A 72,089-nucleotide genomic window follows, 5' to 3' on the forward strand; every position below is an offset into this window, starting at 1 on the left:
ACCAACTACTTGCTTTTCTGAAGCCAATGTCCATGTTACTAAAATGGTAGCATAAAAGAAGATACACATGTTTCCCAAAGCTTTTCAACCATCCCCTGTTAAGATGATCTTTTAATCTGTGGGAACCAGACCACTGACAAAAGTCAAATTAGGTTTTACTTTCCCATTCAAGGCTATTGTTTCAAATGGCTTCACGGTGCCATCATTAACTTGAGAAGAAAATGAGTAGAGCACAGAAGCAAGTAAGTAAAGGAATATAGTGTTCAAGTTTAAAAATATTTCTGAATGAAACGTCTGATTGTTAGTATTTGCATGTGGGTCTGTGTGGGTGGATAGAGGTGGGGAAGAGAGAGATCTTACTTCCAAAGTGTTTTTGAAGAAACCCAAGTTTAGCCCATAAAAGCCAATTCTATACATAAAGCTCTACCTTGGTCTTAAATCTGTTCTGTATTATTTAGTCTAAGAGAAATATGCAGGTCCATGAAGCATAAACTCTCAAGAGCCAACTTCTGCTATATGTGCCATAGATAAGTGATATGGAAAAACTTCCAGGGCTCCTGGGTGTCTCAGTCGTTAAGCATCTGCCTTCAGCTCAGATCATGATCCCAGGGTCCTGGATTTGGGCCCATCAGGCTCGCTGCTCAGCAAGGAGCCGGTTTTTCCCTATCCACTCTCTCTGCTTATGTTCCTGCTCTCGCTCTCTGTCAAATAAATAAATAAAATCTTTAAAAAAAGAAAAAAGAAAAAAGAAAAAACTTCCAGAAATGAAACCAAGGGTTACAGACGAAAATGGATAAGGCAATTCTTTTACTCCCAAAGGACTGAACCAGGGACTGTCAGCTCACTAAATACTGCATCTTATTCTCAGAAATTGGTAAACAACAGTCATTCCTGTGTTGACCATTTTCCCTTTTTATGAATGTGAATTTTTATTATGCTTATTTTATTTCTACTCCGGTGTTGTATCTGAATATGTAGGGAAACAAAATGCTCTTATTTTATAATTTACTAGATCATGAAAGCCACATCCACACCTGATGGAGAAAGTGCATCACCCTGGACTTTGAAATAGATATAGTCACTAAATGGGCTTGGATGGTAGACTCCTTGGCAAGATGGAGAGGAAATGTGTTCTGTTTGACATAAAAGTACACATTTGAATATTTAGATAATCCAAGGATAGATTGTAGCAGAGACACTGATCATGCCCCAATATTTTCTTTTATTCTTGTTCTAATTCAAGAGAACTCATGATTTTTAGCTTGACACATTGTTTTCAAGAATAAAGACAACTTTTCCAGTGTGCTCTGCACATGGAGGTAACTAATAACTTGAGTTCTTATTAATGGAATGTAAAGAAAATTGTGCTTATGAAAGCCAAGTAAAAAGAGGTTAAGTAACACTTCCTCCTTTTTTCCTTTCTGTGGCAACACTGTAATATTGAGAGGTCTACAAGTTAGAAATCTATTTCTGCAGATGACCTCAGAGACAAGGTTTTACATTACCAACTCTAAACTGGTATGATAATTTTCAGTCTTGTTTAACTTGATCTCTGTTTTGATCTGTACTTGTTGATTATATCCCATCGAATGCTTTAGGTAAAGGAAGAGTGAGTTTAATGAAAGAAATGTTGTATAGAGGAAAAATGGCAATTATGAAGTCTTAGAAGCTAAAAAAAACCATTATATATATATATATATTATATATATATATATATAATGGCACATTTGAGAACGTTTGGAGTGCCATGACTATATCAAGAAAATGAAAGCACACCTAGTATGTTTAATTAGAGAGTACAAGGTATTTTGGAGGGTGGGGGCAAAGTGAGTCATAATTGCTTTAGGTCAGAGAACTAGTTTCGTTATTAGAACTTATCCTTAGAGTCAAGAAAAGAAACCAGATGCTTGATTGCAGAAGTAGATGTGGTCCCTGGGAACCTCAGCAAATTTTTCTTTTACTTTGTTGTGTGAAATACCTTTCCAAGTATGTCCATGGATGTCTAAAATGTTTGCTGTTTTATTTTCTATTTCTTTTACATAAATATCACTTGGATATTGGGAAGAGTGAATCCTCACATTTAACTTTTAGAATTCTGAGGTCTTTGCCTGCTTATCTTCTTAGATTCACTCTTGACTTTCAATTTCTCAGTCTCAGTGAACTCAAGCATTCATGCACATGACTCACATATACTCATTCTTGAAAAATTAATTTTTCTTTCTGATGAATCACAGAGGTAGGTTTGTGAGAACTATGACTATACTTAAAACATTATATTGTATATTCTTGTCTAAGTTTCTACCTCTGTAAGATCCTAAAGGCAAAATAAAGCATTTAATTCTTTGCTGGTTCAACACCACCTAAAAAAATGCCAAGGATACAGTCATAGCAATTATGTATTTTGGTTTTGTAGACCAATTTATATTCCCAAAATGATCTCATTATTCCCATAAATCTTCAACTATTGCAGAAATGCAAACATTTGCTCATCTAGTAATACATCTCCCAAATTGACTCTGATATATATATTGACTCATAATATTAATTTTCAGAAAACATACCTCAGTTTTGGTTGAGTAAATATAATTGTCATGCACGTAGTATAAACAACAGAGACATTTCTAAGTGTTACTGAATGAATGGGAAATTGACTATCAAAGTACTTCCTTGACCCTGATTTCCCTTAAGTTACCCTTCTCTAAGTTTTAATTAATAAATATACTTCTTGAAATTGTACTTTATACAATGTTGCTTCAACTGTCCCACTGTTTATTTATTCTTTGAGTTATAATTTGGTTTGACTATTCTACTGAAACCATTCGCCTGTAGGTCAGCCATAACTTGTCAAACACTATCATCATTAAACACATTTAAATATTTTATCATATTATGGAAACTTTTTCTTTTAATTTTTGTGATGCATCTTCAAAGATCTATTTTTCTGACATATTCTTTTCCTCTTGTCTTACTAATATTCTTCCTTTTCCTCCCTGTACCTTTATTCTAACTGTTCAGTACTGAAGGTGTTACTTTCTTTTTACTTCTATCTCTACTTAAGTTTATGTCTCTCAAGGAATTTGTACATTCCATCCAAGTTGTCAAATCTATTGACAAAAATGTATGCATGATATTTTCTTACTATCTTTTTTTCTGTATGATGTTTCCTCTCTCATTTCTAATGTTGATAATATTTATTTTCTCTCTCTTTTTTATTTTTTACTGGCTATAATTCTGGCTAGAAATTCCCTCAACTAATGAGAGAACTTGTGGTGGGTTAAATATCACTGCTTCCCCATTCTCAGTGAGACAGTACTGAAGCATGTTCTAAATAGTGACTCCGCTTCCTTCACAAAATGAGGCCCAGTTGCTTAATCCTCCTAGTTCATGTTTTATTGCCCTTTCAATCTTCTCTGTTTTACTTTTTCTGCTGTCTCACTGGTGCTTGTATCATGATTGGCTTCTAAGAAACTCAAAATAAGAGAAAGTTCAAAACCAATATCAATTCAGGTATTAAATATTACTCAGTAAAAATGGGGAAAAAATATCATCCTCCAAAAATAACCTAAACCATGTTACTTATACAGTCCTTACCATGTTATGTACAGAGAGGCCTAAGGATGACAAAGTCATTTTCCCTAAGAATAATCTCTTTGTCCTACTTAAAAAAAGTTATTAAGCAATAATAATAGGACTCTTTTAGGCTTACAGACTTGGACTCTGTTAGACATTAAAGTGTGGGAACTAATGATCTTGCTTTAAAAGTATCTACTAACTCCAGTGAGATTACCTTATTTCTAGAATGGATATATAAAAATAGATATATATTTATTTTATTTTATTTTTAGATTTATTTATTTATTGTCAAGAGAGAGAACTGGGATTCAAGGCAGAGCGGGGAGAGGAAGACTCTTCCAGCAGACTTCCTCTGAGCAAGGAGCTAGATGCAGGCCTTGATCCCATGAAGCCGAGATCATGACCTGAGCCAAAATCAAAAGTTGGACACACAACCAGCTGTGCTACCCAGGCGCCAGACCATACAACATATAGGTCATATATTTTCTAAGTTTGATATATGATATTTAATTATTGTGTAATTTACAGTGTTTTAATCCTTGGTTCTTTCATTTTACTTTTGAGAACACGGAGACCCAGAGAACTTTTATAACTCATCCATATTTAGTTGTAACCCATCCATAAATGACATAAAACACTGGAAATACAACTAGGAATGGGATTCATAAGTTCTAATTTACAAGTCAAATCATTCCTACATTATCATACAGTATTTCTCTTATAATGATCAAAATAGTTCAGTATTTTTTATCACCCAGAGAACAGATCCACATGCAGTTTACTCTGAGACCAGGAGAATTTACACAGAGGTTACATGTATACAGCACAGAGGTAAAAGCTAGGAATATTTTTGTAAGTTCAAAGGAATAACCCCACGTTAGTAGACATGGTGAGTTGGTTCATCTAAGCCTCTGCTTCTTCAGGTTTGGTTTTTTTTTCCCTGCTCAAGGAAATGTAAATTTCAGAATTTAAAGTACATCATGATTAAATGGATGAGATTAGGGAAAAGTGAATCAAATGATAGGGCAGCAAGCTGAGAAAAGTTTATTTGTATAAAACAATACCAAATGTCATGATAATTGTTGAAGAAACTATGATGTGGCTCTTTGGGGAAACAGACATAAAACTAATTTAAAAAATAACCAATTAGATACCTTCATTTTTGTTTTTAGCATATGTGTAATGCTAACTTTCTAAGGATATTGACCTCTACCAACTTCTGATTTTTTATTACGATATTGGGGGAAAAAAAAAGATTTCAGTAAGTTCTATATTTACTGCTGACTGTAGCTTAATATTAAAATAATTAAATTAATATTTATTTAAATTTTGCTTATAAGTTGTAGAAATTTATATTTTGCTTCATTCTATATTTGATTTTATTTTTTTAGAGGGACAATGTTAGCCTTAAATTTGGCTCCAAAATAATTTAATAGCTTATAAGAATTATTTATATGTTTTGCAGTGATATGTTCTTAGTCATCAAAGATAAATCTCAAAAGGAAAAAAAATACATAGTTATACAACAGAGTAAGCTGTTCACATTTACTGTAGCCTGCTTTATTTACAGCAGAAACTCAACTTTTCTTCCCTCAGAATGCATTCAAAATCAAACAAAGCATTTTAAAAGAACAAATTCATCTCCATAAACTGTGGTTTATAAGCAGGTCACAATCATCTATTCAGATGTTGTTGTATTTTTTAAATAAGCAAGGAGGGCAAGAATATAACCATATAAATTTGCTACTGTTGCAGATTAAAATTCCAGACCAAATGCATGAAGCAAGGGATAAACTGCTGATTTCTGCTACTTACAGAACATTTAATGGGATCATTCAATTCTGAATTTCTAAGGAAGAATGTATCCAATTGGCATTTGCTTATGTTTTGGAGACATTTCAAAATGTATAATATTTTAAATATTCAAAGTCAGAATGGGTTTTAAGTATACACATACATACATGTATATGCATATATAAATAATACTTGTTTTTTTAGCCCTTCTATTAAAATCAAATTGAAACATTGACAATCAAATAGTAATGGGGACACCAGATTCCTGAGTTTTCAGTCTCTAAATACAATTCTCCATTAAAATGTTTCAGGGCTCCTTGGAAGAAAAGTACCATATTGCAATGAAATAATAGTAAAATAAATTCTGAGATGAAAAATGTGATGAAAAATAAAAATGAATCTGGGACATTTGGTTGAAAGAAAGCTACCAAAGACTAATAGCAATGTACCAAAAGAACACAAAAGCCAATGTGAAGAAGGACTCTCATGGACCAATGAAGGGACAATTTGATCATCAAAAAGAACAATGAATACAATTGATTTTCAAACCATTTATATATAAAATCAACACATTTGATTATTCTAAATATTAAAAAATGGAAAAACAGAATGCTTTTGTTTGGTTACCATTCTAAGTAACTAGGTCTCCAAGTACTCACTCTGGAAATCATCAATTTAAAGAAAAAATCAATCAATTTAAAGGGGGTACCTGGGTGGCTTGGTCTTTTAAGCAACCAACTCTTGATTTCGGCGCAGGTCATAATCTCAGGGTTTGAGAGGCATGCATGGGGCTCTGCTCTGGGCATGGAGCCTGTTTAGGATTTTCTCTCTCTCCCTGTGCACCACCCCCACTCCCCCACCTTAAAAAAAAAAAAAGGAAATTTAATCTTTCCTCTTTCAGTTTTCTCTATGAACTCCATTTCAATGTAGCCAAATAGTCCCAGTTGACAGGAATAGGTATATAATCTGAGGAATTGAGTCCAAAGTGAAAATTTAGGACTTCTTGTTCAAAAACAGATTTCAAGCTAGCAACTTCAGTGAATTAAACAGAACATGGGATCCTTCAAAACATGGGGTTCTGTGTGACCTGAGGCTGCATGTCCATAAAGCCAGCTCTGCTAGTTGACTAAAAAAATAAAAGATCAAAGTAAAAGAGAATAATTTCTGCTAATAAATCTGTAAACAATGACAGAATTGGATTTATTGTCATTAACAATAAAATAATAGATTCAGGCACTAGTAATAAGTTTAATCTACACACAAAAAAATAAGATGAAAAGTTTATAGGGAAGCCTAACAGAGAGATCAGGCTGTCATGAACTGTTTTAGCTGATTAACATTAGCATCTCCCAAGTAGGACACCCAAGCATCTTATGTATTCTGATGTGATGCAGTGGTAGGGACAGAGCATGAATAAGAATAGTTGACCTAAAAATACCTTCAAGGAGTGAAAGGACCAGTAAAAGAGAACACTGGGTTTTTGGCATGTTAGTATTCCAGCTCTGTATTTTATCTTCCAAGAATGAGAACATTGTGATTGAGGGATTTGCTTTAACCTACAGTAAAATCAGAACTCAGCATTTAAGTAGGCCTTAATAAACATTTCTTCTCCCAGCTATTAATATATAGAAATAAATTTATTGAAAATTTATTGAACATCTATATGCTCTCTGTCGTGGATTCTGTATCTGCAAAGATGAAAAAAAAAAAACAGGTGGGGGGACAAGTCAAGAAAATAATGGCAATAAAATGTGAAGTTCTTCACAAAGAATAAAAAGTAGTAGACCATAGGTATCAATATTGTATTATATACCAGAAATCTGTTAAGAGGATAGGTCTTAAGTGTTTCACAACACATACACATGAAGAAAAAGAAAAGACACATTGACTGTATGAGGTGGTGGGATGTTAATTAGCTTGATTGTGTTGATTATTTCACAATGTACATATATATATCAATATATCAAGTTATACACCTTAAATATATAAAAATTCATATTCAATTATACTTCAGTATAATTGGGGGAAAAACAATGCATTTTCTAATAAAAAGCTTCATCAATATATCAAGTTATACACCTTAAATATATAAAAATTCATATTCAATTATACTTCAGTATAATTGGGGGAAAAACAATGCATTTTCTAATAAAAAGCTTCTGACCTTCTCACTTCTTTTTAAGAATTTATAAGCCCGAGGGGTGAAGAATGGGCAGATTTTCCACAGTTGATTAATTTAATTGGAAGGGTTATTTCTATGCTTCATTCTCTAATGCCCAGTCTGATTCTTCATCCTTCATAGTAGCCATTCTGGGGTATGAGTAGGACTAAATGCTTTTGAAGGTGATTGTTGATGATACCCATAAAAATACATAGTGTAAGCCTGTTTCTTTTCTGTTTTCCTTTCTCACTTCCTTTTTTCTTCTTAGTCATTCCTTTCCCACTTTAACTGCTGGTAACTTAATTGTGTTGGTGATATTTGCTACTAAAAAAGCCGTTTATTTTAAAAGTGAGGAATTTCTGTGACAGTATAAGATAGTAGTTGAGCCCTCAGACTCGAGTATGACTGCTGCTTTCCAGTCTATAATGTTAGAAAAGTCACTGAGACTCTCTACGCTTCAGTCTTCAAATATTGTCAATACTATCTAATTCATAAATTATTATGAATTTATTGAGAAATAAATGATGCTTGTAAAAATCCTTGCATAGATTCTGGCATATAATAGGCATTTAGTAAGTGTTAGCTGTTGCTATTATCATTATTAAGTGAGGAAAATTAGATTCAGAATATAAGGAATACTTAGGAAGCTTGAGCTGTTACTGCTGTTGCTTTAAAAGTCCTGAAGTAAAAAAAATCACTTATGTTCTAACTGCATGTCTCAGATGCTTGAACAGGTAAAGTACTATTCTGGAGGTTTACAACATTCTTTTCACTAGATAATGTCTGGGACTTACATGATTCCATGTCCAGCTCTGCATGTAAGAATAATATATACTGACATTCCCCACCTATAAAGAGTGCTTCCTGTCCCCTGCTCCCCAGACTTCTTGTGGCAGGATCCTGAGTAGAGGCTGTGCGTCAGTTATTTGACACAATTGGTACCATGAAATTTAACCTTTATGTCTTTTCTCCATCTGCTTATGTCTTATTATTTGGTAAGTATATAGCTTGAATGTTTTGAAAGAAAGCACAATATTATCTAGATACTTTATAAATATATGAGAGATGAATGCAAAATTGGAATGTGTTGGTGCTGGTTGAGGGGCCACATCTATATCCAAACAACTAAGTAAAGCATGGAACATTACCATTATGATTAGTCAGTGTCAAAGCTAATGAAATGCCAGTCCGAATGTCTTTGGCATCAGTAAGCTCACTCTACTTTTTTGGTGCCTCAGGTTAAATTTTACAGTGAGAAAGAGTGGACTTTGTTATGGACTGGTAGAGTTAAAAAATCATGCTATAGTATATATAAGACTAATGTTAGTGATGATAATAATTTTACATACTAAATATACTGATGCTAAATACTATGCAATGAGCTATTTAGGAGCTATTTTATGGAATTTCAATAACAAATTTATTGTCAATGATAAGTGAAATCCTTTTTTATTTTTCAAATTATGAAATGGGATGCAAAGAAATTTAGAAGATTAACAGTGGCCAATTGCTGTCAACAAATGGTAGAACCAGGTTCCAGAGCCTGGAAGTATGGCTTTACTAGAGCCAACACATGAACAGTATATGCATTTTATATAATAAACCAATGTAATATACTATATTCCCTAAGTCAAGTTAGCACTGTTAACTGACCTGGAACTATCCATAAACATTACACACACACACACACACACACACACACACGGCCAACATGCATGTTTTAAGTAGGACATTGTATTTTGGATTACAAATTACATATAATTTCTGAAGCATAACTCCAATTGAATTCTCCTAAGAAAATTTAGTAAATAATATTTCTGATGTTCAAAATGGCCCATATTTGACATGGATATATATGCATAGCATCTTTTAGCCTCAGAAGCAGTTTGGATTGGTTTTACATAGGCTCCTCTAGAATCTTTCATTTTGCTTTATTATCATTTTTTACTTTTTTGGTTCTTAAAATATATTAAAGGCCTAGAGGTCAGCAAAGCAAATCCATCCATCTGTCTGTAGCACACATCAACACATCAGTACAGTTCCTTGATGTTTGAATGAAGACATTCTATTAGATACCAAAATTTGAAGGACAAAATGTCTATTTTCTTTCTTTGGGAACATGAGACATCAAGAAGTGCAGAGTACAAATGTATTTGTAATATTTTGAACTCAGGAAAAAATTATTAGGAGATTATAGTTAATAATAAAATAGTATATTGCTCATTAACTTCTATATATTTATGATTGAACTTTTCTTTCCCCCAGAAACCTCTTAATCAAGTGGCTCTTCCGTAAGTATTTAGGTCAAGCTCAGGTTCTTTTCTATGGATCAAAGAAAATTGGAGATTGAAGCATCTCTATTATTTTTTTAAGACTACTAAATATTAAAAAAAAAAAAGACTACAAGTTATTTTTCTTCACACTTTATCTTTCTGTGTAAATGGTATCATTATTCCAAAATTATTGTAAATAAGATATATCATTCAGCTACAGGAAAAAAATCCCACTCTTATCCTTACTAAAGGTGACCTGGGGATTTAATAATGTTATATACCATTATTTCAATGGAAAGTTATCAAATTCCTTACATATGACTTACAATTACAGTGTGTAATTCAGTTACACATGGATTTGGCCCAGCCATAGTTTCAACCGATCCCTTGAAAAACTATTTACACAGACACAGATTAAAAAAATTTTTTTTAACATGAACGATACCATCTTGGGCTCCATCGTGTGTCTTAATCACCCTATGTGAGAAATGCTTTAGAAAAACTTCCAGAAATATTTAAGCATTGCTAAAACTGAGAAAACTGGCCCACCTCAATTAAGTTTGCACCAATTATAGAGACAGCTGATCTTTTCAAATTGGGATTTTTTTCAAGAATTAGTCACTTAACCCACTGAGCCACCTAGGAAGCCTATACCATTTGGGTTTTTTTGTTTTGTTTTGTTTTATTTTGTTTTTTTCTGCAAGGGGAGAGAGGGTGCTCCTGGGAATACCCTTTACATTCTTTTAGATTCAGCTAAAAGTTTATAGGATGATTCCTGGTTTGTCTGGCATCTTGTATTTTACATCAGAAGACTTTTCCAGACTATCTAATTGACCACACCTCTCCCTTGCTCTTTTAACTGACTCAAATGGGTATACTTTATTAAATTGCTGATAGCTTAAACAAAAAGAGAAAAATTTTTTTCATTAAATCTGGAAAAAATAAAACATTAAAAAGCCAACAGTGTCTCAAATAAAAGTCATAAAAATTACATTCCTATCTGTTATCTCACTGTTATTTACTCCCAAAATATCTTGATCTTTTGTTAGTTTTATGAATCCAGTTTTACGCCTAGAGTCCTATACATTCTTACCCAGTTCAGTAATATGATCTAAAAGTTACCAGAAACCTGTACTTGTGAAAGTCCTTTCCATGAATCTCCTTGACGATGAAACACTTGAAGGAATCGTTTTGTAAAAGCATCAGCATGAAGTAATAGCCGTCTGTAAATGTCAAGCGTTGCAACTTTTACTTTTTGTGTGTGATAGATAATCTTGTTTTTTGTTTTGGTTAATATTCTCAAGCTTTTTTCTGTGGCACTTTTAAATTACTTTGAAACAGTTTGATCTTAATACTTAGAATAGACTGAGGAATTGAAATAAAGAGGGGTAGAAGATAGTTTATCCAGATAGCATTAGCCTTAAAAGAGAAATCTATATGCAAACAAAGGTGGAAGAATAATTGTGTAGGTGGTACTTGAGTATTACAGAGAATTTGATAACATGTCTCAAACCTGAGTGCATAGATCCTGGGGACTGGAGTAGAATCTATTGGGAAATAATGTAATATAAGCATTAGGGCAGCCAAATTTTATTCAATGCAGGGAATAGAGGAAAAATTTGAAGAAGAGATTGACACTTTTGAAAGCTTCAAGTATGAATATAATGTAAATCAGTCAGATATATTAACATAAGAAATATGAAAAACTAGAACTAAAAGGAAATAGAAAAATCAAATTACATTCTCTTTAGCTAATTTTTCTTTTTCCAGTATTTTAGAACTATTAAAATAAAATTTGCCTACATTTTACACCCTTTCATTTATTTTATAAAATCATCTTTTAATAGATGACTTTAATAGATCTTTAAATAGAACTTAAACATGCATGTTATGTATTTTTTTACTTTTCTTTAACCATATGTTATACAAGCTATGATATATATGTCATATAAATACACTAATATTTAATTATTCTTTTTGAAAACAGAATCAAGTATTATACATAATATGTATAGTTTTGAATTCTCAGATCTTCCCAATAAATTTTGGGTTAAGGTAGTGTAGACAAGAAGGAAAATCTTAAACCCAAAATGTTAGATTTGGTGTAATACCTTCGTATCAGCTAAACCCAAGGAAATGCATATATCTCAAATTTGAGGAGTGGAGGTAAAGTAAGAACAAAAGAATGTGGAAAAAAAAGGATCCATTTGAACAACTTAAAAGATAAAAAGACTATTAAGAATAATTCTCTTTTAAGGGACCAGATCTACATTTGTCAAATTGCTATGAACACAGATCCTTTAAACTTTATTTATCAATAAAGAATTTCCCAAGGGAATGTGCTTCAGGGCCCTCAGTAGCAACTTTGCCCAGAAGTATTCTAATTAACTGTACCAGAGGGTCTGCTGTGCTGTCTAGTTAATGCTTTCTATCTGGTTCTTTGCTGGCCATCATGTATCATTGTTCAGCGAGTGACAGCAGTCAGGTTATTAAAGGTGTAGATATTAAATTAACAACAGTAGTAAACATTGTAGCTGTACTTCACATCTCAGCAGAACCAATGAAGTGGATGACACTGAATCCATGCTGATATGCTGCAATGACAGATGGGCGTCATTTAACACAATACATCAGTGGGCAACCCACGTACCACAGCTGTCCTCCACTAAATGAATTAGATCAGGGTAATTAATCTAAGGCAGAAAGTATTACTAAAGTGGATCCTAAGCAGAATTAGAGAAGGAAATCTCCTGCTCAAAAATGGAAAAGGATTTATGCATTATGTTTTAGTGCTGACAAGAAGGTTTCCAGAAGTTATTTTACTTCTTAAAAAAACTTATAACATTACTCAGTTTTGTTTAGAAGCAAATTCACCATTTGGGGCTAAAATGGACTATGCCCATTCCTTTATTCTTGTGCTTAAAGTAGAATTTCAACATGGTATATAGGGATATGTTCTTTAAAACAAATCTAATTATCTTTTGTGACATATGTTTGCTCCAGGTATAAGAATGTGAGGACTAGGAGTTAAACTGGTAATGATTTTCGTGTTAAATTTTCATTTTATTTTATTTTATTTTATTTTAAGATTTATTTACTTTTGAGAGAGAGAGAGAGAGAGATGCACATGCGTGGGAGATTGGAAGGGGCAGAGAGAGAGAGAAACATAAGCAGACTCTACCATGAGTGTGGAGCCCCTCAAAGCTCTATCTCACAACCCTGAGATCACCACCTGAGCTGAAACCAAGAGTTGGTCTCAACCAACTGGGCCAGTGTACAAATTTTCATTTTAGGTAGATTTGAGAGAGAGAGAGAGAGAGAGAGAGAGAACTTTTTTTCCTTTCTGATTTCATTTTCCTGCCAAACTAAAGATAATTTCAGTTTACAAAGGTGACTAGTCTTGCATGAAACAAGGTACATATTCTTAGCAAATTGGAGGAATTTCTTAAATATCTTATTTTAAGAATCTACTTAAGGTATATTAAAATATATTTAATACTTGAGTTATTAACACCTCTACTCATTTATAATAATTTACATTTAAGACCCAAATACTTATAATTTAATATAAAGAGTTGCTTTTTAAAATAGCTTAAGTCTTTTTATGACCTTAAAGTGCTGATTTGTGACGTGTATTTTTGAAAAGAAAATGTTCTGATGTTGTATTTTAAAACTGCCAGTAGGGCATCTGGGTGGCTCAGTTGGTTGAGCAGCTGCCTTCAGTTCATGAAGGTCATGATCCTGGAGTATGAGGATTGAGTCTCACATCGGGCTCCCAGCTCCACGGGGAGTCTGCTTCTCCCTCTGACCTTCTCCTCTCTCATGCTCTCTCTCACTGTCTGTCTCTCAAATAAATAAATAAATAAATAATCTTAAAAATAAAATAAAATAAAAACTGCCAATAGATCAAATTCATGATTTTGACCAAAGTCAGAAACTATATTTAAAATCATCAAATAAGCCAATACCTTCTTTCATGTTTAGCACTAAATCAATGTGTGCCTAATTGTACTTACCTTTCCTTAAACCAAAAGATCTCAGTGCTGAGAAATTATTTTCTAATTCATGAGTATCTTACAGAGTTAATTTCTAATGTTTCTCTGGTATCTTCCTATAAAACATATTTATAACAGTTATGGCCATTGATCAGGCAGCATGTCCTCTGCTCAATTGTGACAGTTCTCCTCTAGTTTTTGCTTTCTTTCTATTCTCCTTTCCAGTGGTTCCTTTCTTCTACCTCTCATGTGAAGATGGAAAAACCTGCTGCTAATTACTTCAGTTAAAATTTTTAACACAGCAGGAAATATCCAAACACCGATCTTTCTTTTTTAAAGAATTTGGTAGCTTCTTGTTAAGTTAGCAACTCTTAGTTGGAGGTCTGCAACAATCACGTCAAAGTATTGTGTGTTTATTGTAGAAGCATAGCTAGCTGCAGCTGGAAGAAGCTACCACATGCACGGTATCTGATTTTTAAACTTCATTATCTTGATCATCCATGATTGGAGTAAATTGTGGACTAACTGCTGATCACATTCAAGTATTAAAATTGAAAATATGTTTGAAGGGCAGAAAAATACAAACACACCTCAGTGTGCAAGGATGTTTAGTCTCTCTCCCCAAATCCTCACAAATTTAAAAGTGCACTTGTACATCAAATTATATAATTATCATAAACAATCTCATCTATATTTTAAACTGAAAATAAAAGATTAAATACAAAAGGAAAAGGACTATAATATTTAATTTAGTTCCATTGAATAAGAACTGTGTTAACTCTTAAGTTTAATCCGCAGGGGCCCCTCTATCTTGGCCAAAAGAATGGTTTGTGTTATTTTAGAATACTAGTAAGACTAAATTTAGTGGATTCAAATTTTTTTCTGATGTGGACAGCTGTCTACAATAGTGTGAGCTGAATGGCCAACGAGCAGAACAATTCAAAACCAGTTTTTATTGCTGCTTACCCGGAGATATTTTGCATTATGTTCAGAAGTTCTTTTTTTATAATATCCTCTTGTGTCACCATATAGTTTAAACTCTATACTCTGATATATGAGCAGTAATCAAATACTACTATAAACTAATTTTATAGCTATAACCTATGATATGACAATTTAGAGTGACAGCAATATACTGTCCTTTGCATATAAGCTGACATTACTGAGTCACCAATATTATGATGTATTTTCAGTCATATTCATATCCTGACTTTTCTATTTTTTTTTATCTTGAGTGTATTATTTTAACTACCTGAACTTGAGATCTCATCTCTAAAATGGGAAGAAAGACCTTTTGCACTGTTTTGAGACCCAGATGAGAGAAAGAAATATTTTCATATTCAGTTCCTTTGCTGTTTGTGGCACAGCAGTCTCACAAATATTTTGCACTGCCAGTGTATAAGGACTGATAGAACATTGTTTATTAAATTGGCTTGGCATGGAAAAGTAACAGGCATGATTTATAGGAGAATTTCTTATACAAAGCTGTTTTACTTGATGTTCCAAAATGTAGCCTTAAAAGATGCTCTCACCAACTCAATCAACCAAACCTCCATCTATACAAAACAAAACCAAAACTAAATCTACTTGGAAATGATTATTACCTATTTTGGTACCATTTCAAGAGCAAGTGGTTGGATTTCAGATTCTAATAATGCAGATACACTCTTTCTTTATGGATAATAGTCATTGAAAAGGTACCTAAGCATAAAGGTTGATGAATGGAAGCTCATTATGATAAGATTTTCTATAGAATACAGTTAATGATTCAACTTCAAGTTATGGGGGTATTTAAAAAAAAAAGACATTTTAAGCTGGTCCCCTACAGTTTAATTTCTTCAAACTAAATAAGAATAAGCTGCCAGTTTTAGGCATTTGAAGTCTTCATATTATTACTCTTAGAGGCTACAAGTGGCATAGGTATTCTAGAGATAAGATTGTCTTTAGAAGCAAACAGATTTGTATTATGGGCAAGATACTTAGATATACTTGTTTTTTTTTTTTTTCTCATCCAGGGAATGGGAGTATCTAAACTTGCAAATTCATTGCCAGAATTAAGTACAAGTATGTCAGTGGAACATGGGAAGGATGCCTCACACATAACACAAGCTCAGTAGTCGCTTATCATTACCTTTAAATACAAAGCCAAAGCAAGGGTAAAGTTAGCAAGTAGGAAAGGCTTCTGAATTTCTTTGTCCCTGCATCATCAATGAGTTATTTCCCCATTGCACAGACCCATACTACAAACAAACAAACAAACAAAAGAAACAGCCCTAGGGAACCTTGTCCATTACATAAGGTGGAGAGAGGTACTCTCTGGGGCTATTGCTACTACATGGGTTAAAGGACTGGATATCTAGGATGGTATCATTATTAACTGAGATAAAGAATGCAAAAAAAAAAAATCTGATTTGGAAGGGTACAGAGAAGGAGTCCACTTTTCATAATGTAAAACATAGGACATTTAGATAGAATTATTAGACATTTGTGAATGAAGTTATAGGATATTTACATACCAGTGGAAGCTTTTATGTTTTAAGAATAGAATAAATCACTGAAAAAACCTACAGAAGAACATAGAGGAATAAGGGCCAAATACAAAATCTGGAATATTAGATTATAAAGATAAAAATAATTGTGTGTGTGTGTGCATGCACTAAGTGTGTGTGCATGCGGACAATTAAGATTGGAGTCATGAAGAAGAGGAATAACTGGTCTTCTGTTGAAGCAAGTAGAACAGTAGCATTGATAAAAATACAGTAACGTTTAAGTTAGAGATCAAAATTTCAGAATTTCTGAGGGAATTAAAAGACAACTGAGTCTAAGAGTCTGAGGGGTTGTTATTGAGATTAGAGGCTAAAAGATTGGAAAGAATGAGATCAGGATGTTAAACAAGTGCCCAGGGCACACATCAATCATTCCTTTCCAGGGGGAAAGGAGAGAGTGGGCTGAAGTACAGTATAATGGACTTAATTTATTGATGGAGGTAAGACAATGACCTACATATTGTCTAATCATTTTATTTTTGTCCAGTCATTTTAATGGGAAAATGGAAACTATAGAAAAAATAGTGTTATCTATCAAAACTAAGATATGTGCCATGCCTTTGATAGTTACTCAGTATAGTCCTGAATTAAAAGATCTAATTACTTAACTTGTTAGTTTATGAGTTCCCGAGAGATTTTTGAAGGGAAATTTCTTTTTTGAAGATACAGTTCATTTATTTCTAAATCTTCAAAAATATAATATTTAATGACTATAAACATCCTTAATAACTATGAAAGAAATAATATCCTTATAATTTTAATAAAAGTTAAAAAAAGATAACAGGTACATTTTATTAGCATAATGCATGTGAAGATTAAAAACACCATACTTGGGCTTTGCTACATATGCAGTCATTTTTGCTTATATGCTTATTTGGTCTTGTTGAGAAAAGGGGATAGGGTTATGAAGGGCAGATGTTTGGTGAAGGCAGATGCAGTGACTGGTGCCCACCATCTCCTTCTACACACAACACATCTCTCACCTGTGATCCACTGCTTCTGAATCAGCAACAATTCTCTCATGATTATTGACAACAAAAGAGTGATCTATTGGTATTGAAATCAGCGGCCTGTGGGTCTTGCTCTGGCCCTTAGTATATTTATCTTTATGTATGATGAATCAGATTTATAAGACCTTATTTTTCCCTTAACCAAATCTTTATAGCCATCTGTATCTACTTATATTTCACAGTCAAATGTTATTCCCTGATACTGTGCACGGTGTTCCTAGTAAGAAGCAAGGATTTAGGAATGCTTGTTGAACTGAAGTCAAATCCCAAATACATATCCTGAAAAAGAGTACTCACAATATGTCTAGGTCTCTAGAAATGATTTTGCCACTTGAAGAATAAAAGAACTATAATTTTGGGATTACACTACTGGAATAATGTGTTTTGCAATCATTTATTTATATGTTCATTAGCGCTTCAGCTAAGAGGTAGGTCAGTGATAAGTTAAAACAACCTTCTCTTCTCCAGCTTTCTCTTTTTAAGAATTTGTGAGAAAGAGAAAAGAAAAATCATTTGAGGCTGATGGCTAAGATGAGGTAGACTCTCATGTTTCTCTAGATGTCTTTCAAATTCTTGTTAGAACTGTTCTCTAATATCAGTTAACAATGGAAAAGCCTATAGATTATGAAGTAAACCATAATCTTACATGTATGAACATGTGTGCATGATGCATATGTGTATATATACACATGTGTGCATAGTCATATATGCATATTATATGTTTGTGTCTATGTATTTACTGTAGGATGCAAAAAAATATTCATAGTAGATTTTTTCTCATTTTAAGAGAATGGTTGATTCAGTGACTCAACTTGCTCTATTTTTCAGAATGATCCTCTTAAGCAAACAAATGTAGTACATCGGTAGAAGTGCTAGAGTGGATGTTTTATCTCAGAACATTTCCTGACTTTGCTAGCTTGCCAGCCCAGAATGAAGTAGGCATATTAGCAGGTTTGATCATAACAGCAAAACTTGCGGAGATTTGCAATTTTGCACTTGTTAACAGATTTCATCCAAGGTAGCTTTTAATGTTTGGGACCTTTCAATCACTATCACTCACTGATTCCAGTGAATGTGCTTTGAACTCTAGTTAAACTCGTGGATATTAATTACTCTGTGTCTGTTATGCAGTATTATGTATTTTGCATGGTTAGATACAAAAAAGGCCTGTATTTACTTTTCAGCTTCACTATTAGCCAGCTCTGCAACCATAAAATGTAATTTTATCACACTTGGCCCTACGTGTCCTTATCATCAAAAGAGCTTGATTTATGTCATTACTTTCATAAGGGATAAATATGATTACATATGTAATGTCACTAACATAAGACCTGGCACATAATGGATGCTCTCTAAAAGTTCTTTTCTGTTTTTGTTCTTTCCCTAAATGGCAGTAAAGGAGCAAATGATCTTTAATCCTTAAAGACACAGTTCCAAATAGAAATTGAGCTTTGAATGTAAGTGGTAATAATGTGCCGTTTAGTTATCAGAAATGTGGACCTATAAGTTTTAAATAAATTTACAGACAATTCCAATTCCATATATACATATTTGAAATATATATATTTGATTTATATGTATGTGTAAATATATATGTGTGTGTGTGTAGTGTGTATGTGTGTGTATAAGAATTTTAACGATTATATGAAAGGTTGCTGCCATTAAGCCATCCTGTTGACTTCTGACCTATCTTATTTTGATTAGTTTGATTGGGCCCCTTCAGAATAGATATGAACTGATTGCTTTATGTTTGATTGAATGACTTAAGTGAAGTTCATGAAATCTTTTAAAGTAGAATGTCTTTTTGTCTTCATCCAGACATAATGGCAGAGAATTCATCTTCTGTTTCTGTTTCTGCTCTATCCAGAAAACAATAAAAACAAAAGCAGTCACAAGAAAAAGAGCTTTACCTTTGTTTGACATATTCTTTTATATATTATATATATAATATACTATATAATATTCTTTTATATACACTGTATTTTAATGGAAAATTTAGTTCTGATAGCTTTATTATTGAATACTTGTTAATGAAGATTAAACAAGGGTATATTAGATACAAGAGTATATTACACACTTTCTTCATGCTTGGTAACCTGCTAGGTCAGTGTATAATTATTTTCTTTCTAATTCCCATAATGTTAACAAATTTTACTATCGTAACATAATTTAGGTAGAACACTACAGAATATATTCTATGCATAAAGATTTTTTTCTCTGAAAGAGAACATTAGTAGGGAATTAGTGCAGCTGGTGAATCACACACACACACACAAAGATCTATCATGTAAGTATTTGATTCTTTTCTTCCAAGGTAACCTAAAGGCACTGTATTTTTATAGAGATTAGCTTGTTTGAGAACAGAAGCTATTAATCTCTCCCATAACAGGCTGCTGAATCATTCTCATTCATTTTGTCAATGTCATTTTACAACTGAGTTTCAGACAATTTTTGCAAGAATAAGATATATAAGTATTCAAAAATGCTAATATGCTCAGCTGAGTATTCCTAATTATGTCTTCAGTTTATATTTGCTTAAGGCTTTTATGTTGCAATAATCCCCTCTTCAGTTTCTTCCTTTTCCATTATACCATACTTGGCTGGTGCTAGGACTGTGGAATTCTTTGGCTGGTAAGTCTTTACTTACCCTGAATAATGGGATGCTTTGATGAAATATGTTAAAGAAATTAGTTATCAAAGAGCACCTGGTTGGCTTAGTTGCTTAAGCATGTGCCTTTGGCTCAGGTCACCATCCTAGAGTCCTGGGATTCAGCCTTGTGTTGGGCTTCCTGCTCTGGGGAAGTCTGCTTCTCCCTCTCCCTCTGACCCCCCTCTCTGCTCATGCTCTCGCTCTCTGTTCTCTCAATGAATAAATTTTAAAAATCTTTAGTAGGAAGAAATTAGTGATCAAAAGGATGAAAAAGTCATATCTCTTTAATCGTTGTGCTAACCTAAAAACAGTTACTTGTACAGATACAAGTTCTCTCAAAACTCCAGTGTAAATCTTACTTTTATTTTTTTATTTTATTTATTTATTTATTTATTTATTTTTTAAAGATTTTATTTATTTATTTGAGAGAGAGAGACAGGGAGAGAGAGCATGAGCGAGGAGAAGGTCAGAGAGCGAAGCAGACTCCCCATGGAGCTGGGAGCCTGATGTGGGACTCGATCCTGGAACTCCAGGATCACGCCCTGAGCCGAAGGCCGTTGTCCAACCAACTGAGCCACCCAGGCGTCCCTAAATCTTACTTTTAAATGAGAAAGTAATAGCAGTTATTTTACCAAGCCATGGATAAAATAGATACTTCCTTCTATATATGTTTTAAATGGCTCCACAAATTTTTCTTTTTATCTTATTGGCTGCACAGAAAATATTATACTGCAAGTTCTTTTTTTTTTTTAATGAACAAAATCATCTGTCCATTTGGGATATTAAATTAAGAATGATTCCAAAAATTGAGGAGTAATTAATCACAATGAAATAAGATCTGTTCACTTTACATGGGCTTTTACTAAATTGTAAGTTTCTGTGATCCCTTTGCTTTTTTTGTAAGGCGTTTTATTATAGAATAGCTTTAGATTTATAGAAAAGTTGTGAATATAGAGAATCCTAATATACCTCTCATCTAGCCTGATTTATTATTAGTATCTTACATAAGTATGATATATTTATCACAACTAATGAACCAGTTTGATCCATTGTTATAAAGTCCATACTTTAGTCATATGTCTTCAATTTTTACCTAACATCCTTTTCATGTGCCCAGATCCCATTGGGGATCACTTTTAGTAATAATATCTCCTTAGGCTGCCCTAAGCCATGATGGTTTCTTAGACTTCCCTTGTTTTGATAAGCTTGACAGTTTTGAGGAGAGCTGATCAGGTATTTTGTAGAACATGCTTCAACTGTGATTTGTCTAATGCTTTTCTCATGAATAAATAGAGATTATTGCATTTTGAGAGACAACTCAGAGTCAAAGTTCCATTTTCATCACATCATATCAAGGGTATATCCTTTCAACGTTATCTACTGATGTTTATCACCTGGCTGAGAGAGTTTTTGTCAGGTTTCTCCACTTGTAAAATGATTCTCCCCTTTTCGTACTGTACTCTTTGGAAATAAGGAGCTATGTGCAGTAGACACTTAAGAGGTGGGGAGTTACCTTCCACCTCTCAGAGACTATCTAAATGAATATCTAAATGAATTATTTGGATGTTTTTTTCTGTATGAGGATGTGTCTAGTCTTCCCCAGTTTGTTTCTTTTCATCATTTGCTTTTATCAATGTAGACTTACAGATATTTATTTTATAGTTTGGATTATAAGCTAATTTTTATCTTTTGTTCAAATTATTCTAGCTTTGACTATTGCGAGCTCTTTCAATTGACTCCCTTGTCCCTTTGACATACCCTTATCTTTGTGTTTTTCTTGAGCAGCTTCTTGCTTTCTGACACTACATCATATTCTAGACTCATATATTTCTTGTCCCAGTCCTAGAATCAGCCATTTCTTCAGAGGATCTGGTCTCTATTAATAGAGATTAGTGTTGTTTATCAAGATCTAGGCATTAGGTATTTCACAGCTATTGAAGTGTCATTGTTTCCAGACACTCTAAACTTACAGAGAAAGGAAGTATATCTGTGTATTCTAACTAGTGTGTATATGGATATCTACAAATATTTATATTGTAGATAGAAAGATAGAATTGCATTGTATTATATTAAGCTAAACATGACTTCGTACCATCTCCAGATATAGTCCATCACCAGTTAGATCATTCTTTCTCTCTTCACCTATGTATAACTTTACATTCCAACAATGACAAACCTTTATATTTCCACCATTCATCATTCATTCACTCCTTGATCTAATCTAGTATACATGCATTATTTTTTTTTTTTAGAATTCTTAAACTATAACTCCATTGGAAATTACTTGATTTTTTATAGCTCAGATTTCTGCAAGGAAAATATGTCTTGTTCATTGTTATATTTTCAATATATAATCTATTGTCTGAAACATTGAGAAGATTTAATAAGTATTTATGAATGAATAAAGATAAGATATGATTTTAACTTAGACCAGAATCATAGTTGCAGAAATTTGAAATTGGGAAATTTATAGCTATTACAGAGCAAATCAAAAGGTTTTAGCTATATTGGATTTAGGAATAATAAAATAAATAACATAAAGGTGACTTTTTTAATACTTTTTTTTTTAAGATTTTACTTATTTATTTGACACAGAGAGAAACAGGGAGAGAGGGAACACAAGCAGGCAGAGGGAGAGGGAGAAGCAGGCTTCCTGCTCAGCAGGGAGCCCAATGCAAGGCTCAGTCCCAGGACCCTGGGATCATGACCTAAGCAGAAGGGAGACACTTAATGACTGGTACCCAAAAAATGACTTTTAAAAGGAATTTTTCAACATTAGAAGGATGATATCGTTGAGAAATTCTCTTAAGACTTTATAGAACAAGGGCGCCTGGGTGGCTCAGTGGATTAAGCCGCTGCCTTCGGCTCAGGTCATGATCTCAGGGTCCTGGGATCAAGTCCCGCATCGGGCTCTCTGCTCAGCAGGGAGCCTGCTTCCTCCTCTCTCTCTCTGCCTGCCTCTCTGCCTACTTGAGATCTCTCTCTGTCAAATAAATAAATAAAATCTTTAAAAAAAAAAAAGACTTTATAGAACAATTTATAATTAATACCATCTATAACTATGCAGTTACTTTTTATAACTGATAAACATGGCATTATAATATTTTAGTTTAAATCTGTATAGTTAGCACAGGGAGCTGTATATTACAGAAATACTATCTGCTCTACTTAATATTTTTCTGTACCACAATTTATTTCATTTGATGTATGAAGTGGGCAGATAAGTACAGTATTATCATAATGTGGATGAAAATATCAGGAGACAGTCAGATAAGCTTATTTCTGTAGTTGAATGGAATTGCAAATTCATAACTAGGAAAAAATGCAAGTAAAATTTGAAAAAAAAATACAATGACTTCATCAGACATCTGTTGGGTAAACTTAATAGTACTACATCTCTGTTTTATCACTTTTACTAAGTATAAGATGTAATTATAGAGGATTTTAGGGTAAATATTTTGTTGTTACTAGATTTTTGTCCCATTAATTTTATATTATTTTTATATAATTGTTGTACTTGGTTTCTATGTAATTATGACTCCATTGAACTTAAAAGGAAAAGTAAAAATAGAATTAATAAAAGATGCTTCAGATGTATATGTGGCTCAGTCGGTTAAGCCACTGCCTTTGGCTCAGATCATGATCCCAGGGTTCTGGGATTGAGTCCTGCATGGGGCTCCTTGCTCAGTGGGTAGCGTGCTTCTCCCTCTGCTGCTCCCCCTGCTTGTACTCTCTCTCTCTGAGACAAATAAATAAATAATATATAATGATAATAATAATAAAAAGATGCTGCATGAGTTTCAGGGGCTGCCATCCATAAATTTGTTTATGTTAGTGGAAACATATATATATTGATCAGGCATGACTACTGGAAATGTTTTCATAGTTAGTTAAATATCTTGAGATTTTTCTCCCCAGATATTTGCAAATGGAAATGTGGGCATTATCTATGTAAAGAACACTATTACCCTCATCATTTTTAAATAACAGTAAATTACCTTTGAACATTGATTTCTTCAAATAGATTACTTTTTTTTTTGAAGGATCTAGAAAATAACAGATGTATATTTTAGTGGGTACATACTGGAGTATATGCCTAAAACCGTTTGTCTACAAATAATTAAATTGGTCTTTTATTTTTTATTTATTATTATTTTTTAAAGATTTTATTTATTTATTTGACAGAGGAATATTACAAGTAGGCAGAGAAGCAGGCAGAGAGAGGAGAAAGCAGGCTCCCTACTGAGCAGAGAGCCCAATTCGATGTGGGACTCAAGCCCAGGACCCTAGAATCATGACCTGAGCCAAAGAAAGAGGCTTTAACCCACTGAATCAACCCGGTGCTCCTTTTATTTTTTTTAAAGATTTTATTTATTTATTTGACAGACAGAGATCACAAGTAGGTAGAGAGGCATGCAGAGAGAGGGGAAGGGAAGCAGGCTCCCCGCTGAGCAGAGAATTTGATGTGGCTGGATCCCAGGACCCTGGGATCATGACCTGAGCCCAAGGCAGAGGCTTTAACCCACTGAGCCACGCAGGCACCCCTGAATTCGTCTTTTAAAACCAGTTTCTCAGGGATGCCTTGGTGGCTCAGTCGTTAAGCATCTCCTTTTGGCTCAGGTCATGATCCCAAGTGTCCTGGGATCTAGCCCAGCATCAGGCTCTCCCCGCTCTGAGGGAAGCCTACTTCTTCCTCTCTCACTCCCCCGCTTGTGTTCCCTCTCTCTCTGTGAAATAAATAAATAAAACCTTATAAATAAACACATAAATAAATAAATAAATTTTAAAAACCATAGTATCTCAATACCAACTAAATCTTAACTTAGGGCTTACTATATGTAACTATACATAGTCTTACTATATAGTCTTTTTTTTTTTAAGTTTATTTATTCATTTGAGAGAGACAGTGAGAGAGAGCATGAGCGAGGAGAAGGTCGGAGAGAGAAGCAGACTCCCCACGGAACTGGGAACCCGATGCAGGACTCGATCCCGGGATCCGGGATCATGACCTGAGCCGAAGGCAGTTGTCCAACAACTGAGCCACCCAGGCGTCCCTATATAGTCTTAAGTATACAGTCTTATATACTTAGTGCTTACTATCTACAACTATGTATAGTCTTACTATATAAAGGTCTTTTCCTAAAAGAGGAAAGGGAGAAGCTAAGGAAACATTTATCAAGTGCTGTATTGGTAAAGTGAGTATTTGATTCTTATTACATTCTTCTTTTTCCTAATTCTTACGAGCTATTATTTTAGTAGTCACTGTGCATTGGACTCAAAGAAACAAAAGGTTTGGAATTAGGCCCTGGTTCCAAATCAACCTCCACCACTTGCTAGTTCTTTAATTTTGAACAAGCTACTACATATCTCTGGACTTATTTCCTCATTCATTCATTAAACAGATAAACCAAAAAAAACAAAACAAAACCCTATTATAGGTCTTACGAGGTTTTTAGAAATTTTAAACTTATACAGTATAGTTACTGTTACTATAGTATAGTCACTATATGTTATGTATTCCTCTGGATTTTTGGGGGGGGGCACATAGGAGATGATCCATCAGTGCATCAAGGCTAATTGCAATATTCTTTGGAAGCTTTATACTTTCATTTAACTTTTATCCTACATGTTATAAAACAATAATTATCACATATGAACCTACCCTTACCTAAGAATGAAAAAAATCATGCATTTATGTCTCTTTCAAACCATGTTATGTGTATTTTTATATGACTCTTATATTTTATCCTGAGATGAGGTAATCATAGTAATGAAATTTTTCATTTCTTTTCTTTTTCTTATTACTCTCTCCTCAGTTCTTCAATTTTTTTGTTCTTTTTTTTAAAGATTTTATTTATTTGTCAGAGAGAGAGAGCATGAGCAGGGGGCAGGGGCACAGGGAGAGAGAAAAGCAGGCTCCCCTTCTGAGCAGGGACCTCCAACAGGACATGGGGCTCCATCCCAGGGTCCTAAGATCATAACCTGAGCTGAAGGCTCAAGCGTAAATGACTGAACCACTCAGGTGCCCTTCTTCTGTTCTTTTTTTTTTTTTTTTTTATTAAGTCCTTTTTAAAAATCGGTTTGAGAAACTTCTATTCACCTATTTGTAAACACATTGAATGATTGTTTTCTTGACTACTCCTAGTTTATATGTGCCCATCAAAGGCATTCTTTATTTCTGCAGTGTTTTTAGAATCCTTGTAATTCTTTTCTTCTTGTTTTTCTTTTCTTCTTTTTTTAAAACCTTTCCTTTTCCCCATATCACAGCCTCTAGTAAGTACCATTCTACTCTCTATTACTGTGCGTTCATCTTGATTCTTATAATTTCTGTCTTTCTGTTTAAATTATCCATCTATTCTTGTATGTTGTCTGCTTTCTTTCATTATGGCCCTCAACATACTAATTATACTTATTTTTAATTAGTTGTATGATAACTGCAACATCTGTGTCATATTTGAGTTTGCTTGTGATGCTTGATTTTTCTCTCCAAACTGGGCTTTTATTTGTCTTTTGTTTTGCTTACTTTCTCATACACCTCATAATTTTTTGTCAAAAAACAGACTTGTTTTTTGGGACTTGTTTTAATGGGACATCAGGTTCATCGGCCTCTACTGTGACAATTTCTGTTACTCTGGCTAGTAGTTGTGCTTTTAAAAATGTTTTCTATTACTATAGGTACCGGAAGGCTCATATTTTTCTAACATCCTTGATTTTGTCTCCTTTAACTTTGGCCTTCCCTAAGTGTTCCTACTTAGAGGAATGTATTACATGCCTTCTGGTGATGTGATAAGGAGATGAGGTATATTTGGCGGGGGTGGTAGCAGGAGCACATTCTACAATCTCCCAATTGAATCTTAGTGTTCTATACACATGTGTCTGGCCTGTGACCTTAACAAGTATATATTCTTATATAATTCTCCAACTGTAGGTGAAACAGGAGGACTACAGGAGGCTGCAGAGAGAGTGATGCCTTTACGTATTCCTCTGAGACAAGGTTTTGATAACGTTTTTCTACTGGAGTGTGTCCTTGCTAAGAAGAATGCTTTGGGCGTATTTCAAAGTGATCACTTTCTCTCTTCTGCCAGAGACACTATGGAATCTTTCTGGAGAATGCAGGGATAAAATCTGCTTTTGGAAGCTTCAAATCATGTATACGATGGTCCAACAACAACAAAAAAACCTATCCTTTCTCTGAAAATCAAAGGAAATATTGAAACTTGGATTTATTCTCCGAAATTCGAAAGCTGTATACAGAAATTTTGCTATGTTAATAATGAGAGTGACCTAAAAAGGACATCTACTAATGAACTAATATTACTGTTTGTTGGGGAATCAGCTTATGTAACGTTAAGTCTGCATTCATCACTATTATTCTGTATTCTTCTATTTTTTTTTCCTTCCTTGAAGATCATGCTTTTATCAAACCTAGAATATCACATTTCCTTTCAAACAAGACCTTCTTATGAACTTCTTTAATATTGAAGGTGAAAATAAGGCTAACAATACCCATAATCTTAGTTTGGGAGATGTTATGTAAACTATAAACTTGGTGCCAGGATATCAATAAGTTTAAAATCATTTTGAGAACACTTTCAAATGCAATGAGTAAGCATGCTATTTCACAGGTTTCTAGGAACACACAAAGATGGTACCCCAGCAGAACAGTAATTGATCAAAACTGATAGGATGCAGATGAGTCAGTGCTTGTGGGGAGGTTTATAGTTTTAAGTGCTTTTATTAGAGAATTAACAACCCAAGCTTCTGACTGAGGGAAAGATTATTATGAATAATTCTATGTCAACAAATTAGATAAATGAAATGTACAAAGTCCATAAAGATAAAAACTGACTCAAGATGAGATAGAAATCTTGGCATATCAACAACAGGTAAAGCCATTGATTAATTATTAAAAATCTTCCCATAAAGGAAAGCCCAGGCTTAAATAATTTTGTTAAGGATTTAAAGGCAGAATTAAAGGGGAAAATTATAATATTACAACATTAAAAAATCAGCTTAGTACAGACACACATATAGTTCCACACACCAATATACAACCTCAATTTCTTTAAAAATATAAACTAAACAAGAAAACATTTTGCTTACCAAATTATAAAATCTCATAAATCACTAATGAGACTTCTATGTTATAAAGTAAAATGGAGTAGACACTGCAAAGCCCTGCTCACTGAAAAATGGATAGATCCCTACTACAACAATATTTATTGCATTTCTGATTCTCAGGAAATAAGAAAAATATCTAAAATGTCTTTTTGTATGCTCCATGCCAGAAAAATGGGAATAAAATTTAATGCCATTCTCCAATTACATGAAAAATATTAATACAGGCATAAGTGACAAAAGAAAATAAGAAAAAAGAAAAAACTAAACTCACAAAACTTCATGAATTTCCATTTATTTAAAAACATTAAATATATTTCTGAATAACTCATGAGTCAAAGAAGAAATTATAATAGAAATAAACAATTTATTGGACTTGAATAATAATCCAAATACCATATATAAAATTTATGAAATGCAGTTAAAGTGAATATTTATAGTTGAGTGCTTATACTTTAAAATAATAGTTGATGTTAATTTATGAGCTGTGTCCCAGTTATGATGTTATTAAAAAAAAAAAAGAGAGAATAAAACCAAGGATTGATCCAAAGAAATAATGGAGATAAAAGCTGAACTTAGTAAAAAAGAAAACAATATAGAGTAACATACTAAAGATACAAATCTTTGTTGAGTTGAAGAAGAAAATAAGAAGGAATGAATAGGAATTTGAAAGGAGCGATAAATCCAAGTTCAGTTTACGCTAAATATAATGTGAGAGTTTTATGTGAATAAACTAAAAACATTACACAAAACAGATAAGACATGAGGCTAGGTTTCAAGCTTTCTGTTTGACTCCTGAATACATATTTTCATTGCAACATTACAATTAGGCTCTCTCATTTGGTATGTTTTCTCTCAGACTTTATCTGTATATCCATACATCATCTGGGAAATAGTACACAAAAATCTCAACTGCCTATGTTCAATATAGAGAGGCATGTGCATGCCTGTAATTATATATAATGTAAACCTGGATAAATGCCATGTGAATTACACCTTAGTATTTCAGGGGAGAGAACATTTACCCTTGAACTGAGGATAGGGAGGGGATGAAATGAGAATTAGAAAAGAATAAATTAAAAAGTTAGCATTTAGAGGTGCCTGGGTGGCTCAGTGGGTTAAAGCCTCTGCTTTAGGCTCAGGTCATGATCCCAGGGTCCTGGGATCAAGCCCCCAGGGTCCTGGGATTGAGGCCTGCATCAGGTTCTCTGCTCAGCAGGGAGCCTGTTCCCCCCGCCCCCCGACTTTCTCTGCCTGCCTCTCTGCCTACTTGTTATCTCTGTCTGTCGAGTAAATAAATAATAGTAAGATCTTCAAAAAAAATGTTAGCATTTGGTCTTGGGGGAAAAAATGTCTATGAAAAAGCCCAGCCAAATTGATAGAACGAGCAAGAGCAAGAAGACAGGGAATCTCATGTTGAAGTGAACTTTTTAGCATTTTGCTCTTTCATAGGACTGGTTATGTCGATGTGGCTTTGATAACACTGAAAGAAAACAGAATATTCTCAGAGCCTTAGATAATATAGTCACAACCATATAGAAAACACTTAGTGTTTCTGATATCTTATTATTGGGAGATAGTTCTTCATAAATCTCACCTTTCTGTATATCTTGGTCTTACCAATCCATCTGCTCTAGAATTATCTTTTCAAGAATTGTTTAATAAGGCATCCCTGGAAAGGTAGAGATAGATAGCCTTTCTGGATCAAGTTTATTTACATTCAGAGATAGTAAACTGGGTGACTTCCCATTCTCTGAAGATATTCAGACTAATAAAGATGAATATGTCTCTTTGACTTTTCTGAAGATATGTGAATACATTCTAAGATAATAAAGATAATTCCCTCTCCAAGGGGAGGAAAGATAGGTTTGCCAGAACCTTTTATATGATGTCAGAGTTTCCTAATCTCAGGATTCCTTTTTTATGCACACCCACAATAGATGGGGGTAATACTTAGGACATCACTCTCACTCTATGGAAATTAGGAATGAGGGAAATGATACCAATGGTTACTCTTACTTTATGTAATAAAACTGTCTAAATCCATTTGTACTCATTGTCTCCTTGCCAGCTGAATCTGTGGAGGTGTGACAAGCCAACATAGCACTTGCCACCATGCTGCTACATAGGACTGACTTGCCTGATTGACATTAGATTGATTTTTCCAAACTCTGGAATAGTTGGGAAATAACTTAATTGATATGGAGTTGGGAAAAGGAATACGGATATACACTTAACAAATACAATTTGCAAATATTGTTTATTTATGGCATCTTTATTAACAATTAACTTTATGTTCCATTTTAGTTCTTCCTAAATATTAGATATGTCAGCATGTATTAGCTCCTGGCTCCTATCTTATTAAAAGTACAGGTACCTTGATATCATTAAAATCACATGAGAGAGTCATGGTACACAGTGAAGCTATGACATTCATTCTATGACTTAACTTTATTTACCTACAGGACATCAGCTTTAAAATTATAAAGCAAAATTTTACAAAGACATGGAAGATATAATAAAGCATTTTGGCTCTGGGATCGTGACTGGAGCCAAAGGAAGATGTTTAGCCAACTGAGCCACCTAGGCACCCCTGGATTTAAATTTTTAAGATAAAAATTATTCTCAAAAAGGTATCCAAAACTAGTAATCTAGACATTATAATATACCTTAGAAGAAGTATGAAAGTCTATAATATATGTACATGGTAAGTGTAGTTCTCTTGTTTGATTAATTATAGGTCCACATATTTTTGTAAAATTCAAAAACTTTTCCTTCAGGTCTGATTTCTTAAAGGTTTTCAAAAGCTTAGTTCTGCTTGTTGGGTCTAGGATAGGGAGAAGTACATTTAGAAGAGTATACTTGTGAAAATGTTGCAAATTAAAATATTTTTCTTTGATAAGATTATAATTTCAACATTATATAATCACTATACCTAAAAAAGGAGAAAGTAAATGGCAGTCTAGTTAATAAAAAGAAGATAAAGTTCCATCCTAATATCTGCTTGTGTGAAATCTGGGATTGTGTATGGGCTAATTTAGCAGACGTATTCATTTTAAATGACAATTACAAAATTTCAGTGGAGCTTGCCACTAATCAGAATCATAAAAACAAAACCCTCTCCCTGGCCAAACGTTAGCATGGAGGGCCACATCTTCAGACTCCTACTACTGCAATCGTTTCTTCAATAGACAATAATGGTGAAAACTAAAATACATGAGTATATCCTGAGCAGATGTTATGGGTTTAATATTGTGGTGGAGTAGTAACCTAATGTAGTGGACATTTAAAATAAAAATTTCCTGCTTTTAAGCAGTTATTAGATAGTTGATCCAATCCCTATGAATCAATAGTTTATAACACAATAAAGAATTGAGATTGAAAGTCTTGGATATAGGCCCAGTTTTGTTATTGTCAATTTTTGTTGTCATGACTGAGTCACTGTCTTATGATTTATTATTGATTGAATTGTACAAACTCTTTCATATGGTAGTTTAAAAACTCATTCATGTGTTTATTCCTTCAACAAATTTGTTTAATGGCAACTCAGTATGAGACACTGTTCTGGCTGCTGAGATTACAGCAGTATAGAGAATAGTAAAGTCTCTGCTTTTTTTAGAACATTCATTTTGGTAGGTTGAAACAGAAAATATGCAAGTGAACAAATACTTATATGTCAGATGATGACAAATGCTCTGAAGAAAAACAGCAGAATAAGTGGATGGGATAGTAAAGCCAATGTTAACAGACTCAAATTCACTGTTTTTTCTGTGTCTTGAATATGTAACTGCCAACTGTTATAAATTAAGTGTTATTGCTGGTGAAGTACTATCACATATTCATTTATCAATACGTTATGTGTATATTTAGTGAAAATCTAGTATTTGTAAGGTATTATAGCAGTCATTATTTTTACCTGAGTGATATCAATTACTCTATATTGAATAGATTTTGAAATAATGATTCTCTGGCTTATAACAATATATATAAATATATAGTTCTATATTTTAATGAATTTATTTAGTTACAATCATGTCACTATGTCATAAGTAGAATAAAACTGCCTGTGAAATATATTAAGTATGATGCATAGTGGATAATAAATCTTTTTTCATATGTCCATGCATACTTAAATAGAATCTTTCTTTTATGAATTGGTACATAGTATCAGTTAGAAATTTTAAGTGATGATCATAATAATACATTAGCATCCAGGAAAATCTTTATATACTTTTCAGTTGATGGTGTGTAACTGTGCCTTTATATCAATACGACATGCTATTCGTCACCAACTAATACATAGCTTCATCAAGAGTAAAATCAAAAGTTAGGTTATACTTCTTCTGGTAAGAGAACATTTTCCTTTATAAATATTAAGATACATATTTAGAATGCCTCAAATTGAACCCTCTTAATGTTGTGGATGGCCTCCAAAATCACATTCTCTTATGACTGACGATCATAAGTTTTAATGGACTTTTGCTCTTCAGACCATGTGATAAGTGAAAGTGTAACATAGATGTACAGTCGTTTTTGTGCTTCACCCAAAACTGTCTGTCAGAAAATCCTTTCTTTGGCATTGCTGGATAAACTAGTACACAAGAGCTTTCCAAGAGTTTATTGTCCTGGGCAGGAAATAATTTGACAGTTTGGTATAGGTACAAATCTAGAACTCTGCCTGAACTCAGTAAATGCTCAACAAAAATTTGTTGAATAAATGGATAATTATGGGCTAATTACATTTGATGAACAACTCAGAAGCTTTAACCACTATTTGTAACATTATTTCTGTAGATAAATTAGTTCCTTACTACTGATCTTTCAATTCTGAGTCCAGGGTTATGACATACTAAAGTCAGCCATTCCGTTCAGAAGTGTTAAATAAAACTATGTCACAACATGAAAATCCCACATAAATTGCAGACATAGCAACATTAGTAAGAAGGAGAAAAAGGAAGCTACTACCATCAATGGGTATTTATTTGTACCTGTGGCTTGGCTTACCTGTCTAGAGCATTCAGTAGTCTTTGCAGAATTCAAGTAGCTGTCTACGTTATTTTACACCTCATGGATGTATTTTGGGTTGGGATTGGGGTCTAGACTGATGAACACAAAATGGAGTTCAGAGGTCTTAAAGATCTGCCTCCTGCCTACATACATCTTATTTTCTACTTATATTTCTGTAGTACCAAATTTGTATATTTATCCAATCAAGCCTTACCATATCATGACCCTGTATTATACTCATCAAACTGTATGATAAACATGGTCTGACATAGTTCTCTCCTCAGGCCTAGAGCTGATTGGTCCTTTTATATGGTTGACATGTACAAAACTGTTTGTTTAAAAAAATCAAATTTATATGGCTCAATATAATAGTAGGAACATAATCAGTCACACTATTACAAGATGTACACAGTATTTTATATAACACATAGTTTATTTTATATATTTTTATAAATTTATGTATATATGCTAACGTTACTATCATCATCGCCTCCAGAGCCTTATGTAGTCTCTGCAACATAGTAAGTACTTATTAAGTGTTTGTAGTCAAATTAAAAGTGGGTGAGATAAGTCTGAAATGCTGAAGCACTTATAAGTTTTTCCTAAATTTAGAAACTAAAAGGAGTTTTGAACTTCAGTTCTGGAAGAGATGGTGATATTAATATTAAATATCTCCTTGTATTATTGTAGTTAAGACAGTAAAGTATAAAATGAAGCATCAATAATTATTTTCTAGATCTAAGAGCACTGCAATTTGTTGCCTATTGAAGGATTGTTACAAGCAGCTTTAACTCTCATCCAAATTGCCAGTCCAGAGTCTGGGTTTTAAAAATTGTTCATTTATATCTTAGGTTCCCTATATTCATTTATATTTTGACTTGTTGGGGCTTTATATCTGGGGCAGATGTCCTGGGCAGGGCAGGTAATGTTTTTTGATTGTGGTAGATACTGGTTGACAGAAAAGTCTAGAAAACATAAAGTAAGATATATTTTGTAACAGTGTACAGAAAAAACATTCTCTAGTGACCTTTCCCTCCTCTCTGTCTACCTTCTACTAGATAGGTCATAACTGGATAGCTGTTTTATTTTTCATGGTAAGTATTTGTCAACATCATATATGCCCAGTGGAAAATAACATTGCTTGCAGATTAAGACAAAACTATTGGAAAACTCTACAAAATCTTAAACTCCCAAGAGAAATTTTAGCTTACAAACATACAGATTATTTTGAGTATAAATGGGCATTTGCAGAAAAGCTTCTGGTATTTCTTTCTCAATATGGTTTATCCTTATTTTTTGCCACAAAAATATAGCAAATATCTCTTGATCTGTGCAGCCAATGATCATTGACAAACCTGGCATTAAAAGCATTAGGCCTACCATATGAAAGAAGAAAACAAAATAATAATAAATTTAAAAAAAAAGAAAGGGCATCTGGGAGGCTCAATGGATTAAAGCCTCTGCCTTTGGCTCAGGTCATGATCCCAGGGTCCTGGGATCGAGCCCCACATCGGACTCTCTCCTCAGCAGGGAAGAACCTGCTTCCCCCACTCTTTCCACCTGCCTCTCTGCCTACTTGTGATCTCTGTCAAATAAATATATAAAATCTTTAATAAATAAATAAATAAAAATAAAGGCCGTAGTATTGATAAAGAAGCTATCAAAGTGATAATAATAATCAGCTGCTTTTCATTTTATATGTTATAATTTTTTAAAAAATAACTCAAATTATTAGGTACTTAATTTCTCATTCATTCATTTTTTTAAACATTATTTATTAGAGGTCTTTTTCCACCCATGATAAATTAACAGAGACCAGATATACCCTCTTACTTGTCACTATAAAAAACTGGAAACAATGTATGAAAAATGGCTTCCGATAATTTGACACTTACATTCCACATTTGAAATTCCCAAATCAAAAGGGTCACTACAATAATACATTTGGAACACACAGAAATAGTTTCTGAATGGTAACTAGCAGTTGGTAGCAGCCTACATTAAGATTTAGCACTAAGGAGAAAGAGTGGAACAATACCAAAGAGCTGAAAATAAGAATTACTTTCACCATTAGCTAGCTTCAAAATCATCACTGTTTTTGCCAGCTCTTTTTTTTTTTCTTTTTAAAGATTTTATTGATTTATTCATTTGAGAGAGACATAGAGCATGAGGGGTGTGGGGCTCAAGGTCAGGGGAAGGGGCAGAGGGAGATGGACAAGCAGCCTCCCCACTGAGTGCAGAGCCAGCTGTGGGGCTCAATTCCAGGACCCTGAGAGCATAACCTGAGCCAAAGTCAGATGTTTAGCCAACTAAGCCACCTAGGTATGTACGATCTTTTCTTAACACAAGTAGTTGGATTTCTCATGGGAGTTTCTGTTTGTGATTCTGAATTCAACAGCCTTTCACTACAAAGGTGCTACTCTGAGGAAATGAAAGTTATAAATAAATAAATACAGAAATACAGAAATAAAGATCTTGACTTTAGAAAGGAAAGCTATTTTACTTTATTTTTTAAAGATTTTATCTATTTATTTGACAGAGAGAGGGTAAGAGAGCAAGCACAAGCAGGGGGAGAGGCAGAGGGAGAAGCAGACTCCTGCTAAGCAGGAAGACTGATGCAGTCCTGGACCCCAGGACCCCAGGATGATGACCTAAGCCAAAGGCAGACCCTTAACTGACTTAGTCACCCAGGCACCCAGGAAAGCTATTTTAAAACATATGAGGTCATAAATGGTTAATTGATGCTGGTCACTTATTCAGACAGCTATGAACTGAGAGTTTTTTAGACGTCCTACTCAGAGAAACTCATCTTGCATTCCCAAGGGACAGTGACTGTGAACTAAAAGAAAGCTACAGTGTTCTTCCTCCTCTCGCGTAGTCTTAGCATTTTGTGGAAGCTGCTTAAAGAATCAGGAATCAAGGAAAGATGACTTGGGAGCTTATTTGGTGGAGAGGAATGGTTTAGTAGAAGCTTAGAATGGAATACAGTGGCCTTGTGTTAAGCCCTATAGCAGAGGCATCACTAATTATTTATATCCTGCTGTTAAGCGTAAAACAGGCTTGACTGCCCTTACAACAGCTGCAATCTCACCACGTGTGCAGCACCATGAACTTTATGTGTGCGCTCTCCTGAAGAGCTTTCAGGGGCACGGGGCACCGTAAGCAGGTAGAATCATTGTCAGAAGAGCCTTCTGAAGAGTCCTGGTGCATCGGCAGCAATTAATGCAGGTGGTATTTTAGACAAGGGAGCTAATGAGCTTTAATATGCATGCAGGTGAGGGAGTGCTGAATCAGTAGAGCCATTAATGAACCTATGACAGCCTAATTAGCTACAATTTAAAATCTATGGAATCTAATCAGAGGAGCTGAACACTGCTGCAAATCTGTGTATGAATGAGTCTTTCTAAATACTCCAATCTGTTGCTTAGTCACTGATTGATAGTAATTGCTTTTTTTCCTCTATTGTGTATAGGAAAATGCCCAATTTTGCTCTGATAGGGGAGGACACAACATTGAAGTTAAATGCCTAAGATGTTTAGCTGCTTAAGTTTAATCAGTGGATGTTTAAAAAAAAATCAAAGTAAAATTAATTTTCAACTCTGAATATAGATGATTAAAAATATACCATCAACTTCTTATATATTGGGTTGGCGAAGACTTCATAGTTGTTAATCAACTGCAAATAGCATATCTGAAAAGTAAGCAAAGATAGTACAACATGCAAATGCATAAAATGCATTTATTAATCCATAATTTGTTTTAAAAGGACTTATTTATGTTAGTGATCAGAGATAACAGGGAAAAAATAGTTTTATTGAATGCCTGAGATGAGAAATAGTTTTCTGAGGTTAACACAATCTATTAAACATCCTATTTTAAAATGGCTGAACTAAGTGTTCTTTCAGAAATTGAGAATAATTTTATGAAGGTGTGAGGTGATACTATTTTGTAGTGCCCATTTGGTAATAACTGACATATAAAAGGTACAAGCAGTTTTTCTACTCTGACATTTCACCTTTATATAGCACAATTCATCTGAGAACCTTAAAGAACTTTGTAGGCTCTGATTTATTGAGTCTTATAACACCACTGGAAGACAGGTCACTGCGGCTGTCTCCTTTACAGTCAGCTCAACTGAGCTCCATTTGCTGAAGGTCATAAGTTAGTCAATGGAAGAACTGTAAAAAAGGGAACCAAGAAAGCTCAGAGTACTACTCCCTTACTTTTTCCATTTGATAAATGGTGAACCTCACAATTGTGACCGTGACATTTCAGATAAAAATCTATGCATCTAATTTTTGAATATCAACCAAAAAAAAAAAAAACCCTTGAAACGTAGACTTATAATTGTGAGTTATTTTTAAATGTCAGTTTTTGCTACATATATATGATATTATCAGTTAACTAAATGAAGAGAATTGCCACATTCCTCATTGGTGTCAGTAGAAATGTTCTTGAAGTGTTGTTTCTGTTTGATTAACTCCAGGTACTGAAGCTGAAACCTAAAGAAGATAAAAATGAAAAGTTTTCTGTAGTTAGGGACATCTAAAATAAAATAAAGAGAAAAGAGAGAGGGGAAGGAAAGGAAAAGAACTTTAGGTGAGACAGCTTACTAAATAGATGCTGTGGACACAGAAAAGATGTATATATCCATTAAATTAGATTTTAGTGGAATCTCTATATAGAAAAAAGAGAAACAGAAAAATAGGAAAAGACACCAACAACTCAAATGATATGTTAAAACAGTTTTAGATTAGGTAGTAGCACTTCTGCAAATCCTTATTGCTAGTTTAAAAAATGTACTGCAAGATCAATTGCATGAAATCTGATGTTTCAGTGAAATTCACTTGATTTCTGCTCCAGTAGATTTTTTTTCCAGTTTGACCATATTATGACAATATCATATTTTCTCGTGTCAAACATTATGCATTAAATTTGTGAGCAAAATAATCTCTAAAGCAAATATTTTTTAAATTCCTGTTGATGTGACAGTGTTTACAAAAGTGCCCATTTTCCTTGAAACAGCCAAAAACCATGTTGTCAAAACTCAAGTATGTTAACAAATAAAACTTTATTTCTCCCGACATACATCTTATTCCTAAAGACTGCAAATTTGATCATTGTTTTCCTTAATTTAATTAGTAAGGATGAACAGTCTGAGGGCACGTAGGTGGCTCAGTTGATTAAGCATAGGACTATTGGTTTCAGCTCAAGTCCTCCTCTCAGAGTCCTGAGATCAGCCTTGACGGAGAGGGGAAGGGTTTCCTATGTGTTCAGGGGTAGTTTGTTTGAGCTTCTCACTCTCCTTACTCTTTCCCTCCCCCTGCTATATGCTCGCTCTCTCTCTCTCTTTCTCTCTTAAATAAATAAATAAATCTCTAGAAATATAAACAGTCTTTACATCTGATCTTATTTTCCTATGCCATGATGCACTATCGGTTAATTAGGAAGTGGTCTATTATGTCTTGGGATTGATTTTTCTTTACTACTTTTATGCATATAATGTGAAAGTCATTTTCCTTTACTAGCTCTTTTAATTACTTCTTTAATGAAGTATCTATTATTAATTATTAATTAATATTATTAATTTGTTTCTAAAATTGTACTGGGTGCTAGGGATGATAGGTCTTCAATAAAAAAGGATGCCGTTTTTGCTTCAAGAAGGTTATACTATTTGTTGACAATAAGAGAGTTCTTGAATCAGATTTTTTTTTATATTTATGATTTTGTAAATGTCACTTTTGAACCACTGGCTTCAAACTAATAAATATACTCTTTTTCTTAAAGATTTTATTTATTTATTTGACAGAGAGATAGAAAGAGAGAGCACAAGTAGGCAGAGTGGCAGGCAGAGAGAGAGGGAGAAAGCAGGCTCTCCATTGAGCAGGGACCCCAGTGTGGGGCTTGATCCCAGGACCCTGGGATAATGACCTGAGCTGAAAGCAGCCTCTTAGCCAACTGAGCTAACCGGGTGCCCCCAATAAACATATTCTTAAATTCTCAGGCTCAAATGATATTTGAGGTTGCAACCATTTTACATTCAGAAATGAATTAGTATAGTACTTTGATGTAGACCATTCTGTATATTGAAAATATTTCATTCTGTGATCTAGTTTTCCTGGACTTTATTTAATTTTAGAAATCATAATGATTTAAATAAGATTAGTGAATAGGATTAGTATATTCATGAATCAATTAGTTGTAGTAAGTTTTTTTTTGAACATCAATTTACCCACTTGAGCTGCTGTGTTCAGATATGTCTGAGAGTAGAATTTTGATTATATTAGAATCTTCAAAACTACTCATATTTTTTGAAAACTAAGATTTTATTCTCATTCTGAGTATTTGAGATATCAATATAAGTTATGATGTTTTATCAATATAAATAATTTAAAAAATTTTGAAAATGGATACTATGCCTACTACAATTTCCATTCATTCCACTAATCAATCAATAAAGAAATTTAATATATGAGGTTATACATCCGTATGTATCATTTTATTACCATACTCCAGTACTATGCTACATAATGAGTTTATGTATAAGGGTCAACAAAACAAAACAAATATGATAAATCTTCTCCCAAAGAAGTGTAAATATTTAACTATTCATAATTTGTATTGAGGTGTCAGAAGTGGTCCTCACAGAAAAAAATAAATAATTGAATTTATCGTATAAAGGGTTTACCAGAAGGAGAAGTCTATGCAAAGGGAATTACATATGTGAAGAACATGAAGGTGGAAAAATCTATACACAGATAAGAAACTAAAAGAAGACTAGCATGGCAAAACAGAAGAGAAGAGAAGAATATGATATATGATTGATGAGTGTGACAGATGACATATCATGAAGCAACTTCTTGGCCAACCTAAGGATTCAGATTTCTGCTAAGTGGGAAGAATCATTTAGAAGGAATTTAAAGATGGGATTTATATAATTTTGTTCCTATTAAAAATTTTGTTTGGGAAAAGCAAACAGCCCAAAGTTAGTAGATGGAAGAAAATGACAAAGATCAAAGCACATGAAATAGAAACCAAAAGCACAATAGAAGACATCAGTGAAACTAAGAGCTGATTCTTTGAGAAGATAAACCAAATAGACCTTTAGCTAGACTCACCAAGAAAAAAGAGAATTCAGATGAATAAAACTGGAAGTGGAAGAGTAAATATTACAACTAGTACCACACAAAAACAAAGGATCGTAACAGACTACTCTAAACATATACCAACAGATTGCACAGCTTAGAAGAATAAATTCCTAGAAGCATACAACCTACACCAAGACTACATTAGGTATACACAGAAAATCAGAATAGACCAGTAATTGATAAAGAGAGTGAATTAGTAATTGAAAAATTCCCTACAGAAAAAGTCCAAGAGCAGATATTGTCACTGGGGAGTTCTGCCAAACAGTTAAAGAAGAATTAGTATCAGTCCTTTTCAAACTCTTTCAAAAAATAGAAGAGTCCTTTTCAAACTCTTTCAAAAAATAGAAAATAGAAAACTCTTTCTAAACTCATTTAATGAGGACAGCATTATCCTGACACCAAAGCCAGGAAAGAATGTTTCAAGAAAAGAAAATTGCAGGTCGGTGTCCCTGATGAACATAGCTGCAAAAATCCTCAATGAAATATTAGCAAACCAAATTCAGTAGCACATTAAAAAGATAATACACCATTATCAAACAGGATTTATTCCAAGGAAGCAAAGAAAATTCAACATACACAAATGAGTCTATGTGATATACTGCATACACAAAATGAAGGATAAAAATCATATGATAATCTCAATAGATCTAGAAAAAATATTTGACAAAATTCAAATAACTTTATGATAAAAAGTTCTCAATAAATTGGGTATAGAGGAAATATACCTCAACATAATAGAACCCATATATTACAGGGCTACAGTTAATATCATACTCAATGTTAAAATGCTGGAAGGTTTTATTCTAAGATCAGGAACAAGACAAGAAGGATACTCTTGCCACTTTTATTCAACATAGTACTGAAATTCCTAGCCAGAGCAATTAGTAAAGAAAAAGAAATAAATGTCATCTAAATCAGAAAGGAAGAAGTACAATGTCTCTCTTAGTAGATGACATGATAAGATATATGGAAAAACCTTAACGATTCCAACAAAAAAATTGTTAGAACTTGTAAGTGAATTCAGTAACATTGCAGGATACACAATGTATAAAAATTAGTGTGTTTCTATGCACTCACAGCAAACTAACAAAGAGAACTTAAGAAAACAACCAAGTTACAACTGCATCAAAAAGAGTAAAATACCTAGGAATAAATTTAATCTAGGAGATAAGAGACATGTACACTGAAAACTGTAAGACACTGATGAAAGACGTTAAAGAATACACAAATAAGTGGAAAGATACTCCTTATCATGGATTGGAAAATTATTATTGTTAAAAGGCTCATATTATCCAAAGTGATCTACAGATTTAATATAATTCCTATCAAAATTCCAATGGCATTTTTTACAGAAATAGAACAAATGATCCTAAAATTGGTATGACCTTGAATGACCACAGCAATCTTGAGACCTTGAGTAGCCTCAGCAGTTTTGAAAAAGAAGAACAAAGCTGGAGGTTTTACAATTCCTGGTTTCAAACTGTATTTTAAAGCTGTAGTAACCAAAACAGGATGGTAGCAGCATAAAAACAGACATACATATCAATGGAAGAGAATAAAAAGCCCAGAAATAAACGCAGGTATATATAGTCAATTAACTTACGAAAAAATAACTAAGAATATACAATGGGGAAAGGATAGTCTCTTCAGTAAATGGTTATGGGGAAAAAAACAGCTACATGCAAAAGAATGAAACTGGACCCATATATCACACCATACAAAAAAAAATCAACTCAAAATGGATTAAAGAGTTGAACATAAGGCCTGAAATCATGAAACTCCTAGAACAAAGCATAAGCTCTTTGACTTCAGTCCTAGCAATGGCTTTTTGGTTTTGACACTGGGAACAAAGGTAACAAAAGCAAAAATAAACAAGCGGGACTACAACAAACTAAAAAGCTTTTGCACTGCAAGGGAAAATCATTGCTAAAATGAAAAGGTAAGATATGAAAAGAAAAAAAAAAACCCTAAAATAACAATGCAGGGTATTTTTAAAACCTTAATTTTATAAAAGCCTTAAATCAAAGCATCTTTTCATATATAACTTTAAAAAAGAAGTCTTCTCATGGTGTCTACCTTTAGCACATTTCTCTCTATGAAATGGAGTTATTTGACCCAAATTCAAAGCTAAACTCAGAAAGGTAAGGCATAAGGCAACTTCACTAAGGTCAAATAGATATTCACTGACCATGTCAGAGGATCTAATTCTTGGCCCAAGTCCTTCTGTCACTACATATTACCTTTTAATATTCTTTAGTTTCCTAAGAGAAGATAGGGATCAAAATGAGTCAAGGAGATAATGATCAAAATGAGTCAAGGACACAGATGGTCTCACAAACAAGGTACCTTAATTCATTGGTAAAGGACTATTGGTAGTGTTTTGTTTTGTTTTGTTTTGTTTTGTTAGTTGGCACACAACATCTTAATCTGACAATACAGAATTGGCTTGTAAATCAGACTTAAAAAAAGAAATTATTAAGTTGAAAAATGTCATTTTACCAGAATTACTTAGGTCAGAAGCCACTGGATATCACTAAAAATTTGATTAAGTGTCTAACTTTTCAAAGACTCAGCACCTTCATCTAACAAAAAAGAAACCGAAGACATGCGAGACTGCCGCTGCATGGACTTTCATTCCTTTTTTTAATTTTTGCTTTGCTTGGATGTGAAGATATCCTGTGTGACTGAGCCATCTCATATTGAAGAGTCAGCACTGCTGTTGCCGTTGAAAGAGCTATATTGAGAACTTTATTATGCTCATCTGAAAAGCAAAATCAGTGATTATGAACAACTTACAGGACAGCTGAAAGTAGTTAAATCATTTACTTATAATACGCCCAAGATCTTAAAATGCTACAATATATAAAATACATTCAGTCACTGCAGCGGTTTTACACTCAGATGAACCCTCTTCAATCTATGGGAGCTTTTCATTTAATCCATTTCTCCTCATTCTAGTGTAAGACAAAAGGATTCACAAGTAGACAGTTTCCTACTTTTTGCTTTGAATTAGAGGTTTAAATTTATATACTGTTTTCAATCTGGAAAAACAAGCACATTTTAACAAGAGGTCTTATGAGATACTGTTGATTTCGAATCTTAAAAGCCCCACTTTACTCTGTAGATCTTAGGCAATGTGTTCTAGTCCTGGATGGGTCACTTAAAGCTGTAAGACTAAGAAATTCACTTACCCTAAACTGACTTGGTTTTCACGTCTGAAGAAAGGGGCATAATATTCAGATATAACTTTACCTACTTAAAAGTATCATACTGCAGGTCAAAGGTGAGATCAGAGAAGCAGCAGTTTGTATAATGGTTAAAATTTTCAGAGCCAAAGACTTTAATTTGAATATTGGATTTGCCACCAATTGTTCGTACTTTTGGGCAAGATTTTCTAATTTCCTTTAAGCCACAATTTTTTTTCTATATAGAGGAATAAACATTTACCTCACAAAACTGTATGGATATTTATGAAAGCATAGATTTAAAGCTACAAGCCTGCCTAGATTTCTGTGTTCCATGTTCCTCTCTCCTATTTTAAGCATTGCAGATCAACCCAGTAAGGGAGCTCTCTAATTTGATCATTGTCTTGACCTTCACTGCGTACCTCAAGAGATGTCTGTCCCAAGTCGCCCTAAGACTTTTTGGCCTGAACTCATACTGAGTATCCCTTTAATAAGATCCAAAAAGTTATTCCCTGTGTCATATTTCTGTTTATGAGAGATACCACCAGAATCTCTTGCCTCTGAGATCAATTTTCTTTATCATTTTAAGGACTCATGGGGCTCTGAACATCTACTAATTAGATCCAATTTTCAGGTCCTTTATGTCCTTGCCAGCATTTCCAGTGTGTTGTCTCAAATGCACCATCTGACATTAAGGTGGTGATGTGATGTTAGTGGTTCTCCTTTTCTCTAATGTGATTTCAAGTTATTTCTTATTCCTTCTCCTCCAGAAACCCCACTCCCCCAAATATCCTTCCTCTTTCTCCAGAAACTCCTACTCTGATAGTCTTTGCAATTAGTCAATCACTGAATTGATTGCATTTTCATTAATTATTATTATTGCAATTTCATTAATTATTACCCCTACTGACACTGCATGGCCATCCTCACCCCCTATATTTCTAAGATCTATCACTGTGAACACTTCCTTGTAGCCAGCCTCAATTCCTTTGCCCTGCTTTCCAAGTTTTATAGTCCCGGGATTCATCTACTTGATGTCTGCACCTATGTAGCTACAGCTAAACAAAAACATACAAGAGTGGTGACTGGTCTAATTTTAAAATAATTGCCATCATCTCAAATAGGCATCCAAAATGCCCATTAAATTTCTTTGTGTTCGCACTTTCACCCTTAAAACAATCATTTCAGACCTCCAATGTCATTAAATCTCTCTCCACCTCACTAACCCACTCCTCTCACACACGAGCACAGACACTTTCCTCCTATGAGTTGATTTTCATTTCCCCCCCACAAAGGTATTACTACATAAACTCCCTCACATTTCCATTTTCAAATCTATCAAACATTCAATATCCTTACTCACATTCTTTCCCTTCCCTTCAGTTTTTTTGTATAAAATTTTCCTATTCCTGTAAAAACCACTCACCTTTTCAAGGTCTTTTTTCATTCTTTTTTTTTTTTTAAGACTTTCATTTATTTGACAGAGAGAGGTCACAAGTAGGCAGAGAGGCAGGCAGAGAGAGAGGAGGAAGCAGGCTCCCCGCCGAGCAGAGAGCCTGACGCGGGACTCGATCCCAGGAGCCCGAGACCACGACCGGAGCTGAAGGCAGCGGCCCAACCCACCAAGCCACCCAGGCGCCCCGGTCTTTTTTCATTCTTATGTTCAAACTTCAATGGCATTGTAGATTGACAACACCAATTTTATCCCCAGATCTGGGTAATGCTTTGTGAGTAGTTTAGTTCACTTTGAATTGGCCAGCTTTGCCCCTGGTAAGTCCTGTCACAGCCTAATGCATCAATGCATACACCTGATAGTAGTCTCTTTTTGGCTGTCCAATAGGCGGGGGTGGCTTCCTCTAGGCACACAGTCATGCAGAGCCTTGTGCTTAGGAAAATCCCATACTTGACTAAATGCTCTACACTCACCACTTTGAAATTCTTATAATTTATGAACAAGAACTCCATGTTTTCATTTTACACTGGACTCTGTAAGTAGCAAATCCTATTAATAAATACCACAAATTTAATATGGCCCAAACAGAAGATTTTATTTTCATTTGCCAAATAGTTTTTGTTTTATTTATCTTATTTCTATAACTACCAACAATATCAATTTAGCTGCTCAAGTGAAAAATCTAGAAGTCACATTGGATGTTTTCCCCTTCTCAACATTCAGTGTGTCAAAAGGTTCTGTCTGTTCTGCCTTTACATTCTTTATACTGTTATTCTATATGCTATATCCAATTTCTCCATCACTATAACCAACAGAGAGAAATGGGTTGCATTGTATATTGTAATAGCCTTTTAACCTGACTGCCTTTTTCACTCTTAAATTCTTACACTCCATTCATCACAAAACAGTTAGAAACATCCATACAAAGTATAAATCAGACAGTATCACTCTCCTGCTTAAAATTATGCTGTTTTCTCATTGTATTTTAAATAAAGTTACTTTTCATTACCCTGCATGATTTGCCATTGCCTACACTTCTGCCCCTGTTATATTTTTATATTCTTTCACAATGCACCAGCAACAAAGGCCATCTCTCTATTTTCAAAATATAGCAACTTTTTTTTTTAACTTTAGACTACCTTTATCTGCTAGTTTGTTGGTATGAGATGTTCTCTTTCTGATATATGCATGTCTCTGTCTATCTTGCCCTTCATATCTCACTTCAAATGATACTCACTTCAAGAAATCTTTGCTGACAACAAAGCCTAAATTCGTATCTGTTCTACCACTCATTCACTATCTCAGGATATGTTAGTTCCTTTTAAAAGTGTCATTTACTATATTCCAGCTTATCTTGCTCATGTACATGCTCTTTTATGTTACTCTGTCTAATAGAATTCAAGATACATAAAAGCAGAGACTATGAAAGTGCAATGTCTGCATATCTGGAATGAAATATTTGTTAAATAAATTGGAATTTTGGTGCTAAGAGCATGCTTCTCATATATTAAATGCTCAATAAATGCCATATTGCTTTATTATGTATAGAAGAGTTTCTTAACTCAAAAATATTATAAAAAGTATATTGCAATTGACTTCTTAGGTGTAAAATCATAACAGTACCAAGGGTTTGGAAAGTGTTTCTTAATCTTTAGATTAGGCCCCTATACTAATTTTTACAAAGGAACACATTTTACTGTTTTCTAATATAAGACCTCATTTGTTTAATAAGGTAAAAAATTTTTAAAAAATAGCATCAAAAACTTTAATGTGGAGAAGCACTTTTCGAATGATAAAGTAAGGACTTCCAAAAATCTGCTACTCCATAAAAACAAGATCACTGGCAAAATATGTCAAAATCAATTTTTTTAGAATTCTGGGAATTAACCCAAGGATACAAATGTCCAAAGAATGTTTATTCAAGGAACATAGTTGAATCTTGAAAAGAACAGTGAGCTTTGTAAAGTTGTTTTAATTTGCCCAATTCCCATAATTCCCTTCCCAGCAACATGTATTCTTGAATATGGGCAGCTACATAATAGTAGTTGTGGAAAACTATAGCCTAACAGCTAGTGGAGTGTGCAAAATGTGATTAAACTTCCCCAAAAATCTAAAACCCAGATATATTTTGCTATTTGACCTATTTGGGCTTTATTTGACATGATTTGGAGCTCAGTTTATGAGAACAGATGATCCATAAGATGATTGTCCAAAAAAATAAAATAAAATAAAAGTTGTTTATGTGTACAGCTGCCTAAGGCAGCACTATCAAGCTAGGACAAAATGAGAGGTTGACCAAAGAACTTGAAAAGAAAATATGTGTAATGAGATGTACATGGGGAAACACTTGAAAAAGCTATTACATTTTTCTGGGAATGTGAGAGGCTACCTCCATATGTGGGGATATGCATATGGCCAGGAAAGGCCTGAGGAGGTCCAAATCAGTCAACAATGGCTGATTTTGAGGCACTACAAAAGCAGAAATTGAAGGCTAAGCAGAATTATAAACTGGTGGTACTCTGAAGTCCTTTGCAAAAGCTGAGAAACTTACTGGGTTCAAGGAATTTAAGAAAATTTGTGACAAATCACTAATTGATGACTAAGCTAACCATGCCAAGATTTCAGCTACCACATATCAGAAAGCAAATAGGCTTTATAGAACTAGATCAGAAAAGTCATTAAACAAACTGTAAAAATGATAAACCTCGGAGGTGAGATCTGATTTCTAGAGTTGCCATATTATATTATTTTATTATATGTATATATATGTATGTATGCATATATGTGTGTATTATTATTATGACCAGAAAAAAAAAGACACCCAAAGAAATAGGAAAGTTGGTGCAATTCATACATAAGAGAAAAAAGCAGTTGATAGTACTGTCCTGAGGAAGTCCAGTCATTAAACTGACCTAGACAAAGACTTTAAAACTGTTATAAATATATTCAAATAACTAAAGGAGACCATCTTTAAATAATTAAATTATGAGGATGATATCTCAAAAAATAATGAATAACAACAAAAAGTTTGAAAGTATAAAAATAGGAATTCTGGATTTGAAAATCACAGTAAATAAAAATAAAATTATTAGGAGCTGAACAACAGATTTAAACTGACAGAACAAAAACATCACCAAACTTTTAGATAAGTCCATTGGTATTATACAATCTGAAAAACAAAGAAAAAAGAATAAAGAAACATGAACAGAGCTACAGACCTATAGGACACCATTGAGCATTCAAGCAATTACATAATGAGATTACCAGAAGGAGAGGATAGAAACAAAGGGAGAGAAAGACAATCTGAAGAAATAATGTCTGAAAACTTCCCAAATTTGATGAAAAACATTAATCTACACATCCAAGAAGGTCAATGAGTTCCAAGCAAGCAAGATAAACTCAAAGTAATTCACATCCAGACACATGACAGTTAACCTGTCAAAAGTCAAAGACAAAGGCTATTGTATGAGTGGCAAGAGATTATCTGCATACAAGGGATCTTCAATAAGATTAACAACTAACCTTTTATTAAAAACCATGGAAGCCAGAAGTCATTGGGATGACATATTTAAAGTACTGAATTCACCCTCTGGGCCCCCATGAACTTTTTGCTTTGCTGTCCTCATCTCCTCTTAACACCTCCTGTTCTCCTGCCTGAACTCACACCTGCCATGCTGGTGCTGTGCTGCTTCCCCTGCCTGCCTGGCCTGTTCCCTGTTCCAAACTCTCTGACACTATGGCACCTCATGACCTGTTGGAACAGTAGCCCTGCTCCTCCCACCCCATCCTTGTCTTCTGGCTACTCAACTGTGTACCCAGATGTGTGCATGGGCTAGCAGCCAAAAAAAAAAAAAAAAAAAAAAAAGTGCTTAAACAAAAACTGCTAACAAAGTTTCTAGAAATATTTCTAGTATCTAGAAATACATTTCTAGATAAAGAAAAACTAAGATAAATAATCCTAGCAGACCTTCCCCATGAGACTACTAAAGGATGTCCGTCAGCCTAAAGTGAGAATGCTAGACAATAAATTCAATGAACAAAACAAAGAGTGGTAAAGATAACTATATAGGTAAATGTAAAGACAGTAAAGATCTGATTTTGGTTGAAGATCTTTTCTTTTACAACCTAATTTAAACAAAAATTACATTAAAAATAATGATAAAATACACTGATGGGCTTATAGTATATAATGATGTAATTCATATGACCATTATAGCACAAAGGAAGTTGGAAGGAATAGAGTTATACTGGAAGCAAAGTTTCTGTATACTATTGAAAATAAATTGATATTAATCAGAAATAATGTTTCAAGTTAAGGTGTTAATTGAAATCTTTAGAAGAAACACTAAGAAACAAGGAACAGAGTAGAGAGCCCTGATATGGACCCTCAATTCTATGGTCAATTAATCTTTGACAAAACAGGAAAAAATATACAGTGGAAAAAAGACAGTCTCTTCAATAAATGGTGCTGGGAAAACTGGACAGCTATATGCAGAAGAATGAAACTCGACCATTCTCTTACACCGTACACAAAGATCAACTCAAAATGGATAAAAGACCTCAACGTGAGACAGGAATCTATCAGAATCTTAGAGGAGAACATAGGCAGTAATCTCTTTGATATCAGCCACAGCAACTTCTTTCAAGATACGTCTCCAAAGGCAAAGGAAACAAAAGCGAAAATAAACTTCTGGGACTTCATCAAAATCAAAAGCTTCTGCACAGCAAAGGAAACAGACAAAAAAACAAAGAGGCAACCCACGGAATGGGAGAAGATATTTGCAAATGACAGTACAGACAAAAGGTTGATATCCAGGATCTATAATGAACTCCTCAAACTCAACCCACACGAAACAGACAAACACATCAAAAAATGGGCAGAAGATATGAACAGACACTTCTCCAATCAAGAGATACAAATGGCTAGGGACGCCTGGGTGGCGCAGTTGGTTGGACGACTGCCTCCGGCTCAGGGCGTGATCCTGGAGTCCCGGGATCGAGTCCCACATCAGGCTCCCAGCTCCATGGGGAGTCTGCTTCGCTCTCTGACCTTCTCCTCGCTCATTCTCTCTCTCACTGTCTCTCTCTCTCAAATAAAAAAAAAAAAAAAAAAAAAAAAAAAACTTTAATAAAAAAAAAAAAGAAATACAAATGGCTATCAGACACATGAAAAAATGCTCATCATCATTAGTCCTCAGGGAGATTCAAATTAAAACCACATTGAGATATCACCTTACACCAGTTAGAATGGCCAAAATTAACAAAACAGGAAACAACATGTTGGAGGAGGATGTGGAGAAAGGGGAACCCTCTTACACTGTTGGTGGGAATGCAAGTTGGTGCAGCCTCTTTGGAGAACAGTGTGGAGATTCCTCAAGAAATTAAAAATAGAGCTTCCCTACGACCCTGCAATTGCACTCCTGAGTATTTACCCCAAAGATACAGATGTCGTGAAAAGAAGGGTCATCTGTACCCCAATGTTTATAGCAGCAATGGCCACAGTCGCCAAACTATGGAAAGAACCAAGATGCCCTTCAACGGATGAATGGATAAGGAAGATGTGGTCCATATACACTATGGAGTATTATGCCTCCATCAGAAAGGATGAATATCCAACTTTTGTAGCAACATGGACGGGACTGGAAGAGATTATGCTGAGTGAAATCAGTCAAGCAGAGAGAGTCAATTATCATATGGTTTCACTTATTTGTGGAGCATAACCAATAGCATGGAGGACAAGGGGCGTTAGAGAGGAGTAGGGAATTTGGGTAAATTGGAAGGGGAGGTGAACCATGAGAGACTATGGACTCTGAAAATCAGTCTGAGGGGTTTGAAGTGGCGTGGGGGTGGGAGGTTGGGGTACCAGGTGGTGGGTATTATAGAGGGCACGGCTTGCATGGAGCACTGGGTGTGGTGAAAAAATAATGAATACTGTTTTTCTGAAAATAAATAAATTGGAAAATAAAAGAATTAAATGTCACACTAGGACAAAATCTACTTAACAAAAATAAAGGCAGCAATGAAAGAAATGAGGAAGAAAATGTACCTAAGGTATAATAAACTAGAAAAATGGCAGACGTAAATTCAAATTCATCACTAATTACATTAAATGTAAATGATCTAAACACTCCAATCAAAAGGCAGAGGTTGGCAAAACGAATGAAAAGGGATAGTCCAGCTATATCATATCTAAAATGGACATACGTTAGATTCAAAGACACAAATAGTTTGAAAGATACAAAAAATATATACCAGGAAAGTAATAAGCTAAAGAGATAAGGAATTGTACTACTAATATCATATGAAACACACTTTAAGGCAAAAACCGTTAACTTGAAGCAAAGGAAGATAATTTAGAAAGATGAGTCAGTTCATCAGAAAGGCTTAAAATAAAAACAATAAAACAAACAAAAACAAACCCAAGCAGGTTGGCAAGGAAGAGGCAAACTATCTCTGTACACAGGTGGCATGATATTACATATAGAAAATCCTAAGGAATGTACCAACAAACTCTTATGACTAATGAAGGAGTTTAAGTTTATAGAGTACAAGTTCTATATACAAAAATCAAGTGTTTATCTATTCATTAGCAGTTAACAGTGTGAAAAAGAAATTAAGAAAATTCCATGCAATAACATCAAAAAGAATAAAATCTTGAGGAATAAATTTAAACAAAAGAACTGTGAGATCTGTACATGGAAAACTGCAAAATATTGTTGAATGGAATTGAAGAAGACAAATATATGGAAAAATATCTCATGCTCATAGTATTTTCCAAATTGATACACTAATTCTGTATAGCCCCTATCAAAGTACTAGTTGCCTTTTTGTTTGCAAAATTGATAAGCTGATCTTAATTAAAATGGAAATGTAGGAAGACCAATATAGACAAAATAATATTGAAAAATAGCAAACTTGGAACACTCACATATCCCAACTTTAAAATTTACTAAAATCTATAGTAATCAAGACAATATGATACTGAAGTAAAAACAAAATTTAGACCAATGGAATAGAATTAAGAGTCCACAAATTAACCCTCACAATTTTGGTAAATTGATTTTCAATGAAGGTGTGAAGACCTTTTATCATTAAGGAAAAAACAGTATTTTTAACAAATAATGTCAGGAAAATTGGATGTCTATGATAATGAATGGAAGTTGGGCCCTCATTTCACAGCACATACAAGAGTTGTTTAAAAATGAATCATGGATCAGGGCTCCTGGGTGGCTCAGTCAGTTAAGCATCTCACACTTGATTTTGGCTCATGTGCTCAGGTCATGATCTCAGGTTATGAGGTCAAGCCCTGCATCTGGCTCTGCACTGGGCATGAAGCCTGCTTGGGATTCTTTCCCTTTCCTTCTTCCCCTTCCCTTCTCTCTCTCTCTCTCTCTCTCTCTCTCTCTCTCTCCTTTCTCTCTCTCTAAGGGGGAAAAAAAGGATCATAGATCTAAATATAATAGTTACAACTACAAAATTCTGAGAAAAAACACATAGGAATAAGTCTATGTTATGTTTTGTTTGATGAGGGTTGTTCGTAGAGAGGGCATTAAATACACAAATAACCAAAGGAATAAACAATAGACAAGCTGGGCTTCATTAAAATGGAAAATTTTTGCCTGGGTGAACTCAGTCAGTTAAGCATCGAACTCTTGATTTTGGGCTCCGGTCATGATTTCAAGGTCATGAGATTGAGCCCCGAGTTGGCTCCATGGTGGCATGGAACCTGCTTGGGATTCTCTCGCCTCTCCTCCAGCCCCTACCCCTTCTAAGAAAAAAAAAAAAGAAAAAGAAAACCTTTTATACTTCAAAGAATACCTTTAAGAAAATGAAAAGTCAGTCCACAAAACATGAAAAAATATTTGCTCATCATATATATGATATGGGATTTACATTCAGAATATAAATATAAAAATAAAATTAATAACTCCAATTTTAAAAGTCAACCCAATTAAAACATGAACAAAAGATTTGAGTAAATATTTTCCTAAATGTGGGATAAAAATGACCAATAAGTACATTAAAATTTGCTCAGTATCATTATTCATTGGATAAATGCAAATCAAAACTAAAATGATTTTAACTGTGGGTTCATACCCTCTATGTTAGCTCACATAATAAATACAGAATATTCAGTATTGTCAAGAATGTAAAATAATTCAAGACCTCATACATTGGTGGTGGGATTGCTGAATGTTATAGCCACTTAGGAATACTGCAGTTCTCGATAAATTAAACATAGAGTTATCATATAACGTAGCAATTCTACTCCCACCTCTATACCCAGAAGAATTGAGACTGGTGATGGGTATTATGAAGGGCACATATTACATGGAGCACTGGGTGTGGTGCATAAACAATGAATTTTGGAACACTGAAAAAAAATTAAATTAAAAAAATTATTTGAAAAAAATCCTGCACATCCATTTTCATAGCAGCACTATTCACAATTGTCAAAAGGTGGAAACAATACAAATATCCATTAGCTGGTGCACAAATAAACAAAATGTCTATATCTATACAATGGAAACATGATGTTAAGTGATAGAAAGTAGTCATACATCATATGATTTCATCTCTATGAAATGTCTAGAATAGGGAGTTTCAGTAGATTCGTAGTTGCCAGGACCTGGAGGAAATCGAATGGATAATGTCTCATAATGGGTTTGCGGTCATAATGAGCTTGGGATTTCTTTTTGAAGTGATGACATTAGATAGTTTTGATAGTTGCACAACTATGGGAATGTACTAAAAATGATTGACATGTGTACTCTAGTTCATTGCTCTTGAAACTGGATCATGACTTCGGAAAGTTTGGTGAACCAAATTTTGAATCACTTCTGAGTATATAATTATCTAAGGAAGATCATGCAAAAGAGCTATATCTGCTTTCATTTATAAAATATGCTCTAAAAAGTTAACTCATTCTTGATAATTTAGATTCGATGTATTTAAAATCTGATTGAAAAGAAATCTTCATTAGAAATAATGAAAAAAATATTTTGTTAGAAATACTTTCTAATGTATTAAAATGTTGCTAGGTTCAGTATGAATTACTGAATAATGGATTTTAGGCAGCGATGTGCTAGAGCCAGCCCACAGAGCCTTGCAAGATCCGTTGAATTTTTAGTTAGTAAAATATGTTGTAGTGTTTGAATAGCTTTTAGATTTAAATCTCCTAACCTTGAGCAGATCTCCAAATTTGCCTTTCAACCAAGAAAGTCTTCTAAAATAGGGCAGAACTGAAAGGGCATTATCAACTGCAAATTCAATCTTGATGTAGTTCAGCTATTCTATTCTTCACTCGTCATCTCACCATGGGAAGTGATTGCCAAAGTTAATTCCCGGTACTTTTCTTACTCCTTGAAAACTCCCAAACCATTCCTGATTAAAATATATAAGACAGTGTTCCATTTGTTCTTTCAGATTTTGGTGAAAAAAAATTACTAGTAGCAGTCAATACATAAGAAGTACAGGTATTAAAACAAGACATTAAATGTTTTGAATGATTTTGTTTGCCCCAGTTTCATAATTGTTGCTATAATAACCCCAAATATAAAGTATGTATCTATTCTGAAAAGCTGGAATAATTTAAATAATCAGTCACTTATCTTCCAAATTCTTATAACAATTCAATTTTAGTCATCACAAAATACATTGTATAAAAAACTATCTTGCTTTTAAAAATCTTTTTAAAAATTTGCTTAGTAATATATATTCCACATAATCACTATCACGGTCTTCTTTTCACTTTATTTGGTATTATCATTTGAAAATCTTTTAAAATGGGCATAATATTATGGTAGTGTTTATGTCAAACCCTGTGTTATCTATCAGCAAAAAGGGGGAAATGATGCAGGATATAAAGTATCATCTACCAAGAGCATGGGGCCTGGCATTGGAATGCTCTGCTGTCCATAACCTACTGACTGTGTAGACATATTTTCTTCATTTTTGGAAAGGGAAAAGATAATATGATACATCTGAAAGTGTTTGAAATAGTCAGATGTGCTATCAAATGTGATGAACTTACTAAACAGTAAAGCACTTTGTGACCACCAGTTGTTACCACCACTCTTTATATTGTTGCAGAAAAAAATAAACCAGAAAAAGCAAAAATGTCCTGGATCTTTTTAATGACCTGTCAACATAATTACTATTCTTGGTGGTCCATTATTTGCCAAATTTTGATCTTTGTTGCTAAAGGACTCTTGTGTCTTGATTCCAGCCTACACTTTACAATAAATAGGTAAGACTTAAGCCATTTCTATTTATGTTGATGCTTTTGAATTAATACCTGTACCAAGTGGTTTTTACAAGGAATAATTTTGATTAATGTTATCAGCCTGTTTTTCTATGTAAAATAATCTTTCCATTTTCATAATCCAAATTCTTTGCAATTTAGAAGAACAAGCAGTTTATCTAAAACTTTTTAGCATTTATTTTTAGTTGAACTAAAGGTATTTAATTTTATATATAGAATATCAATGAAGGAGTCACATAACATCTTGATAGGAAATAAACAATTCTGCATGTTTTTCTTTCTCCCATCAACTTTATTTTCTTATAGGCAGACAAAAAAAATCTTTCTACCAATCTGTATTTATATTATACTTATTTTCTCTGTTTCCATATAGAAAATAAGAAAAATCTTATATAGGAATTCTTTAAAATATTCAACTTCTGTATATTCAGTTGAAATATATGTTCAGTCTTTATAATGAACTCGACATAACAGCCAGGAAGCACAAACCTAATGTCACATAACTTACCTACTTTTCTTTGGTGCTTATGTTATTCTCAGTCTGGTCAGTGCTTCAAGACAGTATTTCATTTTTGATATTTTATCTAGTACTCTTATATTTTCATTCACACTTTTCTGCCTTATGTGAGAGTATATTAAAAAGTTAGAGCCTATTATCTGTCTAAAACACATTTATATCTTCAAGCTTTGAAATTATGCATTCTCAACATACATGAGAATCCACTGGTGCATACGAAACATAAACTACTCTAAACTAATGTGAAAATCAGACTCTGACAAAATATCACGGGTCTGATCACTTTTTTTAAAGACACATACAACAAGGTTCATCTGTGCTAAATCCTTTAGGCAAGGACTTTGTTGTTGTTGTTGAATGACACTTGCCCAGTCAGAAATGAAATCAGTACCAGCAAGATCAGAATAAAGCAACAGGAGATCATTGACCTAGAACTTGGCTTATATTCCAAAAGCTGCAAGGCCTGGGGTTGTTCATGAGAAGGAGCTGGTCACCATGTGGTGCTACTGTAGCACAGCAGGCATGCAAACTGAACAATAACATTATGCTTCCAGAAAGCATTGGTAGAAATATGAAACATTTTTTAACACATCCATAATAGCAAAGGAAATAAAACAAACTAATGAAAATGTCAATAATAAACCAAGTTAATATTCTAATGTTAATTTTCCTAAATTCCTTAAGATATAGCTTAACATCTTTAAAAAATCAGAAAAATAAAAAACAAAAATTTAGTACATGCTCTTTCCATCTTCCTTTCTTTCTCTTTTAGACACACACACAGGTACACACACACACAAGCAGACCCACCTACACAGTGAGTTAATTGCTAAGATTTTGCCAGACAGATCCAGTACAGTCCCAAGAGCTCTGAAGATGAATACAACCATATCAATGGAAATGAGAATACATAAGTAGTAAATTGGGGTTGCAAGTAAAATAAATTAAGATTACTTCTAATATAAGATGTCCTTTAGTAGTCAGGTAGATATTGCTTTTTGAGAACGTGTAATCTACCTACTGCCCCAAATGAATTTTTAGTCTAATCTAGTATTAAGCAAACAATTTTTACATTACTAAAAGAGGACTTGAGTTGTTGGACAAAAATTGTTTAGTAGCAAATGGCAATCTGGCAACTATTATTTTTAATCCCTTGTCATATTATCACAAATAGCCAATTTCAAAGGCTTTCAAAGTTTTCCTGTAGTTTCCTGAAGCCAGTATTTTGTATATATGATAAAAGAAATGATACATTGTTGAATGTATGCCATTTTTTGGTAATGAAAACAAATACTTTTGTGTTCGTGGCCACTCTTTTGTGACTTGAGAGCAAAATTTCTAGGAATAAAATGAAAAAAAAAATCAGATACACAAAATATTGTATGTTCAGTCTCATTTGAACATCCTTACCATTCTTCCTTCTTTCAGTACATCCAGATTTCTTTGATGTTTACTTGTGCAAAACAGGAAATAATTTTGTATAGTATAAGTTTACATAGTTAATAAATGCAGGTGTGTATCATTAGAGTATAGCATCTGATTGCACTCAGGATAAAGCCACAACACAACTATAGTACAAGGCCAAGGTATAGAGAAAATTCCCCCACTTTATTACCTAAAATGAACTTATGAAAAGGAGTCAGGTAAACCTCTACAGTAATTTCCGTGTCTCAGAGTCCATGATGAAGGACACAGAATGTTTATGAGAATGTCTAAATTAAACTGTTTTAGAAGAAAGAGATATTCAGAAAATAGCTACAAGATTAAAATAAAATAAAATAATGCCCTGTGAAGGAGTATATAACATTTATTATTTTATTTAATTCAGAGATTGAAGATGGTTTCCCATCAAATGAAGCCAACTCATCCAAACTGAATTAATAACAAAGACAAAATAAGTCATGGATGTGAAATTAAGAGTAGACTTAGCAGCTTTGTTAAAATGGCCTTTCTCTTGTTTCTTTTATTGATACAGTAATTTCCAGAGGAAAAAGACAAGAAAACAGGGGAAAGGTTTTTCTCATAACTTCTAGACTAAGAAATATGACTCTTTTAGTAATGTGGCTTTTGGCACTATATGTATACCCCCTTCCAGATGTTTTGAGCTTAGTTAAAAATGCTGACATAAAAAAAATACAAATACTCTATATTACATTATATAGGATTACCATTTATTTGAACTTTGTAAAAACCTCCAGAAAGAAGGGAACCCATTTTCCACATATAAATAAAACTTAGTAATGCAGGTCTTTCCCCATCAAATGATAAACTGACTCAACATGCTTTATTTGGGTGAAGCCAGATATTGGAAAAACAGATGAGTAAGCAATGACCAATCAGAAATGAGGCTGACAGTCCATAGCAGTGATGCAACACTTCCCTAAACTGATAGGAAATATTTCAGATGTCTTCCTAAGGTTTTCCATGTGTCTGCGTGTGCATTTTAACAATGGGAATACCTCAGCCACCGAAAGGAAGACACTAAAAAGTATTGAATATAAAGAAATCTGAATAATTTCTCAAGGATTGCTAGGGTCATCATGTATAGGTATGCAAAATGTTCACTGTGTTCATGTAGGTCACTCTGGATTTTTTCAATAAACAACTTGTTCACTGGCAGCAGTGCTGAATCATTGAAGATGTTGTAACAAATGGGAGGCAAAAAGCTAAGTGGTTTCTTTTCCTGCTTTAATGGTTAAAATATTTGACATGCATTATATTTCCAGAAGGCTTTCTACCACTTGACTCTATGCAAAATCCAAGCTGGTATGCTAATGATTCCCAGTGTTAAAGGATCCATGGGCTTTGAGAGATATATTTTTTTTCAAACCCTTGTTCCCCATTTAAAAACTCACTGATTTTGGACATTTTACTTAAACTCTGGGTCTTATCATCTTAAATGAGCCAGTAATACTTAACTGCCTTACAACATTTCTTAGAGAATCACTTCAGATATTATGCAAATTACTTAAGAAACCAAAGTTTTTGATGAGTGTTAATTCCAGCAGAATCCCACATTGCAACCCTTAAATTCCATATTGATGGACAAATATTAAATAAATGCTAAGTTTGCTTATTACTCCTATTGTCCACTGAGATAGGAATCTATGCAAAATATCCCTGACCCAAGGTTAGAATTCCTCCACACATGCAATCCTGTTGTATTTACTCAGAATTTCTTAAGGTTTTCATCCAATTAAATAAACAACATGGAATACAAACTGATAGAGGCTTAGATATTTTCAATTCAGTATAATTCGTCCTTACTTAAACCATCAGATAGTTGCTAGTTACTTAACTGCTTCAAATTATTCTCTCTACAGATAATGTGAATAGATAAAAATTCATACTAACTTTAGTACCTTTTATATTAAAACCTGTGACTAGTATTTTTTTAATGAAAGAATTTCAAAACCCAAACTCACTTTTCAAACTATCATGGAGATAAAAAAGACCCTCAAAATTGCACTTATAATTTTGAGAGTATGATTTATTGCTATTTTACATGCATTTTGTGTTTACATATATATTTGTAATATTTACAAAACCATTTAACATAAAGTCATTGCTGCCCTAAAATCATGAGAGTATAAACTGTTTTGAAAGCTGACAGCTTGTGATGATAATTGTGCAAGCTCCAGTTGTACTAGCTTTATGATAAAATAAACAAAGTCTATTGGTGTCTGTTTATGCTGGATTTTATGTTTCTATCTGGAACACTAAACTCTCACTTGAAGATCACAAAATGAAACAGGTCCATAGCAAGACTTCTAAGATGTTACATAATTTTGGAGGAATAGAATTTTCTCACCAGTTTATCTATGCTGTTGCAAAATAAAGGTATATTTGTAAATTTTTACATGTAACGCTATCAGATGCTTTATTTGAGTGGAAAGATGGTGCATGTTGAATAATGTTAAGCAACCTTTGTCATGACATGGAAATGATATGGAAGGTATATACGCCTATGTATACATATCTGTTTTTTTGTATTTGCTTTGTATTTTGTATTTATCTCAACTCTTTATCTCATCTTTGATAAGGGAATTTGGAGAATGTGGAAATTATTTTCTCTTCTTCTGATGGTTACTTTTAGTGCTTTAAACAGCACACTTAAATCTATTTCATGATTTGTCAGCTTTGGAAAAGCTATAGTAACTTTTTACTGTTGCCACAGTGATGGGGGATTTAGTACTCTTAATGTGCCTTTATATGTAACCTGTCTCTACCTTCATGGCCAGGCAGGGCATAATATGTAAAATAATCTCAGCAACAGATACAGTAGCCCTGTTCTCCATGTCCAGAATTTTGTTTCTGGGCCTTTTTATTTTTATTGCAGTCAACCATGTTTGTATTAATATTTTACATATCATAGGCTTTATGTCATTTTTAAAAAATATGTGGTTTTGTTCCTAGAACTACAACAACTACTAAGCCCCATTACTACATCTTTGTGGATTCAATGCTCAATGGCATTTCTTTTATAGTGTAACTCTGTATTCCTGAGCTTCTTATTTTGATAAATTTCATAGTTGGTTGGATTCTAGCCACCAAATAGCAGTATTTGCTTCTGTTCTCACTTTTGATTGTTGAATTGTCGAGTCTGTGTACATTGTATAATATTTAAAAATACATATTTATACAAGAAGGACAGTTTAGCTGGAGATCATATTTTGGGAGGCTAAATATTCTCCCATTAGTCATTTTAATCACCCTCTAATATTTAAAGGAGTTGGCATACATTGCTATTTAAATTCCATTTCTTGTTCTTTTTATTGTATTTATTTATTCTGTAATAGTGTAGATGTATGATTAAGTTCCTTTCATAGCTCTGAAATATTTCTTTTATTCCCTTATGTCTTTACCCTACTTTTTTTTTGAACTTTCTTTACTCACTTTTTCTTTCATAGATTTATTTAATTTTATTTTAATGGTACATACTTCTTGAAAAAAGGTGACCTTATTTTTCTTGTGTAAGAGATTTCCAGAGTACCGTGTTCATCTACTTTTTTGTTTTATTGTTTTCTTTAAGGGAGAGAGGATCCTATAAATTTTGATTATATTGGAAACATGTGGCTACAGCTTTTAAGCTGTATTTTATAAACTTTAACTGTACTTGCAGCTGATGTCTTTCTTTTCCTTTATAAGCATCTTAAGATTCTATTGCTTTTTAGAAGAAGAGCAGCAATATATATATTAACTTTAGAATTTAAGGCTAGTTGACAGACTGCATTTATGGAGTGAAACTGAGAAAAGCTGAAAATAACTCTGCTTATGGAGACACCTCTGGAAAAAGGCCACTTTAGTTTTTCGGAGACCATATCATTTCCTCACTCATTTTGTCTGTCTGACAGGGATGGTGAATGTTCATGGAGAGCATGACTCTGTGGTTAGTGTCATGACTGGGGCAGAAGGATAAGAGCAGAAATGAAATCCAGGTCTCCTGACTAGCAAGCAAGTATACTAAGTAGAGCCTTGTTAAGTGTGGCACCCCATGAGTGAAGATAAATAGTTTTAAAAAGGTGTTTACTCTGTAGAAAGCTGGTGTTTTTACACGTACTTAATTATATTTTAGGTCTGAAGATGGATTTTAGTTCTGAAGAAATAATGTAAAAACACTAACAACCACTTTTGATATCAAGAATAATGTTTCCCAATACCTGTATTATCTAGGTATACTAGTAATAATCAAATAAGAAACTGAAATAAAATAGAAAAATGCAAACAAAGAGAACCTCAACATTATATGTAATGTTTTATTTTTATTCTATTTATTTTTACAAAATAATATATACTTTTATTATTCTAAAACTTATTTTTCATTTTCTATCACATCACTTTCTCTTTGAGGGAAATACTTATAGATTGCACTCATTACCTTTAATACCTTTGATAGCATGCAATAGCATGTATATAGCATAAATCACTCAACTGTTGCCTTACTGATTTATGTTTAGGTATTTATAAATTTTTTGCTTTTCAAACACTACTTAAGTGTCTTTTTATTCACACTTTTATGCTTAATGTACCAACAACTTCACTATCATATGTACTGACAATATTTTTCCTAGTCTTTGATTTTTTTCCTAGGGTGAATTTTGTCATACAAAATTTTTATTTTAGATGGTGAATTTTTTTCAGCATTTTGTTTTATGATATCTGAGCTGCTATACTTGCTTTAGGCAATGTCTGATACTTGTGAGATTCCAAAAATATTTTTCTATAATTTACTTTTTTTTACCTATTTCATCATATGTCTAATATTTACTATATTCTATTCTTGCATCTCTATTAGATATCAGTAAATATCTAAAAGGTATATATTATATATATACACACACACACACGCCACACACACACACACACAATTCTTTCCATCTGGAACTTATTTTGGCATTTTACATGATATTATATATTTTTCAATTATGCCAGCACCATTTAAAATAAACCATCCTTTGGTTTAAATTGCATATCTATCAGGCTGCCTAGTGGCTCAGTGGATTAAGCCTTGCCTTTGGCTCAGGTCATGATCTCAGGGTCCTGAGTTTGAGCCCCATGTTGAGTGCTCTGCTCAGTGGGGATCCTGCTTCCTCCTCTCTCTCTGCCTGCCTTTCTGCCTACTTTTGATCCCTCTCTCTCTGTCAAATAAATAAATAAAATCTTTTAAAGATTTTATTTATTTATTTGAGAGAGAGAGACAGTGAGAGAGAGCACGAGCGAGGAGAAGGTCAGAGAGCGAAGCAGACTCCCCATGGAGCTGGGAGCCTGATGCGGGACTCGATCCCGGGACTCCAGGATCACGCCCTGAGCCGAAGGCAGTCGTCCAACCAACTGAGCCACCCAGGCGTCCCTAAATAAAATCTTTTAAAAATTGCATATATATCATAAGCATATTAACTCATATTATATCCTCATGTTAACTTTGGTGAATTTCTGTACTCTATTTTATTCTTCTGAATAGTTTTTATACTACTGTGTCAATGCCATAAAGTTTAATCACTGTCGCACTGTAATGAGTTGTAATATTTGGTGGGACAGTCCGTTTTAATCATTATTTTTAAGAGCAGCATGATATTCTGTTATATTTTGTAATAGCCCTATTTGATGGACATTTAACTTGTTTCCCATTTTTGTTTCTTATTGTGAATTCCCTTTCCATTGCTCTTTTCAAATTCCTGTATTTTAAGTTTTCCTTTGATCTTATTTTCTCACTGTTAGAAATTTATCTAGCCTTTCTTACTGAACAGGTCTACTGGCAAAAGAATCTTGTAGTTTTCTTTCTGCTCGTGATGTTTTTATCTAACGTTCATTTCTGATGGATATTTTCACTAGTTATAAAACTTTAGGTTGAGAGTTATTTTCTTTCAGCATTTGAAAAATGTACACTATTCTTCTGACCTCCAAAATTCCTGATGAGAAACCCACTGTCATTGCATTTTCAGTTCTTCCGTAGCTAGCCCAATGCTTCTCTGAATTCTTTACTTTTTTTTTTCTTTACTTTTAGTTTTCAGAAATATGATGATGTGTTTGGGCATGTATTTTTCTTGATTTATCCTGTTCGGGATTTGCTGAGCTTTCTGAATCTGTGGGTTGTTTCTTATCAATTAGAAGTTTCCAGCTATTATTTCTCAAATGATTTTTGGGCTCCATATTATTTCTCCTCTCCTACTACAATTCTGATGACATATATGTTATATCCATATTATTGTCCTACAGGTCCCTGGAGCTCAGTTCAATTTCTCTCAATTTATTTTCTTTTTGTTGTCCAACTTACATAATTCTGTTACTTTGTTTTTGAGCTAAATGTTTCTTTCCTTTCTTATCTGAATTTTGCTATTGAGCCTACCAAATGTAATTTTATTGCAGTTGTTGTATGTTTAGTTCTAATAATTTCCATTTGTTTCTTCTTTATATATGTCTGTGTATGTATGTGTGTTCCTATATACATATTAAACACACACACACATACACACACACACACACATACTATCAGTTAGTTTCAGGAATGGACTTCTTAGGGATATGGCTAGGGGTTCATACACAGATTTAAGATTTCTTTCTCCAACATTTACTTTTCTATGATCCTTCCCTTAAATCTATAGCTGGGGAAGGGAAGTGCTTTTGCGTGCATTTATTTGCCTAATTCAGTCAAGAAATCATCAATATGGTTCCATCCACACTTTTCCACCCAGTTGGCGAAGCAGAGCAGTACCACCTCTACTTGAGTTAGAAAAGGCAGTAATGGTTTATTAAGCATCTGCCATTGGGTAGAAAATATTGTAGGCACTGGGAAGGTTGTATTAAGCAAAACGGAAAAGTGCCAGTCTCAGTGAATCCTACACACTAATTGAGGGGTCAAAAAATAAACACACGAGTGTTTCACGTTTAGTTGGTACTAAATATATATATATATATTTTTAAAAAGACAGAATCAAGCAGACTAGAAGTTCGGGGTTGAAGGAGTGTTCATTTTTATAGGGTAACCAGTGAATACCTCATTAATGTTACTATATTAGTAGAAAATTAAAGGAAGTAGGAGAATAAGCAGAGAAAGGGAGTATACGTTCTAGATGCTGGTAGAACAAATACAAAAGTCTAGAACTGGAAGAATACTTGATATATCCAAGGATTCTAGGAAACAAAAGTGACTGAAACATAGTGAGCAAAGGAACATAGATTATAGAAGATGAAGTCAGAGAGGCAGGAGGGAACAGTATATTTGGAAATGGGTAGCTCATGCTGTCTTTGGGCTTTTCACTGGGTAAATGGGAATATACTGAGGTGGTTTAAGAAAAGGAGTTGTACTACCTAGCTTAAATTGTAAAGGAAACATTATTTTTGTGCTGATGGGGTATCTTATAGAATATAAGAGTATCTTGAGTTTTACCCAGCAGTTGGAGGTAGAAGTGGTGGGAAATGATCACATTTTGGACATACTTTGGATATAGAACCAATAAAATATGTTAATGTAATGGGAAATAAAAATAGAGAGAAGTTAAGGATAACAAGTAAATCTGCATGAATAAAAGGAAGAATGGAGTTAGTATTTACTAAGATGGAGTAGACTACAGGACCTGATTTGTTGACAGAGATCAGGGGATAATTTCAGAAGTAGTTAACTGGATATACAAGAATTGAATTAAGGGGAAAAGCTGAAACTGAAAATTTATGATTATTAGTATAATAAGGCTATTTAAAGCCATGAGATTAGATGCATTTACTTTAGGAAGTATTAGTTTAAGAAAATGCCAGCTCTCAGAATTGATTTCCGGAGCACCCAAACATTTGGAACTCTGAAAAATAGAGATTGGCAGGTAAAGAAATCTTAGAAGTCTTAGAAGGTAGTCTATAAAACAAGGAAAGAATCCAGGAAAAGTAAAGTGATGTCCTGCAAGTCAAGATGAATAAAGTATTTTAGGAAGGAGGAAGTGATGAACCATGTCAAATGTGCTAGAGGCCAAATTAGAAGAGATCTAATAGTTGAGCATTTTACTTGGCAAAATAGAAGGCACTGTTTACATTGACTATGATCTATTTCAGTGATGGAGATGAAAACATATAGAGTAGAATCAAGAAAAACAAGAATGCATTTTGCTTGGACCAAGATGATGGTAGTGATAGAGTATTTGGATATCCCCAATCCTTCTGAAAGGAACTGTAAGAGCAGAACCTAACAATAAAATACAATTTCAAGGAGAGCATCTTCAAAAAGTAGGGACACCAGGTAGATGACTATTGAAATAGATTAAGTTAATAGATTTTTGTGGCTGGAATCTAAATGGTAGCAAGGGAGATGATGAGTAATGTTTTGATTCTTGCTATCTTTTTAAAGAAGAACCAACTAACAGAATTTTCTGAAAGGTTGGATGTAAGGTTTAAAAGAAAGAGAAAAGTCTAAGATGATCCTGATTTTTTGAACAGAGCATCTGGAATGGTACAGTTACCTTAATTGAAATGACGATGCTCCCTCCCCCTTCACCCCCCGCCAAAGCAAGTCAAGTCATAGCAAAGCTGCTTAAAGTTTTCATTAGTTTTCTCAATTCATTCAGAGCAAAATCTGAAGTTCTTATTACATTATAAACCATTAGTACTATACTAATTAATCTTTTCAGTTATACTAATAGCTTAAAATTCTTACCTGGAAATTAACTTCATGTAACCGTGTGATATTATTTGTAATTATCATACATTAACTTTTTCTATTTTCATCTTTTTTTTCATAAAAAATTGCAAATTGCCTAAAATTAATGCTACCTTCCCAAGATTTATCATCAATAGCATATATAAAAGATTTACATAAATCTTTTTTAGCAAATAAAGGAAATAATATAACAAACTCTTGCTTCTATATATCTGGTATCATATAATATGGAAGTAATTTTTAAGTTCTGTGAGTTCTAGAAATATGGTGATGTTTCTCTAGGCATTTGGTAATAGCTAAGAGACCAGTTATGTTCTCAGAATACTGGCCAATAAATCATTTTTTCTGACTACAAAATTAGTTTCACGTTTTAGATTTTGACATACAAAGTAGATGATAAACTAAAATGATGATGATGGGAAAAACAACAATAAGAACAGCAATAATACTGTGTTTCCAATGTTATGAGTCACATGCTTATAGCATGAACAGCAGCACTATAGAAGGTCTCAGTGCAAAATGGGATCAACTAAAAGAGACTTCAGAAATATTTTCATAAGGAGTCTAAACCATTTGCACTTTATGGGACAAAAGCTAATAGGAGGAGATTGCCGATATAGAAAAAAGCAAATTCTTGATTCACCATTCATTTGAAATCACTTACAGATTTATATTTTCATGAAAGAATTGGAAACAAAGGGAAGATAGCACAGTTTCAGCTGGAATAACAAAGGCTCAAAAATCTTATATAGAATTGTCAGATGTTTTAAACATAAAATTTTGAGGAATTCAGCTAAGAGTTGTAAAAAGCAGGTGTTTGTTCTAAAACTAGACTACCAGAACAATGAAAACTTCTAAGATAAAAATTAATGAAAGGAAAACTCATAAATATGTCACAAAAAGATAATTATTATCTCAGATATAAGCCAGATGCACTCCTGTGAATTGAATATTAATATTCACAGATAGAAGGTTCTGTTTAGACAGAAAGTTTCCATTTGATGGGTTATATATGCAGTTGGTAGAGAAGCTGGTTTGTGAATGATGATAATTGGACCATAACAGAATCAAGAATTTGAGATTTGGAGATTTATTTTGAGGTTGTTAATCCAATCTCGCTGTAGAACTTGCTTTCCATTTTCAGCCATTAATGACCAATCACAGTTTTGTGACTTTTGTAAATTATATTTCTGTAGAAGTCATTTTCCTGATAAAGTTTTTACTTTTTATTTATTTTTTATTTTTTTTAAAAATATTTTATTTATTTATTTGACAGACAGAGATTATAAGTAGGCAGAGAGGCAGGCAGAGAGAGATGGAGAAGCAGGCTCCCTGCTGTGCAGAGAGCCCGATGCGGGACTCCATCCTAGGACCCTGGGATCATGACCTGAGCTGAAGGCAGAGGCTTTAACCCACTGAGCCACCCAGGCACCCAAGTTTTTCTTTTTAAATGAGTTATGACATGAACAACATATGCACATTTTATATGGTCTTATAGTATCATCTGATTAAAGGATAATATGTGATCCAAATTTTGTGATAAAATGTAAATAAACAATTATTTAGAATTAGATAAATTCTTTAGAAAACTAAATCCCATTCAATTAAATAGCTTTTTAAATTTCTCAGTACGTGGCCTGAGAAAATGTTAAATAACAGTAGCTCTAGATCAAGGTAACTGATCAGTGATCCTAAGCAAATTAACCCATCAAAAATGAACAAGCTCCCAAATACTGACCAACCAGATGAACATGACTCAATCAACATCAAAATCAATGAGGTGAAAACAGTCTGCCTTCAGTGAAAATCAATGGTGGTGAAAATGGACTTCCTTGAACTTGACTTTTACAGATCTGGTCCTGTCTTGAATAACAGAAATGTATTTCCATCATAACAGACTCCTGCCTCTTTCTAGTACCTATATTCAGCTAGAATATAGCAATAATTCTGTGTTATAGCACCTGGAATCTTTCACTTTAAAACTGAACTAAAACTAGTAATTTCAGATATAAGAAATAAGAATCACCTACCAGCTTTGGAGAATAACATTATCTAAATAGGCACATCATTGAAGAGTCCCTAAATAGTTTACTTATTTAAACTCCCCAGTCACTTACTGCATTTTGGGAAAATGCAGCAAAATATGTTTTTGCAAGGTGGTTGAAAAAAAGGCTGTTAGATGACAAGGCCATGTAGTACCATTCTGTATCCTATCTTTATGCCAAAACAGAATAACTTTGTCCAGTTTAATTATAGTACTGATTTTTTAATATTTATTTTAATTTTATTTTGTGTTTTTTTTAACAGATTTTTTTTGTTTTTTTTAAGTTTTTTTTTTTTTAAAGATTTTATTTATTTATTTATTTGACAGACAGAGATCACAAGCAGGCAGAGAGGCAGGCAGAGAGTGAGAGAGAGAGAGAGAGTGAGTGAGAGAGAGAGAGAGAGGAGGAAGCAGGCTCCCTGCTGAGCAGGGAGCCTGATGCGGGACTCGATCCCAGGCTCTTGGGATCATAACCTGAGCCGAAAGCAGAGGCTTTAACCCACTGAGCCACCCAGGCGCCCCAAATTTTATTTTATGTTTTAAATTCATTTAAATTCCAGCTAGTTAACATATAGTGTAATACTATCAGGTGTACAATATAATGAGTCAGCACTTCCATACATTACTTGATGCCATCACAGCAAGCTCCTTCCTTAATCCCATCACCTATTTAACCCAATCCCCCAGCTCACCTCCCCTCTGGTAACCATCACTTTGTTTTCTATAGTTAAGAGTCTATTTCCTGGTTTGCCTCTCTCTTTCTTTTTTTCCCATTTGCTTACTTCATTTTAAATCTGGACCCTTGAAGAAGGCTTGTGATGGAATGGGGTAGAGGATCTGTGTCCAGTATTCAGTTCTCAGCCTGAGCTCTTAGGAACTCCTGTACCATTCCCTCAACTTTATCACTGTCTCCCCTAAAGTCAAACAACACAGTTTTTAAATTCCTAATACTAAAACCATGTCATTTGCATACCATGAGAACTACACTTCTTTGTAAAGGCACATACTTACTTTTTTTTTTTTTTTTAAGATTTTATTTATTTATTCGACAGAGAGAGATCACAGTAGGCAGAGAGGCAGGCAGAGAGAGGGGAAGGGAAGCAGGCCCCCTGCTGAGCAGAGAGCCCGATGCGGGACTCGATCACAGGACCCGAGATCATGACCTGAGCCCAAGGCAGCGGCTTAACCCACTGAGCCACCCAGGCGCCCCCCATACTTACTTTTATATAAGATTTCTAGTTGTCCCTAATATGCAGTCTTGAATAACATTAAGGTCAAAATATAGTACCCCAAATAATGTACCTCTTCACTGGAGTTCTTTGAAAATATGGCTTATAATTTATATTTCCCTAAAGTAGGGGTCAGGAAAACTTTTTCAGTAAGAGGATAGTAAATATTTAGGCTTTGTTCTATATGATCTCTGGGGAACTACTCAATTTTGCCATGGAAGCTTAAAGATAGCCAGAGACAAAACATAAAAGAATGAGCACTGCTATGTCCTAATAAAATTTTAAATTTTATGTAATTTTTATGTATCACAAGTTGTTATTCATACTTGATTTTTTCCACTATGTGAACTATACAATTAATTAGTTGTAGGCTATACAAAAATAGGTGACAGGCCCTATTTGGCCAGTAGGCCATCGTTTACCAACCTCTAACTGTAAACATATGAGCTATTTCTATCTCCTGATAGGCATACACATGTTTAAGTGCTTGTTATAAATGAACAAAAAGCCCAAAACCCTTAGTTTTTCTGCTTCTATTAAATTTCCTTCTAAAAAGTTTAGAAATTAATATGACATATCATTTTCCCATAATTAGCTACCATTGCTGGTTTACATTTTCTTCAGTGGAAATACTGACTATGTTTTACCATATTTAATCACAATGCATAACAGGTATCTAGGATAAAGCCAAATAAATAGTTATTATCTTCAAAGATTTCCTATATTAAGCTTTGATATTTCACAATAGATTTATTTCAGATAGATTTTCTGGTCACTCATTGTAATACAACATTAATTAAGCACACTGTAAACCAGCATGAATCCATTGTCATAAAAGTTATCAATCTCTTTTTTTGTGTGTGGTTTTATAGACTGTTGAATTTTTAACAAACCCCTTTTCTAATTAAATATACAACATATAACTATCAATGACTAGTGTATCTTTATGTTCATTTATCAAAAATATCATAAATTTTATAAACCTTTATCTTTTACTAATAAGTCATAAATACTATCTCTTCTGCTTAATTTAAAATATTTCTTTGGGGGATATGGTACCTTAAATAAAAGCCTTAGTTGCAATTCTATCCTTTTCACATATAATTACTGATTTATTCATTCAACAAATATTTTCTTGGTTCCTTCATAGCTAGGCGTTATTTGAAGAACTTAATGAAAATGGCTCTTTGCTCTTGCAAATGGTTAACACTTTCACTCTAGCAGCTAAGTAGAGGTGAATGAATATTCACAGATACAACCTCAAGGAAAATTTGTGAGAGTTCACTTTTGTGTATAGTGCTATGATAGGGGAAGATTTTTGCTTGTAGTGATTTGCAGATATTTTTGGAACTTTCCTAAAGGGAGTGAGTTTTCACCTGGGAAATGAAGAGTTCCTGTATGGATAAGATATGTTAGGGCCTAGAACGTTGCAAGGATAAATATTTCTTTTCTTTTCTTTTTAAAGATTTTATTTATTTATTTGAGAGAGAGTGAGATTAAGAGAGAGAGAGCAGGAAAAGGGGGAGGGTCAGAGAAAGAAGTAGACTCTCGGCCGAGCAGTGAGCCCAATGAGGGACTGGATCTTAGAACTCCAGGATCATGACCTGAGCCAGAGGCAGTCGTACAACAAACTGAGCCACCCCAGATAAATTATTTCTTCAGAACAATAAATCACAAGGGTGCCTGGGTGGCTCAGTCAGTTAGGCGTCTGATGACGTTGATTTCTGTTCAGGTCATGATCTCAGGGTGGTAAGATGGAGCCTGCTTAGAATTCTTTCTCTCTCCACTTCTGCACTGCTTGCATCTCTCTCTCTGTCTCTCTGTCTCTCTCTATTAAAAACAACAACAACAATAAATCATTAACTATTAGAAGTTAGTGGTTGGGTGTCACAACAAGACTGCAAAGGTAAAATGGAACTAAATTCTTGCTTTTAGCCAAATGTAAAAGGAAAGTGAACTCACACTGGTGTAAATCATTACAAGGATTTATTTCCTTAAAAAACTGGGAAAAAAAATTCAGAGCAGCTATGATCCAATCAGCCCTATTTCTTGTGATTTTCTGGATCTGCTTTCCTTTATGTGTTATTAAATCAATGTGCTCCTGGGCAATATTTAAAGGACTTTTCAAATGATTTTCTCTGAAGAGAAAGAAACATGATTTTCTCTAATTCCCCAGTAAAATTCTGTTTCACCATTTCAAACCAGACTAGATAACTCTCTCTAGGAATTCCTGCAACCATAGGCCCCTGTACAGTGATTGGCTTAGGCTTGGGCTTTCTGAGGCAACCACTGGCAAGGACACTGTTGTAGGTGGGTCCTGCATCTTCCTAAGAAAAGGGATTGTTTCTTAGGTAACTGAATGGTTACCTGTAGCCAAATTGGGGTATATCCCATAATGGATAAATGGATGTTGAGGGTTCAGTAAGTGGTAGCCATTCTAAAGTGTCTGGATTTTTGTCTTCTGAATAACTGAGTGACATTAAAAGATATCAAACAGAGAGGGATTCAGTATACATAAACTTTTTTTGTTGTATTTTGTTTTGTATTTTGTCTTACCTCCTTTCTTTGCTGGTAGTAAAAAAAATATATTTTATATAACCTGATTTCATTTTTTTAAGTAGTTTTTTTGAGATCATTTATATGCATATGATTCACCCATTTAAAGTGTACAATTCAATGATTTTTAGTATATTTAGAAATATATGCAATAATTACTATGGTCAATTTTAGAGTATTTTCACCAAGTTAAAAGGAAATCCCCTATATTTTAGCTATCTTGATGTCCTAATTCTTGACATTTCATATGAATAGAATTTTGTATGTAGGGTGTGATCTTTTATGATTGGCTTCTTTCACCTAGCATAATATTTTCAAGATTCATCTAAATTGTGGCATGTATCAGTACTTCATTTCTTTTTTTTTTTTTTAAAGATTTTATTTATTTATTTGAAAGAGAGAGCTCATGCACAAGGAAAGTATAG

This window comes from Neovison vison, chromosome 4 (genome assembly GCF_020171115.1).
Source record: "Neovison vison isolate M4711 chromosome 4, ASM_NN_V1, whole genome shotgun sequence".
NCBI classification, from domain to species: domain Eukaryota; kingdom Metazoa; phylum Chordata; class Mammalia; order Carnivora; family Mustelidae; genus Neogale; species Neogale vison.